General features: G+C 34.3%; 1 protein-coding gene across 1 annotated transcript; it reads left to right on the top strand.

Annotated features, from left to right (window-relative positions):
• Positions 1-16576: 16576 nt before the first annotated feature.
• Positions 16577-71671, top strand: LOC138703051 (prion-like-(Q/N-rich) domain-bearing protein 25). The gene is made up of 7 exons (XM_069830588.1): positions 16577-16948; positions 41159-41284; positions 44819-44950; positions 53863-53991; positions 56168-56308; positions 65908-66039; positions 71457-71671. The coding sequence occupies exons 1-7, from the start codon at positions 16882-16884 to the stop codon at positions 71522-71524; spliced, it is 795 nt and encodes a 264-aa protein (XP_069686689.1). The 5' UTR covers positions 16577-16881; the 3' UTR covers positions 71525-71671.
• Positions 71672-72089: the final 418 nt, after the last annotated feature.

The raw sequence follows: 72089 nt of genomic DNA, 5'->3' as shown, positions 1-72089 counted from the left end.
TTTTGGGGGCCTTTCAAACTACTATTCAAAGAGTTCCAGTTCTCGAATAATATCAGCAAAGTGGGCTACTGGAAATGATCAAGTAATATTTCACGTCATTGTTGTACTATATTTTTCTGGCCTTGTAAACTACTATTCAAAGTGTTCCAGTGCTCGAATAATATCAGCAAAGTGGGCTACTAGAAATGATCAAGTAATATTTCACGTCATTGTTGCAATATATTTTTCTGGCCTTGCAAACTACTATTCAAAGTGTTCCAGTTCTCGAATAATATCAGCAAAGTGGCCTACTAGAAATGATCAAGTAATATTTCACGTCATTGTTGCACTATATTTTTCTGGCCTTGAAAACTACTATTCAAAGTGTTCCAGTTCTCGAATAATATCAGCAAAGTGGGCTACTAGAAATGATCAAGTAATATTTCACGTCATTGTTGCACTATATTTTTCTGGCCTTGAAAACTACTATTCAAAGTGTTCCAGTTCTCGAATAATATCAGCAAAGTGGGCTACTAGAAATAATCAAGTAATATTTCACGTCATTGTTGCACTATATTTTTCTGGCCTTGCAAACTACTACTCAAAGTGTTCCAGTTCTCGAATAATATCAGCAAAGTGGGCTACTAGAAATAATCAAGTAATATTTCACGTCATTGTTGCACTATATTTTTCTGGCCTTGCAAACTACTATTCAAAGTGTTCCAGTTCTCAAATAATATCAGCAAAGTGGGCTACTAGAAATAATCAAGTAATATTTCACGTCATTGTTGCAATATATTTTTCTGGCCTTGAAAACTACTATTCAAAGTGTTCCAGTTCTCAAATAATATCAGCAAAGTGGGCTACTATAAATGATCAAATAATATTTCACGTCATTGTTGCACTACATTTTTCTGGCCTTGCAAACTACTATTCATAGTGTTCCAGTTCTCGAATATCAGCAAAGTGGACTACTATAAATGATCAAGTAATATTTCACGTCATTGTTGCACTACATTTTTCTGGCCTTGAAAACTACTATTCAAATTGTTCCAGTGCTCGAATAATATCAGCAAAGTGGGCTACTAGAAATGATTAAGTAATATTTCACGTCATTGTTGTACTATATTTTTTGGGGGCCTTTCAAACTACTATTCAAAGAGTTCCAGTTCTCGAATAATATCAGCAAAGTGGGCTACTGGAAATGATCAAGTAATATTTCACGTCATTGTTGTACTATATTTTTCTGGCCTTGTAAACTACTATTCAAAGTGTTCCAGTGCTCGAATAATATCAGCAAAGTGGGCTACTAGAAATGATCAAGTAATATTTCATGTCATTGTTGCATTGTATCTTTCTATTTTTATAGTTCGTTTGTTGGTTTGTACTAATTTTGAGTAACATTATCGTTTCCGATTTTACAAGAATTTTAAACTCATTTTTGGAATGAGTTTAAGCACCCTACCAGTTAGATAGAGAGGGGTCGCATACAGAAGTTTCGCCCAAAAGTAGGCCGCGCCTTCGAAAGGTTTGGGGAACCACTGCTCTATATGTATAAACATTACGAAAAAAAATCTTGTAAATAGGCCTATGTTATTGTTCATCTGTATGTGAGTAATGGTAAGTTTGCTACTTTTTGTAGTTACGCATGTATTGTGCACGCGTCTATTTCGCGTCTATGTCTACGCATAACTGAATAAAGTTTATTTTTAAATACATCCCAAACCCTCCCTCCATGGATTATAATAAATTCCTCCAAACCGAATAATATACATACAAGCGGACTACTCTTGTATAGAAGTTAACTCCTTCACATTATTGGATGTGATAAGCATTTCCATGGCAACATCAGTGTAAATTGCGTTCCACAAAATAGGCCTAGTTTTAATTCTCTATATTAATGTAATAAAGACATGCCAAAATAACAGCACGAGTATCTTAGAATTGAAGGGTTCAGAGCCATACTGGGCCAAGCGCCATTTATTAAAAACGGTGAAAGCAAGGTTTAAAGTTAACTGAATACCATAGTTTAATGAAGATTGATATGTCATATAGTTTTAATATGCATGCTTTATATTACTTGCTATATGTTTCATTAAATTACAATAATCACTTAATTTTAACCCTTGTTTTCTTCGCTTTTTATTTATGGCGCTTGGCCCACTATGACTCTGAACCCTTCAAATAATATTTCACGCTTTGCATGCTATGAGGTTTGTAGTGGTTGTGCAGAAGTTTCCGCGACATTAGCTCTTCGCCAATTTGAAATTTGACTCCGTTCAGCCAAGAAAGGACGCAGAACTATCTTCTATTATACTGTATGTACTGACCGGTGGAGCGGTGTATTGCTCCTCGGCGGCTGGGCATCTGGCAGCCGGCAGAACTCGTAACGTTAACCCCGCTATTTAAAACATGTATACAATTGTACCTTATAGAAGATGCTGGAAATGTCGTCCTCCCTCGGCTAAACAAGCGTTGTATCGGGAAAACACATTGTGATTGACACGATTAAGTAATGTTTCTGATTTCATTTGTTCTACCGTATATACGATATTTAACCTCATAATATGGCGTGAGGAGTACAAATTAGGAATTCAAATTTCAAGTTCCATAAGACTAAACACAGTTATTTTCCCGGACAACCAAGTATTAGTTGCAAACTCCGAAGACAATTTACAGACGGGTATATTTAAACTAAATAAAATCATAGAAGAAGATGGCATGAAGATTTCACCAGAAAAAAAAAAACAAAAACAAAAACAAAAAGAACAAAACAAAAAAAAAAACAAAAAAACAAAAAAAAAACCAAATTATGGCATTTGAAGGTACAAACCCAATCCGAAGCAAAATTGTTGTTGAAAATGTAATTTTAGAACAGACAAATTCCTTTTCATACTTGCGATGTAATATATCATACGAAGGAGAGAATGATGTAAGCAGAAAAATTAAAAAAAAATTTACAAATATTAGGACTGCTAAACCATACCCTAAAACCAAGTTTAGTAGAGAAACATTCCAGAATAAAACTATATAAAACCCTTGCACTACCAACTCTCCTCTATGGAAGCGAAATTTGGGTTCTGAAACAAAGAGATATCAGCAGATTAAGAGCAGCTGAAATGAAATATCTGCGACGAACTGCAGGATACACACTTCTGGACCACAAGAAGAACGAGGATATACTGCAGGAACTCAACATGAAACCATTAGAAGAAAAAATTACAGAATACAGAAATAGATGGCTTGAACACATTTAATTTTCTCGTATGGAAGCTGGCCGGACACCCCAAGAAATGCTAAAATACCACCCTCAAGGACGACGACGACCTGGACGTCCACAGAAACGTCTATTGGATCCTCTATAGCTGGAACCGAAACAGGCCAACAATGGCCTAATTTCGTGCCTGGAATATGATTATGAACCTCATAATAATTAAAATGCTCAATTTAAGAAGAATGAAGAGGAGACAAAGTGTGTGGTTTTTCTCAACAGTGACTGAAGGTTTAATGAACCCACAGCTCGTGTTCTTTTCAGACGAGGCGTGGTTCCACCTGACAGGTCATCAAAACACTCGCTATTGGCGTTCTGAAAATCCACATACTGCAAAAGAAATCCCTCTTCATCACAGGAAAGTTGGAGTTTGGTGTGCTGTTAGCTCAAGACGAATAATCGGTCCGAATAGAACATACGTTATGAATAATGGTTTGGGAAAACCGGATTCGGGAAAATGGTGGGAACGGTTGACTTTCGTGTTTTGTATTTTATCTTTTAGGTTAAATATGTTTAATTCACTCTTTTTATCCTGATTATTATTGTTTTATAGTAAAGTGTAACCAGCCGCCGAATGCAGGAATTTCACATAGGCTATTTGTTAATCCATTCAACTTTTATGTCGATATCACAGATATGACTCAAACCTCCGGAAGTACTTCCGCAAGAGCTTCTCAACTGTATATTAATCACTTAGTCGTTTATTTTCATCGTGACATTTCACATTTCAAATATTTACGCGTATGTGTCTTGCGTGTTTAAACATCACACAGCTCTCTAGCCTTTGAGATAAGATCGTTGTTATGGTACGCATGGAAAATAGTAAAACATTGCCTAACATCAGATTGCCATAGATCTGGTCCAAATGATGGTAGTATTTTTTGCGCTGAATAAGGAACGTTTGGCTATTGAATTAAACTCGAATGGTTGTAAACTGCAATTTAATTTTTAAACTTTAAAGATATTTTTAGATTCATTTCATTGCTACACTATTCTTACAAATTATATTACTTAACTTAGTGTTATGAAATGTTCAGGGCGTATTAATACATACATATAATTATTTTAACATTAGTTAAAGATGTCTGAGCTGTGTTATATGGTTTTATTTTAGTGTCCTCTCACAATAATTAAGTAGTTGAAATTGCATTACCATCCGAACTGCAGAAAATGAAGTTCACAAGTGTACAGTGATGTAATAATAATCTAAAAAATACCTTTAAAATAAAAAAATAAAATGAAATAAATTATGCTTACAATTATTCAGTACACAACAACTATTGTTGGTTAATTCAACAGCCAAGCGCTCAAATGTTTCAACACAAAACACATGAAAAAGCTACGATCATTACAACCAGTTCTGTAGCAATCTGGTTTCAGGAAATTTTGCTAATTTTTATACACCATAACAATTATCTTCCTTGAATGCAGCTTTTAATAAGCATAGACCGTACGGTATCGCTACTGAAAATACCTAGTGATAAGATCTATTCTTTATCTTTCTCTTTCTTCATTTTCTTCTCTTCTTCGCACACCTTTTCCTCCAATTTCTTTTCCTGTTCATCCTTCTCTTCCTAATTTCATTCTAATCTCCACCCTTACCTTTCTCCATTTTCTTCTACTCTTCATCTTCCCTTCCTCCATTTTCTTCTCTTCCTCCATTTTCTTCCCTTCTTCATCCAATCTTCTTATATTTTCTTCCTTTCTTCATCCAATCTTCTTACATTTTCTTCCCTTCTTCATCCAATCTCCTTACATTTTCTTTTCTTCTTCATCCAATCTTCTTACATTTTCTTCTCTTCTTCATCCAATCTTCTTACATTTTCTTTTCTTCTTCATCCAATCTTCTTACATTTTCTTCCCTTCTTTATCCAATCTTCTTACATTTTCTTCCTTTGTTCACCCAATCTTCTTTCATTTTCTTCCCTTCTTCATCTCTTTCTTTCCATTTCCTTCTCTTTTTAATCCTTCTCTTCATCCATTTTCTTCTCTTCATCCTACTCTCCTTTCATTTTCTCCTGTTTTTCCATTTTTCTCTTTTTTTCTTTCTCCATTTCTTTTCTCCTTTATACTTCTTTTTCCACTCTTTTCTTTTCTTTATCTTTCTCTTCCTTCATTTCCTTCTATTCCTCCATTTTCTCTTCTTGAACCTTTTCATCCTCCATTTTTTCTCTTCTTCGTTCTTATCTTCCTCCATTTTCTTCTCTTCTTCGTTCTATTCTTCCTAATTTTATTTCCTTCATCCCATACTCCTCATCTCTCTATATCCCTTCCATTCTTCTTTTGCTTTACTCTTCACAATTCTCCCTTTGTTTATCTTCTTTTTCTATTTCAGCTAATTTCTCTCTTTTTCCCTTTTTTTCTTCTCCCTCTCATCTTATTCTTCTCTACCTTTACATTGATATTTTCTACTCCATCCTATCTAAGAGACTTCTTATCATTCTCTTATTTGCAACATCCCCCCTCCCGTCCTTCTCCTCCCCACCATAAACACTATTCAGTCACGTATTTGTTTCTCTTTCAGTTATTGAGGCCAATGCACTTTAAGCAAAGACTAAATACACATCCAAATTTAGCAGGTTTCTTTGGCCTTATGATTAGAGTGGCGTAAACACGCACGAAGTTTCACATCTATTATGAAATGAAATTTTTATTAGGAAAGACAATCTCCATTAAATAAACAAACATTCTTCCTGCACTGTTAGTCATAATGACGTCAAAGCGCAAAATCTCTGGTATTGCTTACAAGAACGAATGTACTCGTAATTTTAATGTATACATTCGCGCCTCTCCGTCACTTACGTAGCTGCGCTTCCTCTTAGATTCCACTACTATGTAAATATTTATCATTGCTTAACCTCAGACGTCATAAATTTAGTCCGCTGAAAAATGGTGAGACATTTCAAGGTTTGATATGGTTACGCTGAAGAAATTCCTACTTCTCAACAAGGCGAACAACTGCGACGCCCGTCTGCAACTGCAGCACTTTCAGTAAACTATGAATTGTTAGTGAGATCATGTCGAAACCTCCCTTCAAACTACCCACATAGATTTCTATAACAGACAGACAAATATAAACATTTTGAATCTTGCGTACACTACTTTTAACACTTGAATATAGTAACTGATTAACTAGTGGACTTACTCATGTTAATTATGTAAGTCTGTGCGGCTCACAGCTGTTTCGGTGCTTCATCGCACCATCCTCAGAGCCTACTAGTTCTCGGCGTCATCTCGTACTTCTCTGCCTGTTGTGTGGGTGCGTTTGATTGTTGAAAAGTGTTGAAAAGTGGAGTCAAATAATGTGTGTGTACTGAAATTGATCTGTGTGTTGAGAATTTGACCGGGGTGTGTTTTAGTGTGTTTGTATATTTCGTATTGTTCTAGTGTGTTGAGTTTTTGGTTCTTGGGTTGTATGTGTAAGATTTCCATGTCCGCATTTATGTTATTGTAATGTATGGTTAGCACTGGTTATGTGATCGGCGTATGTAGATGTATTGTGTCCTCTAGTTATTGCTTTAATGTGTTATTTGTAGCGTGTTTGGAATGATCTGCCTGTCTGTCCAATGTAGAACTTGTACACTTCAGTACACACACTATTTGACTCCACTTATCAAAACTTTTCAACAATCAAACGCACCCACACAACAGGCAGAGAAGTACGAGATGACGCCGAGATCTAGTAGGCTCTGAGGATGGTGTGATGAAGCACCGAAACAGCTGTAAGCCGCACAGACTTACATAATTAACACGAGTAAGTCCGCTAGTTAATCAATTAAATATAAACAATTTAGAAGCAAATTTAAGAAAATCTCAGTGATTGCGTGAAACGCCTAAACTAAAATTAAAACAATAAAATACAATAATATGTACTGTATATATTGTCATGCCCTATCTATTTTGCTGAAGCAAATATGTATCGTCGTAAAATTTCACAAATGGGCCTATCTGGGCATTACTTAATGAGTATTTGGTATTTCTCCCGAGTAACTGAACCAAAGGAGGCATACCTTTATTTCCTTTAATCATAGGCGGAGATAGAACGATTTCCTTGTCCGGGGGATAATATACGATGATATTATTCTTATTCACAAATCCATATTCATATTACTATTTCACAAATTTTGGCCGAAAATTGTGGAAGTTTTAAAAATCATACGTATCCCCTTAAATGATTGAACCCAAAAATTACGATGGCTCTTCAATAGCATAATTTAATCAGTTTGTTTTTTCGTGTTACGTGCGTCTCACAAATCACTCTAAGAAAACTCATTACATAATCAGGACTGGAGAGTAAGGACAACATTTTCACAATCACACAATCAATATAGGCTACTCTATTTCAATCAATGTTGTCATTATTTTTTATAATAAATGCTCAAAAGTACTTAGAGATCACACACGTCCAGCAAGTAGACCCTATTAGTTTCTCCTAACCAATGAAGTCAAGTATATACATAATAAATAATTGCTTTTAACAAGAAAATGGTTTACAAACAATTAACTTTTCCTATTTCTCTTTTTGTTCTTAAAACCCCTTTCCTTTGCGATTTATTTATATATGTACACGTATATTAAATAATTAGCCCTATTACATAGCCAGAAAATTAGTAACGCAAGTTATTGTAATAATATTGCTGCCTTTATTCGATGTATATGCATGTCTACGTTACGACGCTATGTAGTGAATGCGCTATGCGATCGTGATCAAGGTCGAGCTCTTCTACCGTGATTGGGAGCTAATATCGTCTCATCCCTGGTATACGGCCATCATTGTAGTCCAGGTTGAAATGGGATTCGTCCGAAAACACCACGTCTTGGCAATCTGCACACCACTCTGAGTGCAGTCTGAGATGTCGATGATCTAGGGTTAGGGGAATCCGCCGCAAAGGAGTGCGTGCAACCAGCCCTCTGCGAAGCAGACGTCGTCGAACAGTGGAAGCAGACAATGCTACACCTGTTACAGTGCTCCACCGTTGTGCTAACACTTGTGATGAAGCTGAACGATCCGTCACCACCATGCGGACGAGATGTCTGTAATCCCGTGGTGTCGTCACAGATCGTGATCCATTGCCGAATTTTCGATGTGTCCGAATCTTTTCGGTCCACTGCTTCCACACTCGCATCACTGTAGTGCAGCGGTGGCGAAAATGTAATCGTGCGCCGAGCCACTGTGTAACCTGCAACGTGCATAGCACCTATGGAGGGAGGCGGACACCCGAAGGGGAAGTGAAGCATCTGTCTGACTTATTAACGGATTTTCATTTTCCTTACGTCAAGCACTTAAAAATAATTTTATACAGTACAAGGCTACAAACTAATGTAACGAAGAAAGAAATGAACAATAAATGAACAATATCACGACCTAAAATTAACTGTCTTCAGAATGTCTCTGCGACAAAGTTTCAAAATCAGGAATTATGTCACTTACTGCCAGTCGTAGTTGATCACGAAGGTATTTGTCTGTCAATCGTGATCTAAATTTGGTTTTTACTATTGTAATTGCTGAAAATAATTTTTCACAAACGTAAGTTGTAGCGAACATGGCTGCAACAAAGCAAGCGAAAGAACGAAGCTTCGGATATTTATTTTTTGGCAAAGATTTGAAAGTTCAACATTTGTCAAGTCCTTACATCTAGCATTCATTTGACATCACATAGTAAATCAGTGAGTTCAAATTGAAGAGTTAACCGCATTATTCGTACATCTGCTGCAAAAAGGGTCGACGTATAGAGATGATGATGATGATGATGATGATGATGATGATGATGATGATAACAGTAATAACACTTAACCTTTTAATGTTTCATGAGTGGCATGTAGTATAATGCCGTTTTATGTTATACAACCGTTTTCCTCGTAATACTTGTGAACAAATCATACATTTAATATTCTCATCATATTTACAGCAAAAAAATGCGTCCTCCCATCCTACTTGGAACTTTCGTACATGGTTTCGAGAGAGACATATGCCACTCGCAGGTCAGAGACAAATACAAATGGAACGGAGTTTGACTCCAGTGAGTGAGAGGGTGGGGGTTGGCGGAGGTTAGAAGCAAGCGAAATGCACTGCAATCACTGCGAGCCACAATGTCTTGCGAGTCACGTTCTCGCCACGGGCTGTAGTGGCATGATGTTCCACATGAGTAGCAATATCGCGATTCGAAAATCCACCTTCACAAAGGCCAATCATTCGTTCTGTTGTTTGTTTACACTGCACTCTTTTAGCATGACGAGGCATAGAGGAAGGTTTACTGCCTGTTAACTGTAATACACTGCTCGTGTGGCTCCACAACAGCCCTCTATTATGAGTCTACCACGAGGGTTCAGGAATGCAAAATTATTTTGAAATTCTAGTCACATTCTTGTCATATCCTGCGTTATATTTAGTATAATTTTCACATGGCTATCTACGTTCCTTCATGGTGTTACACTTTTTACAGACAGTAGTGTATATAAGTACAACAAAATGTCACTAAGATATACACGATTTTCCTATATTTACAGTACAATACAGAGAGCAGACATTTTTCACAACGGCAGATTTAAAACACAGTACAGTATTAGTCTAGGTCCAAGATTATATAAATCCGTAATTAAAATGTACCCTGAATTTTCAACACTTTCTGTTTTTAATTTCAATAAACTAAAATTGAACGTACACATATCAATGATACTTAGATTGATATTATGTATAAAGTTTTTTTTTTCATGTTCTTATTTTTTTGTGGGCTTACGTTTAAATTTTTCGGGTTTTAAAGTGCACTGTATTTGAGGACTTATTTTAATAATAGTCTAATGAGAATATATAATCGTCAGAATTGGTGTAGGGTATGTTTTCTAATTGAACATTAATTTAATTAACCAAATTTAATGATTGATTTATAATTTTAGCTAATAAGTAAAAATAACTCAAATACTGTTTTGCAAAAATTGTGATCATATAGTAACTTTGTAATGTATTGTATTTATTTACATTCCACGGTATTCGTACATCGCTTCATATCTAGAATATGGAACATGTCAAAAAATCTTAACAGTACTATAAAGTCTTAATTCTTATTTTTTTGTGGGCTTACGTTTAAATTTTTCGGGTTTTAAGGTGCACTGTATTTGAGGGCTTATTTTAATAATAGTCTAATGAGGATATATAATCGTCAGAATTGGTGTAAGGCATGTTTTCTAATTGAAAATTAATTCAATTAACCAAATTTAATGATTGATTTATAATTTTAGCTAATAATTAAAAACAACTTAAATTCTGTTTTGCAAAAATTGTGATAATATTGTACCTTTGCATTGTATTGTATTTATTTACATTCCATGGTATTCGTACATCGCTTCATACCTAGAATATGGAACATGTCAAAAAATCTTTATTATTTTTTCTCGTTGCCAAACTTTCAGAACGGCCCCGAGGTTTACTCAACCTCCTATAAAATTGAGTACCGGGTCTTTCCCGGGGGTAAAAGGCGGTCAGAGCGTGGTGACGACCACACCACCTCATTCTAGTGCCGAGATCATGGAAAGCATGGGGGTCTTAATTATAGTCACAGTCTAGTTAAAATATATACAGAAGGGTTTTACAATATACTAATGTCTAGTTAAAATATATACAGAATGGTTTTACAATATACTAATACAACACAAGAAGTTAGTATCGATAGGCCTACTTAATGCAAGACAGAAATATTCATGCAGCATTGTTGAATGTCATAAATTCACCTACAGAATAGAAAGCGTGAGAAATTAGGTACTTCTTTAATTTGGCCCAAAATAATCTTATGTTTTGAGTTTGATTTTTTACATCCATAGAAAAGGTGTTAAAATTTTTACTGCCATATAACGCACTACTTTTTAATAGCATGATAGACTTGCCGATGGAGTATGAAAGTCATTTTTTTGACGTGTATTTATGCTATGAACTGTTGCATTAATTGCAAAGTTTTCACGATTACATACGAGGAAGTTTATTAATGAAAAAATATACTGACGGGCCATGGGCATTGTTTGCAGTTTTTTGAAAATAGTCCTACACGATTCCCTAGATTTGGCACCTAGGCCTACTATTATTCTAATTACTCTTTTTGTAGTAAGAATATACTGTTATTATCTGTAGCTTACTCCAAAACTCATTACCGAGTGGAAGTATGCAAAGTATATTGTTTTTAAGGTATTGATATTCACTATCTCTTGCACAAATCTAAAAGCAAAACATGCTGAATTTAGTTTGGAGGTAATTTCTTTAATATGATTTTTCCAATTTAACACATTATCGACTTGTAAGCCAAGAAATTTGGTTGTTGTTTCTATTAGGGACCTATTGTTAATTATTGCGCATGAAATTTGCGAGGTTGAATTTGAGCAGGATTTAAATTGTACTATGTTAGTTCTGTTACAATTTAATACTAATTTGATGGCTGAGAAGCAATCACATATTTTGAGGAAAATTGCCTCTATTGAAGATTGGAATGTATTGGAGTTATTGGCTGTAATACTTGTGTCATCTGTAAATAATATGGAATGGCGTATATTTTTTATCAGGGGGGGCAAGATCATTTATGAATACTAGAAAAAGTAGGGAACCTTTGTCAAGTAAAGAAGTAAACAGTCCTATCTTTGTTGAGGAGCTAGAATATTTCTCGGAAGAGAGAACATTTTTCAAGAGTATGATATAAGAAGATATCATTTCAAGGAAATTCAGATAAGTAAAATCGTCATAAAAATGTTTCAACCACAAAATTGACATAACGGTAATTACTTCAAACCTGTTTTTCTCCTTGATCTACGATGTTTTCATCTAAAACAAAGTCCTTTCAATGGGAACGTTTGAGCCAGGCAAACTCAAGCCGAAGGATAAGCTTAACAACATTTGAATGTCATTATTATGAGTCACGGTTTTCTTATCTAAGTGAACACATTTTCATGCTATGTTACTATAACTCTTTTATATGCACTGTCCCAAGTTCTGATTTTTTTTCAGTTACAAACATTTTCAAAAGGGTGAACTCATCAAAAGATTATCTTCGTTGATGAGAGACTTGGCTGCAGGAGCATTTAAGAGAGCTTTAGTTCATTTTTTTTTAACCAGTCCATTGGTACAGTCCACTCTGATATACAAGGTGGAGTAGTTGATATAGCGTCGTTAAATAACAAATTTAAAAAACATATAAATACAGAGTGGAAGTGAAACAGCCTTGCAGATTTTCAGAGCGAATGGCTCATACTGTATGTAACAAAAAACTATAGTATCATATTGGTGAAAAGTTCATAGTTTTTTTTCAGAAAAAAATGTCCCCCCCCCCCAGATATTTAACACCTCTTATTCGGTAACTATTGCGAGTAAGATCGTGATTTTTGTCCACATCGATACGAAATCTAATAAAAAATCATTTATCCCTCTGGCGTATTTCAATAGCGTGGACGGTTGTTGTGTAAATTTAATTTTAAAACTCTCTAATTTCAAGCCACTACACGTTGCGAAAAGGTGGCAACGTCGAGGCAGAAAGCAGTTCACCTACGGAGACACCGAGTTCGTTGACCTCTTACATCTGTCTCACGAGAAGAGAATCTTAGCGGCAATGTTGCCGTCTGCTGAAATTTCAAACTTAATTTTATAATTAACCGTACATTTAATCACAAAACATAATATAGGTTTTCTGTCCATTTAAGTGTACCCTATCGTCTCTTTCAATCTGCAGGTTATTCCACTTCCATCCTGTATAGTAGGGGGTTTTAGAAGTTCTTGACATTCTTCCCGAGTTTTCAGCCCCTTTATCTTCTAAGCTCCTCACCGTCTTAAAAAGATGAATGTTATGAAACGTACACTATTTCTCTTGATTTAAATTTCAACAGGGGGCTTTCTACTGCCGTCATCACCCAAGATCCAGTTGCTTATTCTGTTTCAATGTTACTAGTGGCTTGTGCAGCAAATGCTGCAAACTAAGTCCATTAGACGTTCAAATAAACATTTTTCAGATTTATTTTCAATGAAGAATACCAGACATTCGGAAAGTTATTTGCTTCCATAACAATGAAAGATACTCTCTCTCGAGCCAATACTATCTACACCACACCGCCATTAAATATATGAAAAAGACCCAACCCCATTTGATTAATAATTATAAAAATATTTGATTTTTAATAATATTATTATCTTACGTAAATTTTATAGCTTTCAGTAACATATACTATATATACTATATAGCCGCCACTCAGTAAAATATAGAAATCAAAATCCAATTTAAGTTATTTTCTACATCTACTTATAGGCCTATAACCCCAAAACGTTTCACTTTCATATCATCTATATAGCATTAATATGTAAATTAATGAAAAATAGTCACATCATGGCATTAACTACAATAATATTTCATTTATAATGGTAATAATGTCATCAAACCACCTCAAGTTTTGTAGTTCTTAATATCCAATACACAGCTGTACCCAGAAAATTATACACCACAGAATCGAACATGTAAATTATTTTTAGTAAGTTAAGTTCTTAATAACTAATTTAATTTGAGCTCTAAATATGTCAGCATTCTTGCAGATCATGGCCTCCGTGTAATATTGTTTACTGCAGTATGTGTTTTGTTTTATTCTGAAATGCAACACGGTCAACATTATGCTCGCTTCGCTTCTCCTTTACAAAAAAGCGAAGGTAATATCAAGTCGGCCGTGAATGCTATTAGCTAGTTCTCAAAACTGACGACAGATGGATTTTGGAAAATAGGAAAATTATGTTTAAAAATTGACATTTCACTGAAAACTACTATTTTTCCGAAAAACTTTGAGTTCCAAGCTTCAAAATGAGGGGTCATTTATTAAAATCCGTCCAGCCGTTTTCCCGTAATTTCCATTACCAGTTCAAATTATATATATATATATATATATATATATATATATATATATATAGATAGATAGATAGATGGATGGATGGATGGATGGATGGATGGATGGATGGATGGATGGATGGATGGATGGATGGATGGATGGATGGATGGATGGATGGATGGATGGATGGATGGATGGATGGATGGATGGATGGATAGATAGATAGATAGATAGATAGATAGATAGATAGATAGATAGATAGATAGATAGATAGATAGATAGATAGATAGATAGATAGATAGATAGATAGATAGATAGATAGATAGATAGATAGATAGATAGATAGATAGATAGATAGATAGATAGATAGATGTTAGGCCTATGTTTTATTTAACGACGCTCACAACTGCAGAGGTTATATCAGCGTCGCCGAATGTGCCAGAATTTTGTCCCGCAGGAGTTCTTTTACATGCCAGTAAATCTACTGACATGAGCCTGTCGTATTTAAGCACACTTAAATGCCATCGACCTGGCCCGGGATCGAACCCGCAACGTTGGGCATAGAAGGCCAACGCTATACCAACTCCCCAACCAGGTCGACTGTTTCAATGTTTACTGTAGCTTCTGAAAATATTGTAAGTTGGCTCTGTAATAAAATAACACAGGCAAAATTCTCTCTCTAGACTTCTCTAAAAATTCTTTGATGATAGACGCAATTTTTTTTGGCGAGGTCTAGAGAATGGTGGATATTTAAAATTACGTATTTAGCTCTTTTCGTAAGAAATGGGACTTTTGCATCTCGGTTGGTCTTTGTTCTGACATCAGGACAAAGTTTCTGAAAACGGAACTGCTTCGGAAAAAATTGAATGTCTGGGATCCCTAGTAAAGGACGAAATACTTAACACACAACATTTCTCAAACTTGGTGATAACAGGCTCCTATTCCTAACAGAGGCTATTTTCCCTAAAATAGGCATTTATAGGCACTATAAAACTTGGACAGGCGCTTTTAAATGTGTTAACGTACACAGGAATAAAATAGACAAAAGGGCAATAAACGAGTTCTAGTAATGACATTGCAAAATTTCAAACAACTCACTGGTGACACATTGATGTGTGAATCGTTTCGACTATAAATTACATTGTTATCTCGAGACTAGGTCTCATAGAATGAGGAAACAATTATGAAGTAATTAACGAGATGGCTCCGCCTTGTTAAATTTAAATGCAAAGAGTTCAATCTTGAATCCTCTTTGGCCAAGACTGTTTCTTTGATAGCTCTAAAATATTCAATCTATCTTCTGAGAAATCACATACAGTATATAAAGAAAAATTAATGACACACCTTGCAAAGAGTACAAACTGATTAGATAAGACTATCCTGCTATATTCCTGGGGTAGTCTTAGTCCTCAGTTGTTTAAAATTAGGTTGTTTAGATATATTTTAAATGCAAAGAATTAGTTTTTTAGGTATCTTTTTATTTATTATTATTATTATTATTATTATTATTATTATTATTATTATTATTATTATTATTATTTTACACAGTCATTACTTCATTTTTCCATTAACACTAATATCTAGGTAATTGTCATTGTCTCAATGTAACACGTGCTGTGCTGATCATACTATTCCTTTAGTTGTGAGATATATTCATATGTATTAATTCTTTTTTTTTTTAGTTAATACTGTATACTAGAATGTATTTTCCTGTTTGTGATTATGTATTCAGTCTCTTTTTTATTATATATTTTTTATTATTGTTATTTTAAAGTTAATACTGATTGTGTATATGTATTCAATCTCTCTTTTTTACTTAATTATGTTTATTATTATTTTTAAGTTAATATTTTTATACCGGTATGTATTTTTTTTGTATGTGATTTGGTCCTGGTTGAGTGGAAGAGAAGGCCTGATGGCTTTAACTCTGCTAGGGAAAATAAAACTATTATTATTATTATTATTATTATTATTATTATTATTATTATTATTATTATATTTCTCACGAAAACATTTTATAAAATTGTACGTATTTACTATTACTTGTATATTTGGTATACTTTGTCCTTTAGGGCAACCCCTATTTTAGGGGAAGTTTGAAAATTAATTAATTAATTGAAAGAAAGGAAAATAAATATCTAACTTTTAATTCAAATCCCTGATACCCTTACAACCCCAACCATGCTCACAATAACAATCACGAACAGCATTAACGTTTCACGCAGTTATAAGAATTCGATGAGTCCCTTGTCAGTTTGTTTAATGCTGATAACTACGTGATTTATCTACATTCAGCAATATCCCCTTTCGGAACAGTTCCTGTGACACTAAACTGAGCCACTCCTGTGAAAGCTATGACGATTATCATATCCAAACAAAAATCTCGTCAGAGCATCCTTTTTTTTTTCTTCCCTATACTCCTATATGTGAGTCACATGCTGTTCTCTCTAGTTAACAGGATATACGTAGTTGCGTACACGCGCAGCTTGAGAAAACGGAAGCAAAATTTCCACGATTTAAAACCGTACTTTGTTCTCTATCTGCAACCGTTGCCGCGCCCTATAAGAATACATAGCTGTACCTAACCGAAGGAGTATAGCAGGATAGTCTTATCTAATCAGTTTGTACTCTTTGCAAGGTGAAATAAATTACTGGCAATGGGGCAGGCCTGATTGCACAGTATTCCGTGGAAAAACTTGAATCACTTCAGCTGCGTCTTCTTTGCCCTATATAATATATTGAGATTCCCAGTTGTCTTCTTAGTTTACTTTGGAGCCCCGTTGATTTCTGTGAACATGTTGGTGAAGAGTGTTTTCACGTTGTTGGCAGTCCTGGCCTGCTACAGTGGTGCTTCAGCGCAAGGTAAGAAAAGTGCAGACAACAAGTTATAGCCTACATCGACTCTTCAAATAAAAACACAAATTTTTTCCTTAATGTATTTTAAACTTTGGTGATATAATTCTTGGGAGTAAACTAAGCAATCTAAGTTATACACTCAAACTTGAAAATCAAAATTGGGGGCCCCCCAAAAAAATATATATAAAAAAAATAATAAAACTTTGGACTGACCTAACTTCATTATAAATTGATCTAGGATAAAAATGTTTTCGCCAAAATGATCCCCTACGTATGGAGAATGTAAAAAACTAAAATTATTTATTTATCTTGAACCATTCGAAAGATATGTCGTAAAGCGGGGTGACTTTGAACGCTGAGGTGACTTTGAACAGTAATTTAGCGCCTTTCTAAATTAAATGCTGTACCCAATTGCGAAGAAACTGTTTAAGTTGTCGATAAACTAGTTCAGTTTTTTCGCAATAGGGTACAGCATTTAATTTAGAAAGGCGCTAAATTACTGTTCAAAGTCACCTCGGCGTTCAAAGTCACCCCACTTTACGGTGCCACTTTATATAAGCACTTTAGAAAAATATATATATATTTGTACATTTTTTGGAAAAAATAATTATAAGCGATTGAAAATAATAATTTTAATACCATTTTGAATTTTGCGTACACTACTTTTAACATTTGAATATAAGTAATTGATTAACTAGCGGACTTACTCGTGTTAATTAAGTAAGTCTGTGAGGCTTACAGCCGTTTCGGTGCTTCATCACACCATCCTCAGAGCCTACTAGATCTCGGCATAATCTCGTACTTCTCTGCCTGTTATGTGGGTGCGTTTGATTGTTGAAAATAACATACAATAACATATATGCGGACATGGAAATCCTACACATACAACCCAGGAACCAAAAACTCAATACACTAGAACAATACGAAATATACAAACACACTAAAACACACCACGATCAAATTCTCAACACACAGATCAATTTCAGTACACACACACTATTTGACTCCACTTTTCAACAATCAAACGCACCCACACAACAGGCAGAGAAGTTCGAGATGACGCCGAGATCTAGTAGGCTCTGAGGATGGTGTGATGAAGCACCGAAACAGCTGTAAGCCGCACAGACTTACATAATTAACACGAGTAAGTCCGCTAGTTAATCAATTACTAATAATTTTAGTTTACAACATAGCCACATGTTTAAGCCTTTAATTAGGTACCTCATTGAAGTCTTTTGTCCAATTGGAAGTCTACGTTTTGAGCCACCGGCGTAGCTCTGTCGGCTAAGGCGCTTGCCTACCGATCCGGAGTTGCGTTCGGGCGCGGGTTCGATTCCCGCTTGGGCTGATTACCTGATTGGGTTTTTTCCGAGGTTTTCCCCAACTGTAAGGCAAATGTCAGGTAATCTATGGCGAATCCTCGGACTCATCTTGCTAAATACCATCTCGCGATCACCAATCCCATCGACGCTAAATAACCTCGTAGTTGATACAGCGTCGTTAAAATAACCAAGTAAAAAAAAAAGTCTACGTTTTGTCCGTCGGAAGGATAACAGATATCGGAAAATGTAAAATATGAGAAAACTTATTGTAAATGTACAAATAATTATAAAATTATTGAGATAATGGCCACAAGTTATATATTTTTGAAAACTAGAAGAAATGAAATTTGCAATTCATTTTGAGTGTTCAGATAAATCTCTCTAAGTAATATTCAGCCAGATTTCCATAATATATTCGTTACTGGAGGTACGTAACAGGAAGCCACAATTTAAGTCACACAGAATTTGTGTGCACTCAAAGTTGGGTTCTGGCGTCTTGTCAGCCCATTTGAGTTGTGTGGATATAAAGGAAAAATTGTGACGGTACCGTGTATAGTTCCTGTGGTAGCTCAGTCGGGAGAGCATTCGTGCGCTAAGCGAAGGGTCCCGGGATCGATACCCGGCCCTGAAACAATTTTTCCTTGAAATTATTCAATGCAAACATTAGTTGCTGATTACAGATGCGGCATGTAATATAGTTCATATGACATGCAAATCGTCCTACATGATACAAATAACAAATTGTAAACGAGTTTTCACTCACATACAACTGGTATATAAAATTAATGATTTATACAACAATATTGCACGATTTTAATTATGAACATACAACACAAAAATGTTTGTTTTATTAGTAAGTGAAGGCTGGTAGTGTAAGACAGATGTTTTAAATTAAATTTTACAAACATAATTCCTCTAATGGATTCCAGAAATAGACGGTTTCTCTCTTTGGCCCACTAAGAATTGACGAGAAAGAAAACCAGGACAATTTCTGACTGTCTAACGTAAAGCCTCGTCTCCACTATTAAACATTTAACAACAACATGTTAAATGTTAAACTGTTTACTGTTAACATCCCAAGATGTTGATTGAACATGTTAATGCTAATTTCATTGAATACTTTGTCCACACTGTCAAACACGTTAAACTTGACTTTCTTTGCGTAGTCCACCATAAACAGTCTATGAGATTTTAATGTAGGTAGTGTCTTGTTTTCAAACCTTGGACAATGGACTCAGATGAAGATGATTTGGCTTTTGTAATTGCCTCTATTGCCTTGAAAAGGAAGAAATGAGAATGCGGATGCGGCAATATCTTAGTAAAAGACACAATGCAGAAGACATTCTAAACGAGCTTAAAGTTGAAGAACGATTTGGATTCAAAAACTTTCTGAGAATGTCAGAACACGAGTTTAATAATGTAGTCCTGCAAAAAATACTTCCTGTCGTATCAAAGGAAGACACGCAATTAAGAGTAGCCATTTCACCTCAATTAAAAAAATTACAGCGCGATTGAATGACTGTCATAGGAGCTACGACATGATAAATGTTAAAGGAGCGGCTAATATCGTGTGATTCTTTCCGAAGTTTTACGAATGTTAACATGCGTCACCAAACACAACCATTAGTGACGTCAACATAGCATTAACGTTTAGCGTACGAGTATGCAAAAACTCTCTATTGTATTCTCGAGAATAGTTACATAATAATTTCAGTTCTCTAAAACAGTCGGCCTTCTTTGGTTTGCCTCTGTAATATTTTGCAGCCATATCCCACAAACAAGGCTTTTCCATCAGTGCATTAATCAATTTTATTTTAACGGTATTTTCTTTCGTTCACTCCACTGCTTCGAACAACTTACAGCCAACACCAAGGATCATAATTATCAAGACGTACTCCTAGTCACGCGCCACAAAATCGAAAGTTAGTTGCTATGGAAACTGCACGAACTTTGCCGAATTGTACCGACATTGCAATAGCAAGTGAATTGACTTGACATGTTTTCCATTGCCGCTGGAAAACACGTCAACATGTTAAATTCAACATACTCATTTAACATGTTAAGTCAATTGAGACTTGAAATATTCATATACATGCTAAATTCAACATGTTAAATTTAGCATGATGTTGTTAAATGTTTAATAGTGAAGACGAGGCTTAAGACACTCACGTCACGTCCAGTGAAATATGGACATCTGGTAACCCTTAGCAGTGGGGTAGGTTTTCTTCCAACAATTCCATAATAGTCATGATGACGTTCAAGTCATTCTGAATTTACATACTTGTGCAGAGAGCTAAATTGTTTCAAGATTTGTAAGAGACTATATTTTTAATTCCTTCTCAGCACAGGCATGTAATATTTAAACAGAAAAGCGAAGCGAATATATCTCGTCATCATACGAACCAAAGCCTTGGCACGGAGCATGCGCAGTGTGCTATTCTTCGACTTAATGTACTCCATTTTACCTTGAAGCAAGGAATATCTCGTGTTCCATGAATTAATCTATTACCACGAAGGCTATTATTCTTCTTATTTTAGAATCGCGTAATTTGCATTATCAGTACCATAGCGATATCTAAAAGACCATGTCTCTGAGAACCAGGATCGACAACGCATCAAAGTTCGGAAACCATGGCGACGCTCATCTTATCTTGTCCAGCGCAACAACCCACGGCAACATTATGTAACGAATTTGTTTAGTGATTCATCCACCTTATACAGGGACATCATTTTACTTTTACTAATATTTTTAATATTAACCTGGCTATACCTTTGGATTAACGGTTGAAAACAGAAAACACCGTGTGCTACCCTTTCCACGAACGGAGTTCGATTATACTGAAGTAAAATACAGGGACATCATTTCATTTTTACTTCAATTTTTATTGTACCTGAGTTTTTGAATGTACTTCACTCCCACCCCTTCTACTAATGAAGTTCACCCGTCCTCCACACAGATCCAAGACCGCATATACAGACATAGTAGCCTTACGGTCATAGTAAACAATACGTTCCAAAAATATGTTCGCGTTTTCCAGTGACGAAAGAGCTTTCAATATTGAATCATTTTCGCACAGGTACTGTCGTCCATTTGCCTACGTCGTATCCCGGTTTCCCCCACCAGCTTTTATTCGCCAGCTAGTGGCTGGGTTGTCTTAGCTCTTTTCTGAGAACATTAATTTCTGTTAGGAATTGGACGTGTACGTAATATTATACAACTGTTTAAAATAACTTAAATAAAAGGGCCTCGTTAAGTAATTAACTGTCATGTGATTTCCTCCCTTTCTACGATCCTACGACATAACCACTTGCACGGACAATAGATAGTATGTCTGAGTAATTTTATCTTTTCGGATCGGGCAGAAGTGAAGATTGAATTTACATTACGTAAGGTAATCTTTCATATAGTAGGTACAAATTATTTCACGTGAGTTACTAGTACGAAGGACAAAACTGATAATTGGGATTAGGTACAATAGCCTACAGTGCGATAATATGCACATTAGAACTGAAACCTGTATCGAAATGAATGGCCACCATTTTCAAAAATGTGTTTAAATATCCATGTTATGATTATTTTTCAATTTAACTTCATTCTCTATATCGTACGCTAATGTGCTGTAGATGGTATAATATAGGCCTACACTACATAATGAATACGTCCGAATGAATAGCTCAGTTCGTGAGTAAAAACACTCATTGTTAATACTGTACTGTATTTTGATTAAACAAAAACCTAATGAAAATGATCAAACTCAAAATCGCGATATTTCCTAGTTTACGTAAATAGATGAACTACTTTTCTTCCCTCCTATACCTAGTAAAGTGATTTGTTTGTATATTACGCCAGTATCATCGAACTCCAGTCGTAGAACGGTGTTGATCCAAAGGTAGAGCCAGGTTAATATTAAAAATGTTAGTAAAAATAAAATGATGTCCCTGTGCAAACAAATCACTTTACTAGGTATAGGAGGCGAGAAAAATTGTTCGTCCATTTACGTAAACTAGGAAATGTCGCAAGTTTGAGTTTGATAATTTTCATTAGGTTTTAGTTTAATCAAAATACAGTACAGTATTAACCATGTGTTTTTACTCACGAACTGAGTTATCCATGCAAACGTATTCATTATGCAGTGTATATTATACTGTCTACAGTACATTAACGTACAATGTAGAGAATGAAGTTAAATTGAAAAATAATCATAATATGGAGATTTAAACACATTTTTGAAAATGGTGGCCGTTCATTTCGATACAGGCTTCAGTTTTTTTTTTTTTGTGCATATTATCACACTATAGACTATTGTACGTAATTCCAATTACCAGTTTCGTCCTTCGTACTAGTAACTTATGCTGAACTAATTCTGTACCTAGTCTATAAAAGAGTACCTTACGTACTGTAAATTTAATCTTCACTTCTACCCGATCCGAAAAGATAAAATTACTCAGACATGCTATCTACTGTCCGTTCAAGTAGTTATGTCGCAGGATCGTAGAAAGAGGGGAAATCACGTGACAGTTAATTACTTAACGAGGTCCTTTGATTTAAGTTATTTTAAACAGTTGTATAATATTACAACAGAAATTAATGTTTTCGGAAAAGAGCCAAGACAGCATAGCCACTAGCTTTACAGAGGGGCGAGTAAAAGTAGGTGGGGGAATTCGGGATGCGACATAGGCAAAAGGACGACAATACCTGTGCGAAAATATGATTCAATATTGAAAGCTCTTTCGTCACTGGAAAATGCGAACATTTTTCTGAAACGTACTATACTCACTAAGTCAGTACTATATGCGACCTTGGTTGTGTGTGGAGGACAGTTGGAACTTCATTAGTAGAAGGGGTGGGAGTGAAGTACATACAAAAACTCAGGTACAATAAAAATTGAAGTAAAATAAAATGATGTCCCTGTATTTTGCACTGTCCCAAATGTTAAAATAAATTATGTCGTAGAATGACACTTTTTATCATAATCATTATGCAGTAATTAAAATAATTTGATTTATATAAAGAAATAAATTATCCGTAATCACATTCCTCTAACACATTTCTTAAGGGAGTGACAGTTGAAATTTTGGTCATTTTCAGTTAAAAATCGCATTTTCGTTTTCTTGTAAAAAATGAATCAGAAATCTCTTATTTATATGTTAAGCAAGTTTCAATGCTCTGCAGGTTCGAAATGTAAAGACTCTTACAATTGAAGGGTTCAGAACCATAGTGGGCCAAGCGCCATTTACTAGAACCGCAGATAACAAGGATTAAATGAAGTTATCACCATAATTCAATGGAAACATATAGTAAGTAATATAAAATATACACATTCAAACTAAATGATTCTTCAAACTTCATTAAACTTAACTTTAACCCTTACTTTCTCCTTTTTTTAATAAATGGCGCTTGGCCCACTATGGCTCTGAACCCTTTAATTTTGATGCTAGGAACATGAAATTTTTATTGCATGTTCTATATACTATGGTTAACAAAATAGCGCATGGGTTTTATGATTAAATGAATACTTTTTGAAATAAAAAATGAATTATTTATAGGGGTAATGGAAAATTTATATTTTTAGGTATGTAGTGATTATAAAATTTTTTCTCCCTTTTGTAGTAATGATAAAGGAAAACTGATACGTGATGTTTTTCTAAATATGCCACTGATCTTGCAAAAAAAATTCAAACATTTTACTAAAAATTTAAGCGACACATTTTATTTTGAAATATGCAAATTTTTCATAACATTTTTGTTAATAACTCAGAAAATGAGTGACTCAAAGAAATGAAACTTCACACCATTATCTATCATACCGTGATTATGTGTACAAATAATCAATGATGTAGCTTGAAAAATATAGGAAATATAAATTTCGTCCATCTTAAGAAATGTGGCAACATTGCTACTGCGGCAATTACACCTGATTTATTTTATTACATGACACTTCAATCTTCTACCGTAATCATATTACATTATCCACAATTTTCCTGATATGGTAGCTTTAGGACTCCAAAATCTTTGTCTTCTGAACGTATATTATTGTAAGTATTATCTAAATTAGAGTTTATTATTTATTTATTTATTTATTTATGTATTTATTTATTTGGTTATCTATTTTTATTTTATGTGTTGAGCAATAATATCCCAAAACTTATATAGGCCTACTTCATTCGTGTGATTTTCGCACGATTCTTGCTGTTACCACTAACGTCTCGCATTTCAACATTAATCCTAAGAATACAATCATTATTTATATAAAAACATTTTTTTACACTGGCCCTTACTTGTTATTTGCTCCGACTTTATGAGCGTGCTCATAAATGTTGATAGTACCAAGAGACAAGGATAAGAGTAAATTGCATGCACAGAGATATGAAGCAGAGACCACTTAGTTCGTCAGAGACTACCCAGAGTGCACCACACACTGTGGGTCAACATTGCACTCGTAATTGATGATGATGATGATGACGATGATGATGATGGAGAAATATCATCTCTTCTGCCTGCAATTATTCTGATCCTTTTCTCCCATTATCCATTATTCGCTTCCATAGCAATACTGAAAAAGCTATTACATTATAAAATTTAATTTTTGTTTCATTTCTTGTTTTGTTTTAAGATATTCTATTTATTGTTACACACATTAATTGTAACTTACGTATTTTATTTTCCATTTCTTTGTCTCCATATTCTATTACAATCTAAGTAGTCAACGTGACATATCTGTTCTACAGGTTATTTTTGGACGGTGTAACAATCAAACAGTCGAGAGGTAATTAAACGCAGAATGAATATGGGAAATGCCTGCTATTATTCGGTTGAGAAGCCTTTATCACCCAATTTGATCTCAAAAATCTGAAAGTTATAATTTATAAAAGTTATATTACCGGTTGTTCTGTATGGTTGTAGAACTTGGACTCTCACTTTGAGAGAGGAACAGAGGTTAAGGGTGTTCGAGAATAAGGTTTTTACGAAAATATTTGGACTAAAAGGGATAAAGTTACAGGAGAATGGAGAAAGTTACACAACGCAGAAATGCACGCATTGTACTCTTCACTTAACATAATGAGGAACATTAAATCCAGACGTTTGAGATGGGCAGGGCATGTAGCACGTATGGGTGAAGAAAAAATGCATATAGAGTGTTCGTTGGAAGACCTGAGGGGAAAATACCTTTGGAGAGGCCAAGACGTAGATGGGAGGATAATATTAAAATAGATTTGAGGGAGGTGGGATATGATGATAGGGACTGAATTAATCTTGCTTAGGATAGGGACCGATGACGGGCTTATGTGAAGGCGGCAATGAATCTCCGGGTTCTTTGAAACTCATTTGTAAGTAAGTAATAGTCATAATTTTCATAATATCTTCTCTTTGTATTTATATCACGAGAAAAAAGCGGCTGAAGTTGTGAAAAGCAATTTCGTTATGTCTCAATGCTTTAGGGTGTGATATATTGGAAATGACGAGTCATTCGAAACTAAATTAGATACAGGTGTAGTATAACCAATAAGAACGTAATGCGTTATCATATTTGTAGTGACTTATCGGTTTCAGAGTCAACATTTGTACACCTTTTGAGTACATTCATCTTTATCAGGATCGATTAGGTAACCTAAAATTCCAATTCCAGCTCAATGCCAGATAATAGTATCCAAACCTCGCCCACAAGCGTGGATTTGCAAAGCCACAACTTTCTACGTGGGTACATGTATAAGTTCTGTTCAGTACTAGAGCGCCATCCCCGAAACTCGACCGTTCAGGCCAGTTTTGTCGCGCCTGTAATTTCTAATCTACACGACATATTCCAATGAAATAAACGACGATCGACAGGCGAAGGATCAAAGTATCCAACGTGACCTTGAAATGGGGTGAATTTGAGGCACGAATTGGCTTGTCACGAGACAGTCGAGGTAGTGTCGAGAGAATGCGAAGCGATAGAATGTTTGCAGAGGTGTCAAACAATTCCTAACGAACCATACTACAATCTCAATCAGCAGTAGACGAGTTAAACTGGAAAATTTTGTGAGTGAAGAAAGAAAAATCACAATGTCGAGGCATATGCAGCGCAAATGAGAACGGACTTATAAGTAACGGATACCTTACATTGAACATACCATCCCGTGAGACGTATTCACACATAAAACTAGCGATACAGCCTACTCTGATTTATTTTACATATCGTCGTTGTTCCTGTAATAACTACTATGTGCAAAATATAAAATCTTTCAGGAGGAAGGAAAAACACATTTATTCATCCTATGGCAGCCGTACATAGGAGACTGTGAATTCTTACATTTTCGAAACAAAGATATTTAATTACATACAGGAGATTTTATTATTTGCTGTATCACTATTTAAGTTATTTAATAGAGCAAAAATCTGAAAATCGATAAATATGTCACATAGGAGTTATTGCAGGAACGACGATATTATGTAGGCCTATCTAAGACAGTTGTTTGGACCGAAAGCTGAAATGGTCTTAGAATAATTAGCATTATTAACGCTTTCCTCTAACAATGACTTGCATGCTATTTTGATCAGTGACTGGATTGGCTTTCAAAGTTCCGATCCTGACGGATGAATGCACTTAGTACTCACACAGTCTAGTATATATAGTCGCGAAGCTCAATACGTAGTAAATATGCAAACATTAGATAGTTGCTCACCACTAGGATCGCTAATATCGTCTCATTACAGGCAATGCAAAATAGAACCGTCACAGTCTATTGTTTCTAGCATCCTCAAAACTCAAGCTTCGTGACTGTATATAGTAGACTGTGGTACTCATATATCCATTGTGCGCCCTATGTAAGATGGCCCTCATAAAGAGTTGTGAAAACTCCAACTGCAACCTTGTCCGCCTGAAAACCAGGGCCACTTGCGTAACAGTCTGGTGCTCTAGACCACTCAGTCACCGAATACAATTTTAATACTCTTTGTGAACCAGAGGAAGAAATTTAAAAGAAAAGTAACGTACATAATAATTAGATTATCAGTAGGGGAGAGTCGGGTAGTATCGGACATCGGGTAATATCTGACAGTGCGTTTCTTTCATCTACCACCATATGGTAGTACCTGAATGACATGGTTACGATTCTCTATGCGACATGACAGAAACGTAACCATGTCAATCAGGTACTATAATTGTGTGGTAGATGAAAGAAACTCACTGTCCGATATTACCCGATGTCTGATACTACCCGACTCTCCCCTACGTTAAGGGGGCTCATACAGGAGCAGTGCTGCAGATTGTAAACCTTTCACAAAATTTTAATATCTCAGAGGTAATTAAGTGGATCTTTCTCATTTTTTGTACACAAATAAGTGGTATTTTGGTCTCTGATTTCGTATCAACAAATTTATAATTATCGTAATAGTTCATTACTTTTATTTACAAAATTTAAACGAAATAATTTGCTGTTATTTTTCAAACTAAAAACATATCTCTTGAACTAATTGTCCAAATTGTTTAAATTTTTGGGATATCTTTAGCCATTCAAGCTGTAGAGGATGAACCACTTTCTTAGAGATATAATCACAATTTCACAAATTTTAAGTAGGCCTAAATAAAATAAAATAAAAATGACTTTTTTGTTTATGACAAAAAAAATGTAGTTCAAAAACTTTATAACGTAGAAAGTTCACTGCGGTCCATCCTCTAACACTGCATTCTGAAGTCAAAAATAAAAAAGAAACTTTGAATCTGACAAGTGGTTGGGAAGATACTATGTTTACCCTCTTATGTAGTAGTTTAAATTGTGTAAATAAAAAAAATAATTTGATAATTATAAATTTGTTTATGCCAAATGAGAGGCCCAAATACTATTTACTTGTGTACAAATAAATGAGAAAGATCCACTGAATTATCTCTGAGATATTAAACATTTTGTGAAAGGTTTACAAACTGAAGCACCGCTACTGTATGAGCACCCTTAAATTAACCATTTCTGTCTTTACATTCCCCGTACTTATTTTTTTATTTAGTTATTTTACGACGCTATATCAACATCTCAGGTTATTTAGCGTCTGAATGAAATGAAGGTGATAATGCCGGTGAAATGAGTCCGGGGTCCAGCACCGAAAGTTACCCAGCATTTGCTCATATTGGGTTGAGGGAAAACCCCGGAAAAAACCTCAACCAGGTAACTTGCCCCGACCGGGATTCGAACCCGGGCCACCCGGTTTCGCGGCCGCCAGACGCGCTGACCATCACTCCACAGGTGTGGGCTCGTACTTATTAATCACTCCATTTGTGTACGAATAATAGCCTACACTTCTATTAAGTTAAAATTAAGTTTAATACTTCGTTAAGCTTTTACGTGTTAAAAATGTTACACGAGAATTTTTTCGAAATCCATCTGATACGGAAACCACAGATCCACAACTGTTTTTAACACGGTCCCGTTCGTATAAAGATATAAAGCAATGCAATAAAGAAGCATCAAAATACATCATTCATTTATTAACTAATACGTCATCGTTATTGATGGAATTGCTTATACCGAAATTCTGAATAGCAGGGCGTTTTTTTTTTCAGGAAATACTCCGATGTACATAACCTCTTAAAATATAAAAACAAATCCTGGATCCGACAATAGTAGGCATAGGTTGCACATTTAATTTGATCAATACTGTAGCAGAAATCTTAACCTGGGCATTAATCAACAATGAAACTTCTTAACTAATATTGCGGGTGGCATCAACGCTTAAGGGGCAATGAGAATATTTGTTACAGTTTTTCTCTTATAGTAAGCAGAAAAAACGTTCCATGTTAAAAATCATTCCTTTGCTTTTTCTTCTTTTGAAACTTTCACATCTTCTGGCTTCTTTTTCTTCTCTTTATCTCTTCTTTTACTTTATGCTATCTTCATTTCCTTTTCTCTCTATTCTTTAAAGGGACCGAGTAGAAATTAGGGGTCAAAAATCCGATTTTTTATTTTGTTTTTAAGGAAAAAGTACAAAATTTGCTCTTTAAAGCATTATATATTATGGGAGTATCTCTGCAGATAAGCCCTTTAAACGCCCTCTTTAAATCTGCAGTTTTCCGTAACTTGATATTTTTCAAACTCAAGTGCATTTTTCTCTGAAACTACTGAATCAATTTACATGAAATTTTTTAAATTTTTTCTGTATCCTGTGTTCTACAAAGCAGACTTAGGCCCGATTGTATAAACCATTTAATCTTAGATCAGAGGTTAAATTGATCCTTGTTTCAGCTGAACTTGGAATTTTGTGTTGTATAAAGTCTAATCTGAGATTAATTTGTCTCAAACTAAAGTCAACTTTGACTGAAGAAATTTCTCCGATTAAGTTAGATGATCCAAGTTCAGTTATTTCTTTTCTGTTTGAAATATGCGAGTGACAGATTGTGCAAATAAAATATCCATTATTATTAATATTAATAGATATGATAGGTATATTTATATATATATTTCTTTCAATTTCTTGCCTTAATACACAAACTTATATTTTATAAGGCTCTATTGTGTTCAGCAGTATCAAATAACATAACCTATAATTATATTATGTTTGTAACAACCATTAATTATTAATGGATATGATAGGTACATTCATAAATTTTCAATTAACTGTATTACTAAACGAAAATTGTCGTTTTATAAAGCTTTATTATGTTTAGCAGTATCAAACACCATAACATGAAAACAACTCAGAGAACAGTCAACCTTCTTCTTATTGTCCGCCATTATTTACATTGCACAAAAACCAGTGTCTCCAACAGAGTGTACGGAAAGTCTCCAAAAAGTAGCTGTAAAGTCGCTAGATTTCTCATTATCAACAAAGAAAGATTAAATTTTGTCACTATGGGGTGCTAAAAAGGTCACTAAATCCCTATTTAAGCAATATAAAAGTTAAAAGAAATTGTTGTTGAAAAAGAGTTAAAGTCGCTAGATTGGCAACACTGAACAAACCTGTCCGCGCATCACGTATTTCACCTGTTTATGACATGTTGCCAAATCCTTTCACGTGAACTTAGATTGCATTTGAACCAAGGTAATTTGATTGCAGAAAAGTTTTATACAATAGAAGAAGTGTCTGAACTCGGTTCACTTTTCGATCTTCGATCAAAGTTGATCTTTAGTCAGGGAGTTTTATACAATTGGGCCTTAGAGGTTTCAGAATATCACACACACAGCACGAGGAAAATAATATATATGCACTGAAAAAATGTAAAAAATTAGTAAACAGAGTTCAATATTTTTTCTGTTTCACTAAGGGTGAAATATTTAACTAAATTTTGCTTTAGAATTTACAATATACATTACTTGATAACTTAAAAAAATACAAGGCATATGAGTGAAGATTGTAGCAAGTAATATGCACCTGAAGAATGAAGTATATTTAGCAAAGTGGGAAAACAGATTATCAGTTAGGGCCTTTCTTTTGCACTTGTGTACGAAACTAATTAGTTGTCTTTTATACCACTGAATTCAGAATGATTGATTGTATAACCATGGAAATGTTTGTTCCACTGTGAACACTAAAAGACTATAAATATTGAACTAAACTTTTGTACTGAAATTCTTCATTTGCACAGGCATCACTACTGTTCTCCAACCAGGAGATCAACCGTGAAAGGAATGTGCTTACTATTGCGTCATCTATTGGAGCGAAGTAGTGAAATAATATTACTGTTATAACGTCAGTTTAAAAAAAAACATGCGCTCTTCTGCATATGTTATTTTCTGTATGGAGGGATTAAAAGACCAGGAAATTAACCGTGATCTAATTTTGTAACTAGGGTAGTATAAATATGTGTGTATCAATTTTATCGTTTGTGATTTGAGAGTTAGCCAATGGAGATAGTCTACCCACGTGTGTGACCTTATGACATCAACATTCATTCACAGCATCACCCCGCTCCGTCTCATTCCCCTGAGACTTTCTCGTGGTTGGAGAACAGTACCCATTCCCCTTAAGGGGAGACAGAAGTGATATTTTTAGCATTTTGGTAAAAAATTATGATTTTGTGATTTTTACAAAAAAAACCTTTACACTTTGAAGAATATCTCTAATAATTGTTTTCGTCGTCATTTTTAAAAACCTGCATCACGTAAACATGACAGTCCAACTGCGCCCAGGTATTTAAATCTATCATAAACTTCTGAAACATGACTATCACCTCTGTTTGGAATACACAACGTTGGTGTTACCGTAGTCAACTTGTAATAGTTCGTCATATTTTCCATATAAAATTCACTTATTTTCAATAGTCGGTTGTTGATTGTGTTTAGAAATTTATTTTCCTCAGAGGTGCTTCCAGAATTTTTATATAAACACATTGCGTATCACTTTGTTACTAAAGGCATTCATCACACGTGAGAACCCATGTGGTGTGGTGTTTTTTACAAATTGAATTTGCTTTGTGCTGTGTTTATAATCGTTTTTGTTGAGTGTTTTATTTATACCGAAATATTTACGTAGGCCTAAATGTAATGAAATAAGTGTAATTGTGGTATTTATGTGACAAAGATAAAGGCAAAAAATGCTGCCAGAAAGAGGGATAGACTATACTGTATATAAAGCTAGGCACTTCTAAGAGTACAGGTTCAGTGAATATGTAGTTATTCTTATAGATAAACCACGTAAAATTTTAAACATGTGTTTTTCTCGGTTATAATATTTTGATAATTTTTTCATATCCAAAGTGTATCTTCTCCCACAATGTGAGAACTAGAACTCTGAAATTTTTTACCCATTATTCTATAAAATGAGTTTCTTAAAATGACTGATGGAATTTTTTGTCAGTGCAGAACTTCATTAAAAAAAAGGAAATAAAAAGTAAAATGTTGACAAGTTTTTTTTTTTATTTTTCCACTTTGTTGTTTTTTTTTTGTTTTTTTTTTTTTCTCGAGTACTGAAAAAGATATTCAAAATTTCATAGGACATTTTATTCATGACATGCTGAAGAATGGAAAATAAAATTAGAGCATAATATTAATATTTTTGTGAGATGATACATTTTATTTTTGTCACTTTTTTTTTAGAAAAATTTAAGGGTAAAAAATTATATCTCAAAATATTTGAGATATTCAGTTTAAACTTGTCACAGTTACTTTTAGTGTCAGATAGACTGTCTGTGCAAAAAACTAGTTTTCTAGCATGTATAGTTTGAAAAATTGAAATTTTCACCTCAGTCCCCCCTTTACTTTCTTCCTCTTTTATTTGATTTTTGATCTTATTTTTTTAATACTTTTCCTCTGAGCCGTTCCCTTTTCCTTTAGTTTTCTTTAATTTTCATTCAGTTTCTCTCTTTATTCTTTAGTTGCTCCAATTTACATCCCTTTTCTCTAGAGGTACTAGCCATCACTTCTGATCTCTGCCCATTCTCTAACCTAGCATCTATCCTAACAACGCTGCTGTCTACTGCTGTTACAAGCCATGACAAGCCCTCGATACTGCCAGATAAAGCCTTCAAGCCTTATCGTGAAGCCTCACTTGATACACAAGCGTTGTGCAATACCGAGTGACGACATATCGAGTCAGCATGTTAACCCACTTCAAAGCTCAAATCCTCTTTTATTCTTCAGCTCGATCACCAGTGTTACCAGGTGTAAGATAAAATCCCTATTGTAGGGATATTTTAATCCTAGTAGGGTTTAAGGAATTTTTGTGTAAAATTGGCCAAATTGTAGGGTTTCTCTCATTCTTCTGTTAATATTCATAACACTTACTTTCTTTGAACGTTTCTAAAACAAAATTAATACCATTTTCATTAACATCACATGGCCTTGAGCAACTAAAAATAAATAATAATAGAAGTATAACAATACATGATTGTAACCTGCCTACTTGCTCATGTAACGCTTTGAGTATATCTTCACAAGTAAATATTTAGGCATTATTATTGACCAACATTTAAAATGGGACAAGCATATCTCCTTTCTGTGTAACAGACTGCGTAAAACAATCTACAAGTTTTCCATTCTACGCTCTAATTTACCTGTTTATGTTTTGCGTACTGTGTAGTTAGTTCTGTTTCAATCAATAATTCAGTATGGTATTTTAGATCGGGGAGGAATGGCAAAATCGACTCTCCATCCTTTAAATTTTCTCCAAAAAAGAATTATCAAAATTTGTCTATATAAACCTTTTGATTACCCAACAAAATTAATTTTTCAGAAATTTGGTGTATCAAATCTAGAATAAATTTATAAACAAACATTGCTGATTTACTTCCATAAAAACACAATAAATTTAAATTTGATCCTCATGAATATCATACGAAACAAAACTACAGTTTCTTTCTAAATACTCCCAAATGCCACACAACTGCTGGATTAAAACACAGCAGAAATTTTGGACCCAAAATATATAATGCATTAATTAGAGCTTACCCTGACCTAAGTACACTTAACACACATAGATTTAAGAAACAAATCAGATTAATTATTTAAATGTTTAAGCTAATTGAGTTAAAAATTGATACTCTAATATGTACGTATGTACTTTTGTATTTTCTATTTGTATGTTATTACATGCTGTATGTATTTTACCATTTATTAATGTTATTTTGCTCAATGAACTCTCGTAATTTTGTGATACATTTTGTATAACTGATCTGAACTGCGCCCGAGCACGAGCTTCTGCTCTTTCGGGCTGCAGTGCCTAATGTAGCTCAAGTGTAAATTATTAAATAAATAAATAAATAAATAAATAAATAAATAAATAAATAAATAAATAAATAAATAAATAAATAAATAAAATAAATTAAAAAAATTGCCATGCATATTATTTTCTATTTTATAGTTCTAATCTGAAATTCACGTCGATCTATACTTAGGCCTACACAACGCATTTATGATTGCATCAGCAATAATCACATACCAACACTTGCTCTCTTATATCAGAAAGAAACATCCCCGTTGTTTCCTATTAAGGATTACGTAATTCCTGATTATATTTTTTTCACTTAAGTGTCTGTCGTTGCATCATTGCAGTAGATGTATCGTCGGTTCATTTGTGTGAGTTCAACTTTTCTTGTGAAGTGCACAGGATTAAAGTAGTTCTTCTATAATCGTGGTAACTTTACTGATTTGTAACATGAACTTCTCTGGAGATTAATCACTAATCAGGTCCAACTACTCCCTAGAAAAGGGAATTGCACGGTGAATTAGTTAAAAATGAAAAATCGTGTCTTGAGATTCCTAGTTAACCCTTCGGCGGGCGCGTCTTTTCTGGTAACACGACCAGGCGCACGGAGCACACTGTGCGCCACACAATTTTTCATTAACCTCGGCATTTCCTTGGACGAAAATTTAAATTGGGAATGCCAAATAAAGGAAATATCCAAGAGAGTGTGCTACACCATGCATTCTCTTAACCCTTTCAGAAACTTCCTCCCGCCAGAATTAAAACAGACTTTAGTGCAAACCCTCGTACTACCACTGTTTGACTATTGCGACGTAATACTTACAGACTTGACAAATTACCTTTCGAACAAGCTGCAGCGTGTGCACAATATGTGTGTCAGATTCATCAGTAATGCTCACAAATTTGACCACATTATACCCTCGTTCAAATCTTTATCCTGGCTGCAACTTAGTAACCGTAGAACACTTCATTCGCTCTCTCTTCTGTTTCGAGTTCTCCACACCTCTATTCCAAATTATCTTCGTTCCCGGTTTAACTACTTATCCTCCAATCACAATCTAAACACCAGGTCACAGGAGAGCCAAATCCTAGCAATTCCTGCCTATAGAACATCCCACTATTGATCCTCTTTTACTGTCTCAGTCCCCCGTGAATGGAATTCTCTACCTCAGAAGATTAGGGGCTGCCAGACAATAACCACTTTCAAGAAAAGGCTAAACGATTTCTTACGGGCGCAGTCAAATTGAAGTTATAATTGTGATCGAGTTTAATAATTTAATTTAATTTAGGTATGACTATCATTATTATTATTATTATTATTATTATTATTATTATTATTATTATTATTATTATTATTATTATTACATAATTATTTTATTGGTGTTGTGAAGATGAAAAGAATTGTCATTGTATTATATTAATTATGTATTATATTGTCTTGTATTGTAGTATTGTATTGCTTTGAATTGTATTATATTGTATTAATTATGTAATTTTCATAGCATTGTAGTAATTTTCTATCATACTGGTTGAGTGGAAGAGAAAGCCGAATGACCTTAATTCTGCCAGTTAAAATAAACTATTATTATTATTATTATTATTATTATTATTATTATTATTTTTTTTAAGAGCGTTCTTATACACTTTTATTATACTTTAAGGGAAGAATCCACTGAAAATCATGAACATTTTTCCAAATTTTTTTTAGCTATTTCACTTATACAGAATTTATATTTTCATACCCCAAATGGATTCAGCTCAATTCTGATTACAAATACTCGTATGTTTACACTTTTTAAATTAATTCTGGTAGGGGGTGTAGAATTTAAAGAGCTGTCAAAATTGTTTTTCATAGAAGAATTCTTTTTTAAAATTTCTGATTACAAATCTAGTAACTTTTTGTTGGCTCCCTGAAGTTACTAAAGGAATGTAGCGGAGGAGAAAATTAATTTACATAAATATTCATTTTATTTTCAAATCTATTTTTCTGTGTTCAATTTTATTGATTCAACACCAACTTTCTTATGCCAAATATTAATCAATCTGGATGGAATTTTTTCTGCAAGTATTTATGAGGTAGCTGCATGTTTCTATGCGTTTATTTTGTGAGAAATGCTGGTAGTTTATTTTATTAATATTTTTCTTAATGCTGCTAGTTTATTTTATTAATAAATGCATAGAAACATGCAGCTACCTCATAAATACTTGCAGTAAAAATTTCATCCAGATTGATTAATATTTGGCATAAGAAAGTTGGTGTTGAATCAACAAAAATGAACACAAAAAAATAGATTTGAAAATAAAATGAATATTTATGTAAATTAATATTCTCCTCCGCTACATTCATCTAGTAACTTTAGGGAGCCACCAAAACGTTACTAAATTTGTAATCAGAAATTTTAAAAAAGAATTCTTCGATGAAAAACAATTTTGACAGCTCTTTAAATTCCACGTCCCCTTCCAGCCTTAATTTAAAAAGTGTAAACATACGAGTATTTGTAATCAGAATTGAGCTGAATCCATTTGGGGTATGAAAATATAAATTCTGAATAAGTGAAATAGCTAAAAAAATTTGGAAAAATTTTCATGATTTTCAGTGGAGTCTTGCCTTAATACAAAGCGAACACTCGAATGGAGGAATAGGCGCGGGCAGAAGAAATAGGAACTTATCCCCTCCACGCACAACCGGAAAATCACGGCATGGTGCACACTATGCGCCGCCGCGCCAGCCGGAGGGTTAACGGAACCAGATTTTAAAAGTTGGTTATGCAAGACTAAAAACGTTTGTAAGGCTAAGGCTCAACTCACACGGGCCAAAACTTTGCGATTATTTTGCAAGTCTGTGTCATTGTGTTGTGGGCGGTCAGGAATTAGTATTGAATTATATGGAAACAGATGATAGCAACTCACATGGACCACAAACTGAAGTCATTGTCGACGCCGACACCGTATCCTTGGAAACGTGGTTGTCTGTGGTCGATATGGGCTTCAAGCGACCACAAAAAAGAAGTCCACGTGAGGTTGGTTCTGCCAACAGCACAACCACACACAAACTGCAAAATAATCGCAAAGTTATTGTAAGTGTAAGTTGAGCCTAAATGTAAAGCATATGAAATGAATTTGTGGTCGAAAGAATTTGACTCTTAAGGCACGGTTTATCAGACGTTCACAAAAAGAGTATAGTCCGGATCAGCTTACTTAATACCCTAAGGGTGAAACCTAACTATTTTTCCACTATTACTAAATATGTAAGTGGATTATAGTGATTTTCTAGCTCTCAAGTTGAAATTTCTTTTACCAACTTCGTTTCGGGTACTGACAAATACTACAACTGGCATTTATTTTCTAAGCGTTATGTTGGCAGCAATGATTTCGGTTTACAGTAAAGCAAACTGATGAAAATACAAGTAAGTAAATGCATTTTTAGGTTAGATCTCATGAATCGTAAACTCTTTAGTGAAAGCAATAAATTTCATGTTGCCTGACAAAATAAATTGTATTATTAGATCATACTAATCCTAATTACCAACATAATATGCGAGAAGTCCAAGAGGAAAATATAATATTTCATAAATAAATTATTGAACCATTTAGGAAACACCTTGCAACATAAAGATGAGATGTGGTAAATAAGCAAGACATTGTTATTCTTAACACTATATTATTATTATTATTATTATTATTATTATTATTATTATTATTATTATTATTTCAGTACGTAGCATTGTGATTTTACCCTCTTTGTGATATCTGGTATTAGTTGGCAACACTGAAGAGACGGCCAAAATAGCCTTTTAGGAACTCCTCTTACGTCACAGCACACATTAAGAACGTCTGAAGCATAATTAGTACCGGTACACTATTTTCAAATGTACTTGAGCGTGATAAAAAGGTTAAAAGTAAGAACTTCAATATGTTTTTGATGTGGTTGAACATAATCGTAGTTTTAATTTAATGGACCACTTTGTACAAATCAATAAGATCGCTCTTCCACATAGCAAAATTGTGAAAGATCTAACACGTAAAAGATTTGTATTGTCTTGATTATACATCTTGATTACACAACTTTTAACACTGTATTACTTTGAAATATGTATGATAAGAACTTTCTTGTGTTAAATTTTAACGTACCTTGTTAACATGTTTCGACCTATTTTAGGTCATCTTCAGAACTGGTCGTTGTTGGTCTTGGCGCCTCTTGTTTCCTCTACACTACGAACGCACCCTCACAGGAAACAAGAGGCGCAGAGACCAACAACGACCAGTTCTGAAGATGAACCAAAATAGGTCGAAACATGTTAACAAGGTACGTTAAAATTTAACACAAGAAAGTTCTTGTCATACTTATTCCAAACTTAAAAGATCTTATTGAAGAGATCTAGTTGGACTTAAATGGGATCTTTAATGCACAAAGTGAAACATATTCTATTACTATTAGTTGAAACACAGTGCATAATATTGCTTATGTTACATAAAATAATTTTTGTAGGGATTTCTTGCGTGAGGTAGGGATTTTATGTAACAGCAACCTGGCAACACTATCGATCATAGTCCGATTCGATTCTGTGCACGTCCAGGACGATTTGTGGCAGACAAGGTTTCTCTCAGGTATAGCAGGCGCACTCATAATCTTTCCAGGCTGCTCTCTTATCACGTTTTTGAGATAAAGAGGATGAAGGCTATTTGTGGGTTAGGAGTGTAGGCTCGAAGTACAGGACGGCATCGCTTGTAAGCAAGTGAAAAAATTATGAGAGGATACCATACTGCAGTAATACCGCCATTTTCTTTCCTTAATTTGTTCATTATTGCAATGCATATCTTTAAGATTCCCGACTCAGAGTGTAGGCACTTAAAAGGGTCGCTAAATTGAAAAATTTCCTCGCCCTGCCTTTCTTAAATTCTTCCTTCATCCATTTCATCTACACATATAGGGCCTACCTAAACTCTCACACACATTTCTTTCTCTCATCCTTTTCTTTTTTTCTCTTTTCCTTTCTTTTTTCTTTCTCTCTTCTTTTCTTGCTTTCTTTCTTTCTTTTTTTTCTTCCCTTCTTTCTTTTCTTACTTTCTTTTTTCTCTCTCTTCCTTTCTCCCTATTTTTTCTTTCTTTCTTCCTTTGTCCTTTCTTCGTTTTTTCCTTTCTTCTTTTCTCTATTTCTTTCATTTTTACTTTGTTTCTTTTTTCTTTACTTATAAATTTCTTATTTCTGCATCTTCTTTCTTCCCTACATTTTCTTTATTCGTCTGAATTTTCTCCTTCCTTTCCACTCCTTTCCTTCTCTTTTCCTCAATTTTTTTTTGCTTCTATCCTTTCCCTTTTTATTTTTCGTTCTCTTTTCTTCTTTTCCTGTTTCACAATTCTATTTTCATCTCTCAGTTTATCTTTTATATTATCAAATTTCCCCTTTTCCTCCTTTGTGGTATTCTTTCTTTGTTTTCACTCTTTTTACTTATCGTTACCTTTAATTTTCTTCTATGTCATTCTTTCCTTTTGTTTGTCGTTCTCTAAATTCCATTTTTTCCTTTTCTTTTCTCGTGTTCATTTTCCATTACCTCTGAAAATGATAACTTAAGAACAAAGAGAGCAAGGAGAACAACAAGGAAATGGAACAAGAAGAATACAAGAAGAAGGGGAATTAACCACCACACAAAATGTACCTCCTCTCCCTGATTCTCCTTGTATTCCCCCTTTCTATTGTTACCTTTATCATCCTTAATTTCACTTTGTGTTAGTGGCCTTCCTTTGATCTCTTTGTATTTCCATGGCTCGTATGACATTGAACTTACATTTTTTTTTCCTTGTACGCTCCTTCTATCTCCTTATATCCCCCTTGTCTTCTTTGTATTCTCCATGTTCACCTTCTCTTCCCTTGTTCTCTTTGTATTTCACTTTTCTTTCTTCTCCTTGTTCTTGTGTTTCCTTATTTCTCTTTAGATTTCCCTTGTTCTCCTTGTATTCCCCTTTGTTTTCTTCGCCTTTTCTTTGGTTCCAATTTCTTTACCTTGTTCCCTTTGTGTTTCCCTTGTTCTCCTTGTATTCCCCTTGTTTTTTCGTCTTTACTTTGGTTCCAATTTCTTTATCTTGTTCCCTTTGTGTTTCCCTTGTTCTCCTTGTATTCCCCTTGTTTTTTCGTCTTTCCTTTGGTTCCAATTTCTTTATCTTGTTCCCTTTGTGTTTCCCTTGTTCTCCTTGTATTCCCCTTGTTTTTTCGGCTTTCCTTTGGTTCCAATTTCTTTATCTTGTTCCCTTTGTGTTTCCCTTGTTCTCCTTGTATTCCCCTTGTTTTTTCGTCTTTCCTTTGGTTCCAATTTCTTTATCTTGTTCCCTTTGTGTTTCCCTTGTTCTCCTTGTATTCCCCTTGTTTTTTCGTCTTTCCTTTGGTTCCAATTTCTTTATCTTGTTCCCTTTGTGTTTCCCTTGTTCTCCTTGTATTCCCCTTGTTTTTTCGTCTTTCCTTTGGTTCCAATTTCTTTATCTTGTTCCCTTTGTGTTTCCCTTGTTCTCCTTGTATTCCCCTTGTTTTTTCGTCTTTCCTTTGGTTCCAATTTCTTTATCTTGTTCCCTTTGTGTTTCCCTTGTTCTCCTTGTATTCCCCTTGTTTTTTCGTCTTTCCTTTGGTTCCATTTTCTTTATCTTGTTCCCTTTGTGTTTCCCTTGTTCTCCTTGTATTCCCCTTGTTTTTTCGTCTTTCCTTTGGTTCCAATTTCTTTACCTTGTTCCCTTTGTGTTTCCCTTGTTCTCCTTGTATTCCCCTTGTTTTTTCGTCTTTCCTTTGGTTCCAATTTCTTTATCTTGTTCCCTTTGTGTTTCCCTTGTTCTCCTTGTATTCCCCTTGTGTTTTCGTCTTTCCTTTGGTTCCAATTTCTTTATCTTGTTCCCTTTGTGTTTCCCTTGTTCTCCTTACATTCCCCTTCTTCTCCTTGTATTTCCCTTGTTCTTCTTGTCTTCTTCTTGTATTACCCTTTTTCTCCTTATCCTTCCTCATGTTTTCTTGCATTTCCTTTGATCTCCCATTCTCCTTGTTCTCAAGTTTTACCTTTGTTCTTCTTGTATTCCCCTTGTTCATGTTTTCGTCTTGTTCTCCTTACCTTAGGCTTGTTCTAGTTGTCTTTCCCATTTTCTCCTTGTCTTCCTCTTCTTTTCCTTTTGTTGTCATTGTTCTCCATGTATTCCCCTTTTCATTATATTCCCCGTGTTCCCCTTGTAGTCCTACGTAAAGATATGAAGCACAGTAAAGCTACGCACCTGTCGATTATTTTACCTTACTTTTTTGTTCTTTCCAGGTTTGGGAAGTACTTGCACAACTGACAGAGACTGTACAGCAATCAATCTAGCAGCGTGTGTAAATAACATCTGTGCTTGCTCCGGAAATTTTGTGGCAGGTCCCTACAATGATAAATGTCTTCAAAGTAAGTATACAGTATTTAATAACAATCTAAAGTAATGCACCAAGGCGTCATAATAACCAGTGATGCAGCATGACCAATTTCCCAATCCTGATTATGGCCATATTTCTTTGAATCGTTCTTAAGAAGAAGGATCTTTATTTATTTTTTTTTTCGGAGATCTTGTTGTTCAGTTATTTCTATGTAGGCTGTAAACAGATAAGTAACCAAACGTTTCTTGTCTTCTAAATCAAATTTACAATTTTTTATGAAGAGACAGGTACAGCAAACGTTTTCTCTGCTTGGAAATTCCTCTGATAAATTCATCCGTGTATACATTAAGAAATTCTAATCAATATCTCATTCAGCAGTTACATATAAGTATGGAATTGTTAAATCACTTGAGCTTGTAAAGTATCTTAAAATATTTTATGCTCGACCATGCCGAAATGTAGTAATTATACACCTGGTAGCAGCCCTTTAATGGACCTCATTAAAATACACCTATTCATTAAAGTTCAGGTTTTCCACCAATCAGAAAGCAATATGAAAGTGCAATTATCGATTATTCTCCGATATGCAATCGAAAGACAACTAGAGAAACGTCAGGGAGGCTGGAAATCCAATACTGTCGCAGAAGGTTACGTTCTGTTACTATAATAATTAGCGTTAATTGTAAATAATATTCGAATAAATTCAATTTGTCATCTCGTTTTTCAATGTCTAAATCAATTTCAAGGTTATATCAAGATTAATGTTCATTTTACTCTCTAGATTATATCAAGGTCAATGATATTTGTTCCTCGGAAAAAATCAACACTTTCGTGTCTGCGCACATCTCACAATTTACGAGATTGCACAAGGTCACTTCCGCTCCCCAGTCAGATAAGAATAATATGAATACTTATGAATAATTTCAAGTTAGAAATACGGTCGAGCATAAAAAGTCGTATGAAACTTGCCTATAATGGTAATTAAGACGCTCGTATGAAAATTATGAAACTCGCTTGCGCTCGTTTCATAAACATGCTCGCGTCTTAATTACTACCATTATAGGCTCGTTGCATAATGTACTATTTAGACATCTAACGCTAAAAGTAGGCCCTTTAACAGTATTCGAATATGTTCAAATGTACTGTTATTGGGAAATCTGTTAAAAATAGGTGTAACTACATTTTTAATAGTAGGCCACGAATCTTTAGGCAACTAAAAGTTCTGTGATAGTAATACAAAATAAGAAAATGGCATAGGTTACCCTATCCAGCGAAAAAATAAAGTGATGTAAGCCATAGAACACTAATAGATCTGCTCATAAGGCAACAAGCAAGACAGTCACTGTTAATTCAGACATACAAAGATCACGTGCATGTCTACGTCACTTTATTATTTCGCTGGACACAATAATTATTTAAATAATCAATAATGCAATGGCTATCTAAAAATGGTATATGATATATAGAAAAATAAAAGAAACGAAATTCAGAGAATATCAACTGCAACCTACTATCGAAGTCGTCTTTCATTAAAAACTGCAAGGGTTGAGTTTATAAGGGTGATATTTAGTATTGTGCAATATTCTTCACGAAGTTTCTTTCGAGATATCTGACGTAGCTTTAATTTTACGGAGAAATAAAACGTCAAGTTTCATTTCATCAGTGGACAGTCAACCAGATCTTTTTATGAATCTGAATTGTCCATGGTCTCTGAATTTCGCTTCTGTTCTACTCACAGTTGGCTGAGAAATAGGTGACCGATTTGAATAAGTTTCGTTAAAGAATGTGCATAGCACCAATTGTATAGGGCTTACGTCTTCCGTCACCAAATCTCATATTGTTTTAGATTAATTTCACCAATGAAACTTCTTTCATAACCACTGCCTGCTGGACCATATCCTATGGCTGCTGAAACTGCCTGTCCAATCAACGGTTATGCGAGAGCAGCCGCTAGGTGGCAGGTAGTGACTTTGCATATACTGATAATGTTAATAGCTGTGGTCACTACCTGCTACCTAGCGGAAAAATAACTCTGATTGATCAGGCAGTTTATGCAGCTATAGGATGCGATCCAGCAGGCAGTGTTCATAACGCAAGGACTAACAAATTGTATCAAGATTAAAATTGTTACCATGATAATAATAACCATAGTGTTTCTATGATATACAGTATAATAGTACATTATGCAACGAGCCTATAATGGCAGTAATTAAGACGCGAGTATGTTTGTTTATGAAACGAGCGCAAGCGAGTTTCATTATTTTCATACGAGCGTCTTAATTACCATTATAGGCAAGTTTCATACGACTTTTTATGCTCGACCATATTTCTAACTTGAAATTATTCATAAGTTTTTATGTTATGGTTATGTAGTGACGAACGGAACTGACCTGAATTGTGAGAAGTGCGCAGACGCGAAAGTATTGATTTTTTCCGAGGCACGAATACCATTGACCTTGATATAACCTAGAGAACATTAGTCTTGATGTAACCTGGAAATTGATTTAGAATTGAAAAACGAGATGACAAATTGAATTTATTTGAATATTATTTACAATTAACGCTAATTATTATAGTACCAGAACATAACCTTCTACGACAGTATTGGATTTCCAGCCTCCGGTGACTTTTCGCTAATTGTCTTTCGATTGCATATCCGAGAATAATCGATACTGGCGGGTTTATAACGGTACAAAGGTGATTTGTCATTGGCTGAACAACCGAATTATAATGAATAGGTGTACTTTAATGAGGTGCATTAAAGGGCTACTACCAGGTGTATAATTACTACATTTCGGCATGGTCGAGCATAAAAAATGAAACGTTACATAAGAATATGCTCTTTGACATATTAAAAAATTAAACATGCAATTTAAAACTTTTCTGAATGACGTCATATCTCGCAGAAGAATAGTCGCAAAATATTTTATTTCAAAAAAAAAATCCTTTCTACATGCAAGATTTTATATCCCAACTTTCTGTACAGTGCTCGAGCTTATAATAATCCCATTATTGCTCACGTGGTCTACTATTGTAGCCCATTACAATTTTGGCCTTTATTTTAATCTGTTACAAATTGTAATTGATTTTTTTAAATATTCATTTCCTTACTTTAATTTTTGTTATATTTCTAATTGTATAATATATATATATATATATATATATATATATATATATATATATATATATATATTATTATATACATTTATGAGAAGTTGCTTGGAAAATAAAGTTACGGGTTTACTCGCGTGGGCTACAACTGCAGCCCAAGGAAAAGCAATCACTCTCACTCTGAACATCTGGTCAAGTCAGAAACTATAACACTATTGATGCATCGTTACAAGTGTACGGGAAAGGTATACGAAAGGGAAATGTCGCCGCTTGATTTGTTAAGACACAGCACTTAAAAAAAAAGAGTGCGGTACAATAGTAGCCCGCGCGAGTGTTGAAATGTTAATTGCAATTTATTCGTTACTTTTGAAGAACCCCGTATGGAAAATTATATGTGGCTGAAATGTTAATTTTTATAAGGCAATGTAACAGCTTGACATCTTTATTTCCACAGAGGTCGAGCATGCTGGAGTCTGCGAAGAATCTATTCAGTGTTACTACTCTGAAGGAACCCAGTGTTTGAACCAAAGATGCGTATGTAAGACGGGTTACAACTACAATGGACAGAAATGTATTGGGACATTAGGTATGTAATTGTAGACAGGAATTAATACACCCTAGGTCAGCGATTGCCAATAGGCAAAGCTTTTGCTCTGGCCCATAGAGAAAACATCAGTGAGCAGAAAAAGTAGCCCAATCAGATGATGTAGTTGTACGAAATAAAATGGTTTCTAAAAATATGACGGAGGTATAAATCTTCAGATTTGTTTTCCAAATACATTTTATCGGCACAATTGACTTGGCAAACATTCTAATACCCTCGCATTTAAGTAATACTTCTGAAGAAGTAAATGCAATATTACTGAGATAACCAATGCAGAGTTTATACAGGGACATTTTTTTATTTTTACTTCAATCTTTATTGTACCTGAGTTTTTGAATGTACTTCACTCCCAACTCCTCTACTAGTAAACTTCCAACCGTTCTCCACACAGAACCAAGGCCGCGTACATGCAGTCAAGCAGTACTGAGTTAGTGAGTATAGTACGTTCCAGAAATATGTTCGCGTTTTCTAGTGACGAAAGAGCTTTCAATATTGGATCATATTTTCGCACAGGTACTGTAGTCCGTTTGCCTACGTCGTAGCTCGGTTTCCCCCACCCGCTTCTGCTCGCCTCTCTGTAAAGGCTAGTAGCTGGGCTGTCTTAGCTCTTTTCTGAAAACATTAATTTCTGTTAAGAATTGGACGTCTAGGTAATATTATACAACTGTTTAAAATAACTTAAATAAAAGAGCATAGTTAAGGAATTAACTGTCACGTGATTTCTCCCCTTTCTATGACCCTGCGACAAAACCACTTGGACGGACAGTAGATAGCATGTCTGAGTAATTTTATCTTTTCGGATCGGGCAGAAGTGAAGAATGAATTTACAGTACGTAAGGTACTCTTTTATAGAGTAGGTACAGAATTATTTCAACATGAGTTACTAGTACGAAGAATGAAACTGGTAACTGGAATGTACAATAGTCTATAGTGCGATAATATGCACAAATGAACTGAAGACTGTATCGAAATGAACGGCCACCATTTTCAAAAATGTGTTTAAATATTCATATTATGATCATTTTTCAGTTTAACTTCATTCTCTACATTGTACGCTGATGTGCTGTAAACAGTATAATATACACTGCATAATGAATACGTCCAAATGGATAGCTCAATTCGTGAGTAAAAACACTTATTGTTAATACTGTACTGTATTTTGATTAAACAAAAACGTAATGAAAATGATCAAACTCAAAATCGCGATATTTCCTAGTTTACGTAAATGGATGAACTACTTTTCTTCCCTCCTATACCTAGTAAAGTGATTTGTTTGTATTTTACGCCAGTATCATCCAAATCCAGTCGTGGAAGGGGATAGCAAACGGTTCTCAACCGTTAATACAAAGGTATAGCCAGGTTAATATTAGAAATGTTAGTAAAAATAAAATGATGTCTCTGTGTAATTTGAAATTATGACATTCGTAGCTCAAAATAACTCTAAGATAGTTTAATTATATTAGTGTTTTTGGATAAAATATGTGGGTAATTTTCAGATTACAAGAAATTTACATTTTAAGTTTTGTCAATACCTTAGTTAACCTACATGTGAGAATCAAGCTTCTTTGACGTTACGTAGTATAGAAAACTGTTACATAGTATTTAGTATTTATTGTTAATAGTTCACAAAAGTACATAAACTTAATAATTTAAAATTGAGCCGTATACAAATAGTAATTAAACACAATATATATACAATTTAATAACTAATTTTTGTAGCATATCTATGTAATTTGTGTTGGTTCGAACTTACACTTACGTCTGGTTTTAGTGCATGTTTAAACCAATCGTGTTTACTATAAAACCTTAGAACTTAGAGGAGAGTTGGGTAGTATCGGACATCGGGTAATATCAGACAATGAGTTTCTTTCATCTATCACCAGATGATAGTACCTGAATGACATGGTTACGTTTCTGTGATGTCGCTTACAGAAAAAAACGCACTGTCCGATATTACCCGGTGTCCGATACTACCCAACTGTCCCCTATATATCTGCTAGTTTTGAAAATAAACAGTTGTAAATCAATTTTCCTTATTACTTTAATCATCTAATTCTATTCTATGGCTTTCATATATATGTTTAATTTTAGGTTAACTTATACATAACTAATATTATTCTATATCATCATACCGCATTCAGGTTAGCAGATGTTGACATAGAGCCAACAGACTGCAATAGCTGAATCGGTATTTTTCAATATGTAGGTCAGTCTCAACTCTTTCCACTTGCTAGTCAGCAAAATTGTTTGCGTATTATCTACACATCTTTCAACATACATGTAAACATACTTGACACGCTAATCACCTAATCAATATCAACTGCAGTTTTATCATTCTATCACATGCGCTCATTTTCGTTCAGTTCTATTATATTGTCTATTAAATTTATTCCATGTGTAATCGTGTTTAATTATAGTACTGTATTTACAAATTAATCAGTTGTTTTCTTTTACACCTTTACTAACAAAAACATCTTTCTTATTCAGTTAATTTTTAGATTTTCTGATTAGAGGAAAGTTTATTAATTGTTGTTACCTACCTCTTAGTAAATAGTTTTGTTAAGTATGTTACATAAGTAGATTGTCAAACAGTCTCTTTCTAGATGCCTCAAGATTATTCACCATCTCTCATATTCAACTTAGATAAAATCACCTGTGAACATCGTGTTAATTTCTCTAATTAAGATGGTCTTTAGTCAATGAAATATAAAATAGTTGTAAAAATATTACTAATAAATTTATTACAAAATAAAAAGTTACTGTTAATACATAGTCGTATTAGCCGTTGCAAATTTTAACACTTTAATTGAAAGTTGATTCAATAATTTATTGAAATATCATGTAATTAATACCGAACTCAATCGGAAAGGGCAACAGTCATTTCTTACGACACGGAACGGAAAGCTTCCTGAAATCCTCGAACCGGAACGCCGTTACGGTCTGCTGCAATCCACTTCGAGGCCTGACCGAAGGGTGTATTGGCATTTGTGATAACATTAATATATGAGAGTTGAAATTACAATAAAGGAAACAATGATTCTGAAATAACAAAGAGAATAATTGAGGAGTTGGCGTTCAAAAAGCAATATGTCCTTGTTAACGGAGTTTTAAGGAAGAGATAAATCTGATAAAGCTTATATACAACAATTTGTAACCTGTTTTATGTGCTCTTCATATTCTAAAGGTGTATAAAAGGTTATTGTATACAAGGAACATAAAATATTCAGTATACTTACGGGTACTGTTTGCATTTATAGTTCGGATATGTTGCATTATGAATTAATGTGTTGCTCATGGTACAATAAAATTGAACAACAGTAAGAAATCTTGAACGCAACAGTACATAACACGGAAAATGTATTTCAGGATGAATTTCCAATGTAGTACGGCAGCGTTTCTCAAACTTTTTTGAAGTGGAGACCACTTTTTTAAGTCAAAATAGGTCCACGGACCACCTTACTCTTGTTTCCTTTGAAAGCAAATTTATCATTTTTGTAGCATATTTTAATACCAGTATATTTATATTTTTGAACAGAATGAATTAATTAAAATTAGGCTAATTTAATTCATTTAATTTTATATTAGTATTAACTAATTAAGTTAATGTTTACTTACAAATGGCTTTTAAGGAACCCGAAGGTTCATTGCTGCCCTCACATAAGCCCGCCATCGGTTCCTATCCTGTGCAAGATTAATCCAGCCTCTATCATCACACCCCACCTCCCTCAAATCCATTTTAATATTATCCTCCCATCTATGTCTCGGCCTCCCTAAAGGTCTTTTTCCCTCCGGTCTCCCAGCTAACACTCTATGTGCATTTCTAGATTCGCCCATACGTGCTACATGCCCTGCCCATCTCAAACGTCTGGATTTTAAGTTCCTAATTATGTTAGGTGAAGAATATAATGCGTGCAGTTCTGTGTTGTGTAACTTTCTCCATTCTCCTGTAACTTCATCCCGCTTAGCCCCAAATATTTTCCTAAGCACCTTATTCTCAAACACCCTTAACCTATGTTTCTCTCTCAGAGTGAGAGTCCAAGTTTCACAACCATACAGAAGAACCGGTAATATAACTGTTTTATAAATTCTATTCTAACTTTCAGATTTTTTGACAGCAGACTGGATGATAAGAGCTTCTCAACCGAATAATAACACGCATTTCCCATATTTATTCTGTGTTTAATTTCCTCCCGAGTGTCATTTATATTTGTTACTGTTGCTCCAAGATATTTGAATTTTTCCACCTCTTCGAAGGATAAATCTCCAATTTTTATGTGTCCATTTCGTACAATATTCTGGTCACGAGACATAATCATATACTTCGTCTTTTTCGGGATTTACTTCCAAACTGATCGCTTTACTTGCTTCAAGTAAAATTTCCGTGTTTTCCCTAATCGTTTGTGTATTCACGTCATCTGCATAGACAAGAAGCTGATGTAACCCGTTCAATTCCAAACCCTCTGTGTTATCTTGAACTTTCCTAATGGCATATACTAGAGCGAAGTTAAAAAGTAAAGGTGATAGTGCATCTCCCTGCTTTAGCCCGCAGTGAATTGAAAAGCATCAGATAGAAACTGACCTATACGGACTCTGCTGTATGTTTCACTGAGACACATTTTAATTAATCGAACTAGTTTCTTGGGAATACCAAATTCAATAAGAATATCATATAATACTTCCCTCTTAACCGAGTCATATGCCTTTTTGAAATCTATGAATAACTGATGTACTGTACCCTTATACTCCCATTTTTTCTCCATTATCTGTCGAATACAAAAAAACTGATCAATAGTCGATCTATTACGCCGAAAATCGCACTGATGATCCCCAATAATTTCATCTAATGTTAATAGAAAAAATTCATTTTCGTTTTTTAATAAATCAAGGCTATTAGAGTTTGGATAATGTTTAACTTATTAACTAAACAAAATAAATAAATGTTGGTACTCAAATTAATAAGATGGATAAGCCTGTCGATTCTCGCACAGTTGTTCTATATTTGGATGAATGCTGGTAAGCTTCAGTCGGAGATCGCCACATACATCTAGTCGATTTCGGGACTTTGCTTTTATTAGAGTTAGTGATGAAAACCCTTTTTCACACAGATACGTAAATGCAAACTGAATTATAATCTGTAAAGCACCATTGTACAGTTCACTATATTCTCTTTTCACTTGTGATGAGGTCCAGAAATTAACCATTCTTTCCGCTTGGAATTTCACTTTAAGTCCGGTGTCATTCGAGAGTTCAATTAACTGTTCTCTTTCACTCAATGAAAGTTTGTTATTTTCAATATCGCAATGAAAGGGATCACGAACCCATGAAAATTTATCATATTTACTTGGAAAATAAGTTTCAAATTGTGACCTCAGAGTTTCGAAATGCGAACATATGTCATTGCATAATTCTTTTCGAATAACGAAATCATTTTCAACCAAAAAAGACTCTAGGATTGGAAATAGTAAAAAAACCCACAAACCAAGTTTCCTCTCGAACACTTTTTTCTCATGCGCATTGAGAACAGTCAAAGAATTAGCTTGTAGAGAGAGATTTAGTTCGTTTAGTTACTGTCGGTGACTCAGGAGAAGACGAGAGCGGACTGAGGAGGAAGGGGTGTGAACAGATAACGTACGACAACACGTGCAATATTTGTACTGCAGTAAGTGGAAACATTAGGTCTCCTTCTGTTCTACTTAGCTTTAATTTCCATACGCATTGTTACTCATGTTTCCTGCACGAGTAATAACCTGGCTACTGGGATGCTTATCTGAGCGATGTTTACAATAATCAACAGCGATAGTCAAGAAGGTCACATTGTTTCCGTTCATCTTCTCCTGAGTAACGGACAGTAGATATGCCAATGTACTTAACCACATGTCATCAACTGATGTGCAGGGAAAAGATGGCGAGAAACACCACGTTCATAGTGCTTTAAATCCCTCTTTTGTTGCTAAGAGTAGAGTGGTAAGTCGGTACACAGGTAGGGTAATAAATTTCATAAAATGTCAGTACTGGGAGAAAAAGTGAAAGGCAATTGCCATGTGTCATTTCCAAACTCTGAGATTTTCAGCTATAGTGTGATACGCATTTCGTTTGAATTATATTTTTTCTCCTGTCCTTTTTGAAGGACCACAAGGGCAGACCTCGGGGACCACAGGTGGTCCGCGGACCGTAGTTTGAGAACCGCTGTAGTAGGGTTCTAATCTATCATTAGAAACTAACTAATTGATACATATTATTTATCTCATTGATGTCAGACAAAATCCATGAAAACGTTTTTGCAAAAGAACTACTTATTTTTCACCATAATACAAGGAAATGAAAACAAGAGCGCTGAAATACAGAGTGATTTATATAGAACTGACACATTTCTTTCATTAATTGTTTCAAAACGAATTGTGCTAGCGACAACTTATTATACCTAAAATGCAGAGGAATTTTGGGAGATTATTTACCTCTATAGCAAATGTTGAAAATGTCCTCCATCCTGCATAAGGCACAACTCAACACGTCGTTCCATGTTACTGGCCACTCGTTGGAGGACTCTGTTGTCAATAGCTTGAATCTCCTGTGTGATGTTGTGCTTCAGATCGTCCAATGTCTGGGGACGTGTGGCGTAAACCCTGTCTTTTAAGTAACCCCATATAAAGAAGTCCGGCGTTGTCAAATCCGGAGATCTCGGTGGCCACAGGTTCCTGGAAATTATTCGGTCGTCAAAGAAACATGCAATTAGTTCCATGGATTCATTTGATGTATGGCATGTAGCGCCATCTTGCTGAAAATATCCTTGACTCAGCTCTACATCGTCCAGTTGCTCAACAAACTCCATGAAAATCAGTCGGTACTCTGCAGTGTTCACAGTCAGGTTAAAAAAATTGGCCCCACTATTCTCTGTGAGGATATTGCGCACCAAACTCCGATTTTAACCGGGTGCATAGGTGCTTCATGGATGACATGTGGATTTTTGATGGCCCAATGGCGTGAATTCTGTGAGTTTACATAAAGAGTCGTTGATTTAATGTGTACTGCATTTTCACGTTGACACAAAATGTCGAAAACAGCTGCCAACAATAGGAATAAAACATAAACATCTGCGCATCTAGTGCTGCCAACAATAGGAATAAAACATAAACATCTGCGCATCTAGTGACAAGGAATCGAAACTCCAGAACATTCTGCTTAATTTGGTGCTAAAATTGGGTCATTGAATGAATTTCCAACGGAATAATTAAAGAAAGAAATGTGTCAGTTCTATGTAAATCACTCTGTATAAGATAAGACTAATGTGTATTTGGTAATAGAAACACCTCTGAAATAGTCGCATCTTTGTTGTTTGACTCCATCCTTACCGCCAGCATGATGAGATGCTCTGTTATGATTACTATTGGCTGCTGCAGACGTGTGAATAAACACAACTGTCAAACATGTGTTTTGAATGAACACACGTTTTTCTTTCGCTGTTTACTATTAAATATGTTATATTTGGAACAGATATAATGTCAGGAATAGACCGAGAATTAAATGAAGCATCCGCGCCATCTATTATCTCCGTTTTGAGATTTTACGGACATGTCGCTTTCTGTACGCCAGCTCCTCAATTACGGATCGATCTGCATTAGCAATTCTGAACGAATTTTATGGGATAAAGAAAAGTTTAAATAAATTAAAATATATATATCTGTAAATCAACAGTGAGAAGTGTAGTACAGAAATATGGAATATACAAAACAAACATAAAAATTACAGTCAACAGAAATTGATTTTTTTAAAGGTCAACACGATGCTCTAACCTGGATAGAATTCGAAATGATACAATAAGAAAAAATGAACTATACAAATTCTATTATACAGCTTGTGGGAGTTTAAAAAAATGCAACGGTTTAGATATGTGAACACGATGGATGCAAATATGTTAACTACAGGCCCATTCACAATGAAAATTAAACATAACCGTAACATACACACAGAAGTTTGCGCCCAGGCTACGAAATGGGATCATTCACAATTATTCACATAAGCATTGACATAAACATTACCGTAAGACGTTAACATGAAAGTTTGCAAACTCCAAACTTTCATGCTTATGCTTACGTGATTTGCAAACAGAACACAATCGTGGAGCGCTGAAGTATACGACAGAATATGAGGAAATGGCGTCGTTGTTATGTTTCCATGGTTACCAAGTATGTTTGCTGTTATGTTTATGATCCCATCGTGATTGATGGTATGACTTCTTGATTTTACCGTAACGTTTATATTCTTAAGTTAACGCTTACATTATGTTTAATTTTCATTGTGAATGAGCCTTAAGAGTTTTGAATGGGTCTCAATTCGGAAGAAATGAAGTGAAAGACCTAAGAAAACATGGCTGGAGAGTGTTATTGGCATGATGGAAGAGAGAGGATTACGATGGTGACTAGAAAGATAGAAATTAATTGAAGAAAAAAATTCCAATTGTAAAAAGAATAGGTACAGGAAGATGTACTCGTATTTACATTTCAAATCTGTATATGTTATATTATGATGTTATTATTACTGTATTATTATTATTATTATTATTATTATTATTATTATTATTATTATTATTATTATTGTTATGATTGGTACTGAGACTTTAACATATGAGGGGTACATGGGAAAAACAATGAATGTCAAAATTCCATAAAGATGCCATTACCTAATTCGAAATTTAGTGTTTTTCTCATTAAACTGGTGAAAAGGAGAATTATCACCATGGATACAGCCATCCTTTCTTTGATTTTCAATAGAAATAGCAATAAATTGTGCAGTAATATGATGAATTAGATCATTATCTCACCCTTACGGAAATGTGACATTAATTGTTTCCCCTGTATCCTTCATATGTTACATAAATCATTTGAACTTGCTTATAGGTCTAGGAGATCCCTGCACGGCCGATCCGGACTGTAGGGTGTCTGGTGATCCAAATCAAGACAGGGTGTGGTGCTATAACAAACAATGCGCTTGCAAGAGAGGATATCAGAGATCCGGAGATCGTTGTAGTAAGATGAAGCACATAATAATATACCTATCTATAAGAATTTACAATTATTAAATAAAATAGGGAGGAAGAGTATTAGCAAATTTCAAAACGCGGAACCATGCTCTTAGGGCGACGCGTTACTCTTTTAATAATTCCTACAATTTTCATTGCATCTTAAAAATTTTACATCACTTAGATATTGCTAAATCATGTGCACAATTTTTCTCAAAATCTTAAGTTTTGCCCAAAAAATGTTTATACTTATATATTTTTTATTTCAAAATAATTTCTATCTTTAGTTAACTTTTACTTGGGTTTGACTCAGGTTTAACCTAGAAAAAAAATAATTCTCGCAAGAATGCAGAGTCCGAAGTTGCGTTCGGGCGCGGGTTCGATCCCCGCTTGGGCTGATTACGTAGTTGGGTTCTTTCCGAGGTTTTTCCCAAACGTAACGTGAATGCAAGGTAATCTATGGCGAATCATCGGCCTCATTTCGCTATCACCAATCTCATCGACGCTAAATAACCTAGTAGTTGATACAGCGTCGTTAAATAATAAACTAAAATAAAAAAAATAAAAAGAATGCAGAAACGAAAAATTGTATTTGTGCAAATTGCGAAAAGCTTATGCAATATTATTAGCAATAATACAGTATGCAGAAACAAAAGTTATGTACTTTGTTTCTTGGAGTTGTATTACTTTCAAACAATCTTACCACGCTCTAGATATGCTTATGTAAGTAAAACATTTGACGTAGGTATGTTTAGAATCAATTACTACTGAATTGATATAACATTAAGTAAAATACATAATTTTATGGGGACTCTAAACATTAAAATTCTTTTAGAGTACGCCCTTCAAGATTTCATAGCAGAGTGCTAAATCTTTTTACTGAAAGACAGTTTCTAATTTCAGTTTTTACAAGATTCATGCAACTAAATCCTCACAATTCACAGTATGCGACGGAATTATATAACTCAATTAGAAGAAATTGTTCACTTAACTTACATGAATATACCATATGATATGTATCATTTATTATAATTATATTATATTTATTTATATTATTGTAGTGTTGTTTTTCTCTTTTATTAAATACTGAAAATGTATCCAGTACAGTAGGTTATTGAAGCAGCGTTCGTTATAACAATGGATTTAAGTACCAGCTGCATATTGTAGCAACACCTGGAGTTAGTACAGTATCATAAGAGCATTTAAATTAAATAACTTCAGATGAACTAAACGAAATAAAGTGGGAAGTAGCGCACAACCTATTTGGGGTCTTTTGTGACTCCAAGTTCAAATATGTGAGATTCAAATTACAAATAAATAGATAAAAATAAATACGTATATAAATTAATTTAGAAACTTTAATAGAAGCATATCTAGAATACTGAATGAATAGAACCACATTCTGCCAACTTACAAGAGTATGTAAAAAGTATAGGGTCAGAAAAGATTTCTGATAGGTTGCGATGGTTAAATTGCATATTTTTAACTTCCTGCGACATATGTTCAATAATAGTGCAAGTTCTAATGATTTTCGTAATTCAGGCATAAAACATCGTAAGATCATAAGGAGAAACACTTTAGAAACAGCCCGATACCTGACGTGGATGCTTCATGATACTCTTGTAAAGCTCCCGCATGTATTCGATGGTTTATATTAGATAGTTAGCTTAAAATAATTCTCTGTTATGTCACGTCATCAGCTGTTATTGCTCCACACGTGTCGATGGACGACCCATTTTCCGCCGCGAACATACGATCAATCAGCGGTTGGGGCGCGGAAGGATTTTGCGGTATGTTTGTTGATAAGCGGAGTCTTCATGTATGGAGTGAGGTATACATCTTCTTTCCACTAAGTTTCAGAATTTTTTAAATTGATTTCAAGCGATCAGCTCCAATTTTCCTTGTAAGGACACTTGTTCGCGTATACTGTAATTGCTTCTTCTCTCACTTCCCATTTATTTCAGTCATTCGTCTCCCTAACTAATAAAATTATTCGACATGGTGTATTTGGACTACTACAGTTGAAAATCTGATTCTTAACATCAGAAACATTAATTGGGATTTTTTTTACATAAATACGTCTGTGTATGTAAAAAGTAATTTTAATACAAAACGTAATTGCGTATAATTCTACGCAAACAAGAATCAACTATTAATTTTTGTTTTCTTTTTTAATGTTTCAGTTATTGGAGGAGATTGTACAACTGATACAGATTGCGCCGATGTTGAAAATGCATTTTGTGACAACCGGTCGAGAGCTCGGTTCAGCTGTAAATGCAAAGAAGGATACGTCGGTGTTGCCAACTCCACAAAATGTTTTAAAGGTAAGTTGTCGCTAGATATGGAAGGCTGTGGGTTAGATGAGAGGATAAAAAAGGGACAAGAGATCGAGGATTGTGACAAGGGTAGAATGGGTTAGATGAGAGGATAAAAAAGTGACAAGAGATCGAGGATTGTGACAAGGGTAGAATGGGTTAGATGAGAGGATAAAAAAAGTGACAAGAGATCGAGGATTGTGACAAGGGTAGAATGGGTTAGATGAGAGGATAAAAAAAGTGACAAGAGATCGAGGATTGTGACAAGGGTAGAAGTGACAAGAGATCGAGGATTGTGACAAGGGTAGAATGGGTTAGATGAGAGGATAAAAAGGTGACAAGAGATCGAGGATTGTGACAAGGGTAGAATGGGAAAGATGAAAGGATAAAAAAAGTGACAAGATCGAGGATTGTGACAAGGGTAGAATGGGTTAGATGAGAGGATAAAAAGGTGACAAGAGATCGAGGATTGTGACAAGGGTAGAATGGGAAAGATGAAAGGATAAAAAAGTGACAAGATCGAGGATTGTGACAAGGGTAGAATGGGTTAGATGAGAGGATAAAAAGGTGACAAGAGATCGAGGATTGTGACAAGGGTAGAATGGATTAGATGAAAAGATAAAAAAGTGACAAGAGATCGAGAATTGTGACAAGGGTAGAATGGATTAGATGAGAGGATAAAAAAGTGACAAGAGATCGAGGATTGTGACAAGGGTAGAATGGGTTAGATGAGAGGATAAAAAAGTGACAAGAGATCGAGGATTGTGACAAGGGTAGAATGGGAAAGATGAGAGGATAAAAAGTGACAAGAGATCGAGGATTGTGACAAGGGTAGAATGGGAAATATGAGAGGATAAAAAAGTGACAAGAGATCGAGGATTGTGACAAGGGTAGAATGGGTTAGATGAGAGGATAAAAAAGGGACAAGAGATCGAGGATTGTGACAAGGGTAGAATGGGTTAGATGAGGGGATAAAAAAGGGACAAGAGATCGAGGATTGTGACAAGGGTAGAATGGGTTAGATGAGAGGATAAAAAAGTGACAAGAGATCGAGGATTATGACAAGGGTAGAATGGATTAGATGAGAGGATAAAAAAAAGTGACAAGAGATCGAGGATTGTGACAAGGGTAGAATAGATTAGATGAGAGGATAAAAAAATGACAAGAGATCGAGGATTGTGACAAGGGTAGAATGGGAAAGATGAAAGGATAAAAAAGTGACAAGAGATCGAGAATTGTGACAAGGGTAGAATGGATTAGATGAGAGGATAAAAAAGTGACAAGAGATCGAGGATTGTGACAAGGGTAGAATGGGAAAGATGAGAGGATAAAAAAGGGACAAGAGATCGAGGATTGTGACAAGGGTAGAATGGGTTAGATGAGAGGATAAAAAGGTGACAAGAAATCGAGGATTGTGACAAGGGTAGAATGGGTTAGTTGAGACGATAAAAAAAGTGACGAGAGATCGAGGATTGTGACAAGGGTAGAATGGGTTAGATGAGAGGATAAAAAAAGTGACAAGAGATCGAAGATTCTGACAAGGATAGAATGGGTTAGATGAGAGGATAAAAAAAAGTGACAAGAGATCGAGGACTGTGACAAGGGTAGAATGGATTAGATGAGAGGATAAAAAAAGTGACAAGAGATCGAAGATTCTGACAAGGATAGAATGGGTTAGATGAGAGGATAAAAAAAAGTGACAAGAGATCGAGGATTGTGACAAGGGTAGAATGGATTAGATGAGAGGATAAAAAAAGTGACAAGAGATCGAAGATTCTGACAAGGATAGAATGGGTTAGATGAGAGGATAAAAAAAGTGACAAGAGATCGAGGACTGTGACAAGGGTAGAATAGATTAGATGAGAGGATAAAAAAAAGTGACAAGAGATCGAGGACTGTGACAAGGGTAGAATGGTAATTTACAATTCATGATGAGGAATAGACAGCTAAGACCCTTGTTAATAACATATATCAATATAATTAATTATTTATTCCGTCTTATGGCTTGAGGATTGATTATATATAAAACAAAACACTTATGTTTTACATCTTATTTAGTCTTAATACTAACGTTTTCACCCTTATAGGACATCTCCAGGTACGAGATATAACAGATATCCATCTAAAATTAATTACAAAACTTTGCCTTACATTTGGAAATGACATAAATAGAATGAAATATAACATAGTGACAATACTAATCATTCAAAACAACATTAAAAATGATCATGTCAAATATTAAAAACAAATTAAGCAACGTAAGCTTGCATACAAGCATATTCTGAATTTATTAACATGTTATATTTACTCTGCAATTTGCCAATAATAGCTACATTTAACATTTTTGTCTATGATGTCTATACTTAACTCTTTTTAATTTTTTTTTATTTGGTATTTTTCATTTATATCTATATCTGTGTCTTTTATTTGGGTAGTATCTATTTGTTTTTATTTTTCATTTTTAATTTTGAATTTGTAATTACACTTGTATCTTGCAGGTGTATCTGTTTTATCTCTTTTTTTCATGTTATATGCAAATCTGTGTTTTTTTTTAACAAATCTGTACTGTCTATTGTAATTGGGGCTTTGCCCTGTTATAGACATAAATAAATAAATAAATAAATAAATAAATAAATAAATAAATAAGTAAATAAATAAGTATGAAGTAATACTGAATACACAGTGTTGGCACACAAAGCAGATCTCAATACGTTGGTATCCTAAATATATTGTACTGTTGCCAATAACTTGTTGAAAGTGAATAGAGAAGCATACAGAGAGTTGTAATCAATGTGCTGATCATAGTAAAATCAATAAATTACTAGAAATATATAAACCTGATATTACTAAATGTAGAGTCGTAAAGCAAACATGAACTGGCTAATTTCGATGGAGCGAGTAAAATTCTTGTTAAGTGTTCTGTGCTCTCCTATAAAATCGTGCGAAAATTCTAAATCATTACCGTACACAGGTTTACTTTTCTGAAATGTTGAAATGAAGGGATGTATTTGTTGTCCATGTAATCGGTTTAATTGAATAAACTGCATCCCGGCGACCAAATATTGTCGAATATTCATTCTGATGTACTGAGCGATGAAACTGTATGTAGTTGTAGGCTTGCGTGTTTACTTTCGACTAGCCTTGACGTTCCTTCGGCCTATGTTGTCTGTGCATACGAGCAACACAAAACCTTCTCACACTTGATCCAGGCGAAATGTACAGCTTTTCCTCAGCAGCTGCGTCCCATCTTGTAACAGTAAAGAGGCCAACAGCGTTTACCTGTACGCAGGGACGTCGCTAGGGGGATGCGAAAGGGTGCGCAAGCACCCCATAAAAAATCGGAGCACCCCTTTCCGCACCCCAAAGGGCATTTAAAGCCCTGATTTGGGCAATTTATTTAAAAAATACTAGGCATAAGTTATTTTGAAGAACGAAAACAAATATATTCCTGTAAGAGTGTAAAACAAATTTCATTAAACGCCAGAAATAAAAAAAGCCATTATTCAAACTGCAAGCCTACATAACATTTGACATTCTACACGATTCACAGTTAAACGCAAATCAACGTTAATCTTGTATGACTTGAGGCTTTCCCGGCGTTTGATGTAGAATAACTCTTCTCGGGTTCTCAGCCAGGTGAGTTGGAGATTAGCTTCCAAGCTTTCGACGGCTAGCTCTGCTAGCTGAAGAAGATGGCAGAGCTAACCGTCGAAAGCTTGGAAGCTAATCTCCAACTCACCTGGCTGAGAACCCGAGAAGAGTTATTCAACGTTAATCTTGTTTTTATTCCATCACTAGCCGTACCCGTGCGCTCCGCTGCACCCGTTAGAAATAAATATAAAGTAATTACATAATTAAAATAGATCATTTGATCCAGGGAACATTCGTGTTTGATAGAAGGATAAATCGTTTAATATGTTACTTAATTTAAATTGCATCCAAATAATTAAAATGCGATCATTTTGGTCCAGAGACACTCATTTGGTGCAATGACAATTCCTTTAACATGTTTCTTAATTTTTATTACATGCAACCATAGTTTAATGAAGATTGACATCATTTAGATTTAATGTGTATATTTTATTTTACTTGTTATAGGTTTCCATTGAATTATGGTAATAACTTAATTTTAACCCTTGTTTTCTACGTCTTCAGTAAATGGCGCTTGGCCCACTATGGTACTGAACCCTTCAAATAACTTAAATTATATTATATTATATTATATTATATTATATTATATTATATCAGAAGTTACTGTAATAACATTATAGCATTATGTCGTTCTAGAGAAACTACATTTTCCAGTGGTGAAATAATAATTAATTATACAAATCGGTTAATTTAGCTTCCGATATTACTTCATACAAACACAGAAACATTCTCTGTAGGCTATCTTTCATAGCTTTCGATTGTTGCTGTCCAAGGCCCCTTATAGACGAAGTCATTTGTTTTTTAATTCATTACACGGCCTTAGATGGCAGTTATTTTAATTTTAAAACTCATTTATTTCATTAAATATCAGTCCTATCAAAATTGTTCAAGGAATAAAACTTATCGCACATTATTTTTAAAGAAACGTTTGTTATGTAACATTTCTCACAAAAATCAATAATAAGCGAGATATTTCGATTTATTTAATTCAGGCTCCCTTATAACCCCCCTTTTAAATAATGTATTTTGAATGCCATATAGCCTAAAATCTAAGTTACAACGAACTTAATTGATATCTCAATTTTCATCGAAATCCGTTCAGCCATTATCGCGTGAAAAGGTAACAAACATACAGACAGACAGACAGACATACAAACAAAAATTTCAAAAAAGCTATTTTCGGTTTCAGGGTGGTTAATTATATATGTTAGGACCAATTATTTTTGAAAAATCGAAAATTACCAGAAAAATTTCAGCTACAGATTTATTATTAGTATAGATTAAATAGCGTTGCATCTGCTTGAACGTCATTAGCATTAATAATTATGTAGGCCTGTCGGTGCAATGCAGTCGACTCGACAATGAACATTCCCGGATGTCAGACTCATTATTGGTAAGCCTAGATATATTAATTATTATTTTTCAACATATTTAATACTTTTATTAAGTGAAATTAACTTGCCTATAATCTACGTAGAACAACAAGACTAGTGAAGTTTCAGGAAGATTGAATGAATTTGAATTTTCATTAGACGTCATATTAGCTGTGTTACGAACTGAGCGTGTATTAAGACAATAATGTACCTATAAGAAATCTTTCATCAGTGCGACACTGCATTATACAGTTGACTTCTAACATAGTGAGTGTGTTCTTAAGAGTTACTAGTTTAGATAATAGTCTATTTTGTTCATAATTATAAGATAATAAGGATTTGGTTGTAAAAAGGAAAATTCTACAGTCTTTTATAATATCTACCGGACAAAAACGTAATATTTCGGACTTTTTTTTTTAAATTACGCAGAAACAAAGAAAAGTAAGTGAAGATGAGGATGTTACGATAGAATTTGAAAGTGAAGTGAAAGCGATAGAGTATGATGTACTCGCGATTAATGAGAGTGAAAAGGGCTTCCCTCTTGATATAGCTGAATAAGTTTCCGACGGTCCTCAACAGTTCGTGTTAAATGAATATCCGAAAAGAACATTTGGGAAGGAGGAGAAAAGAAGTTTCCAATCTGAATGGTTTAAAACTTTCCCCTGACTGGAGAATAGTGTTTCCCAAGATGCCGCATTTTGTTTCGCGTGCCGTTTTTTTCGACTGAGAGTGGTCGTTGTTCATCTCTAACAACGAAGGGCGGAAAAAAAACGGGAAAAAAGCACTGTCTACCGACGCAGAGATAAAAAAAAGTTGAAAATGTTGAATCACATAAGAAATGTTGTATTGCATGAGAAGAATACCGACGCATGAAAATAAGAGATACATATAGTAATATTAATAAACATATGTACACTACACACGCAACTGCATGACAGAACATTTTAGATTTTTTATATACCACATTTTTACAGTCCGCACCCCATTTTTACAGCTCGCACCCTATCCGCACCCCCCCCCCCTTCTCTGATCCTGGCGACGTCACTGCCTGTACGAAATCTGTTTCCTGACAAATGCTTTATAGAAAATGAAGATGCTAAATTTATTTGCTTCTTATTTTAGTTTAGGACAATTTGGTTAAGTACAAAATATCATGGCTCCATAAAAAAAAATAATTCTAAATTACATTTATCAACAGTAATCTCACTAGACGTTTTGATTTATCTAGAGAAAATCAAAACTCGAGTGGGATTTAATTGACTATTACACGATTAGAAGAAAGTATATAGGGGAAGGTGTTGTACCTTGGGTCATTCATCATTTTTCTGCCGTCTGTGTTTTGAAAAATGAAGTATTACAATCAAGTTGCATATTTGTACACAAGAGTCCTCTCAGAAAGCTTGGTGATCTTCAGATACAGTGGTTTGCTTTCTTTGTGAAGAAATTTGTTTTTGATCTCAGAAAGTATTTTGTTTGTAGTGTGTTCTTTATTTTTTTTTACGGGGCTGTGTTATAATTCAAGACATTTCCAATAGTAAGGTAAAATCTTTGTTTCTTTCTTGTTCGAATGGTATATTAGGTTATTGTTAGAATATAACCTAACTTTTGAAGTATGATGTTGAGTTCACAATGAGCAGTAGTTGTACCTCGGTCCACTTGAAGCGTTGTACCTTGGGTACAGCATTGAACTAATGATGAGCAGAAGTGTACAAATCATTATAAATTATTAGTTCATTTAATATAGTTTATTGCTCAATATGTTGGAAATATTATATCGTCATACTTTTATTTTTATAGAATCATGCCAAGAAGCAAGAATGGAAAAAAAGCGGGAAAAAGTAGATGTAGAAGCACTTCGCATGACTATAATGGATGTGTTAACAAATGGAACTAAAGTGCGACTGCTGCCAAAAATTTTGATATTTCGAAAACTACGTTGTCTAGGCACTTAAAAAATATGCAGGATTCTAATGAAAATGAGTTTGTATACAGAGCTAACAATGATGTGAAGAAAGCGTTTACTTTGCCACAAGAGATTGAATTAGTAGAGTATTTGAAACAGGCAGCAAGGCTACATTACGGTCTAAATAGAAATGAAGTTCTGAAACTTGCATATCAGTATGGATATGAAAAGAATTTGGCTATTCCAGAGAATTGGAAAATCGAGAAAAAAAACTGGCGACATGTGGCTTAGTCATGAGGCTACCACCTCCCTACCAACAAGGTTAATCTAAGAGACAAACTTCCCAACTACAATTCGCAGTTGATTTCAGTACTTATGATGTTAAGTAGATCGATTTTGTGTTTGTTATCTGCTTCAAATGCATTATTGCATGAACATGTTGCAAAGAAATTGTATCTTTAATTTGTTTCCTATTATATTCCAGAAGTTTCGTGATTTTTAGATAATATGTACACTTTGCATTCATATTTATGTTTATCCACAATTTGTATTCTTGTTTCTTTTCTTGTAGGCTAAATTTATAATGTGACCCAAGGTACAACATCGGTGACCCAAGGTACAACCTCATGTTGTACCTTGGTCCATTATACTTGTATACATTTAATTGAATATAAAAATTATCAGAGTAATTAAATCCGTAAATAAAGATTACCAATGATATCTCAAAGAGTAGCTTCATCTTATTTTATAATTTGGACAACCTAATAATCATAATATGGTAAAAATAGAAATTAAATGTAAAAATGACCCAAGGTACAACACCTTCCCCTAAAGATTAGAAGTAACGAAGTACTCCAATACAATAAAATATTAATTGACTTACGAAAATACAACTGTCTTCAAATGTATTATTGTACCATCTCAACATTACAAATATTACGCTAGATGCATGCTAGATGGCAGTAGTGTCTTTATACAGACACTGTAATGATTACTATTCAATAAATCTTAATATTAAACAATCTCTGATACGTGACTATCCATAATATCATATACACAAGTGTTAGAAAAGTTTTAATTAACGACGATGACATAAAAAATAAGCATGAATAATTTTAAAGGGAATAATTATTGAATGTACAATTTTCAAATTTGAATATGGTTGGTGGTTCAATTGATGTTATATTGGACGTGTGCATAATAGAAGTGGAACTCGTTGATTTAGGCCTACATGGTGTATTCAACTATTTAGGATTTCCGAATGGTGCTCTTCATTTATTTGTAAATCGGATTTCAGAAGATGCATAGGTATGATCAGTGATTTTTATTAATTCTTGTTCTTGAATGCCAATGCGAGTTATATTTGAAACTGCTGTGCATCGACTAGAGTGGTTTGTAATTTTATATATATTTTTGACGTCCGGACCAGCGCAGTTTCAAATGTTGGCAAACAAAGAAACAAATGCTAGGGACGCGATAAAATTAAACAATGCTAGGGACGCGATAAAATTGTGCGATAAGCAGCCATGATTGGTTGAAATACGTCCTTTCGTACCGTTTTATTGGTCAAAAGTAGTATGACGTCGTAAGAGTGTAGGCCTAATAGTCTAGAGAAAATCAAAACTCGAGTGGGATTTAATTGACTATTACACGATTAGAAGAAAGTATATAAAGATTAGAAGTAACGAAGTACTCCAATACAAAAAAATATTAATTGACTTACGAAAATACAACTGTCTTCAAATGTATTATTGTACCATCTCAACATTACAAGTATTACGCTAGATGCATGCTAGATGGCAGTAGTGTCTTTATACAGACATTGTAATGATTACTATTCAATAAATCTTAATATTAAACAATCTCTGATACGTGACTATCCATAATATCATATAGAGAAGTTCTTTTTAGCTTCTCAAAGCAGAAGCTATAACATAACCTAATATACACAAGTGTTAGAAAAGTTTTAATTAACGACGATGACATAAAAAATAAACATGAATAATTTTAAAAAGGAATAATTATTGAATGTACAATTTTCAAATTTGAATGTGGTTGGTGGTTCAATTGATGTTATATTGGACGTGTGCATAATAGAAGTGGAACTCGTTGATTTAGGCCTACATGGTGTATTCAACTATTTAGGATTTCCGAATGGTGCTCTTCATTTATTTGTAAATCGGGTTTCAGAAGATGCATAGGTATGATCAGTGATTTTTATTAATTCTTGTTTTTGAATGCCAATGCGAGTCATATTTGAAACTGCTGTGCATCGACTGAAGTGGTTTGTAATTTTATATATATTTTTGACGTCCGGACCAGCGCAGTTTCAAATGTTGGCAAACAAAGAAACAAATGCTAGGGACGCGATAAAATTAACCAAATGCTAGGGACGCGATAAAATTGTGCGATAAGCAGCCATGATTGGTTGAAATACGTCCTTTCGTACCGTTTTATTGGTCAAAAGTAGTATGTCGTAGTAAGAGTGTAATAGTCATCATAATCATCAAATTAAAATTGGACCACCCTGTAGAATAATACTTTCATACAAACGTATGCCATGAATAATATATGATTTTGAAGCATTTCTATTAAAATTTCATATATTTTTCCTAAATGTTTTATAGCCTTCTGGAGGTCTCAGTGTTTAACTGAATTGTACGCCATTCTGTGTGTTACAGCTGCCGATACTCTAAGTGCTGGCTGTGAATACAACGAACAATGTACACAGAAACTGGGAAAGGCTGAGTGCAAGAATTTCCAATGCCAGTGCACTGCTGGAGCAAAAGCGAAGGATGATAAAACTGGCTGCTGTAAGTATAAACTACAAGATAAAGCTGCCTTGCCATGGGTTGATTTACGCTGTGCAGTTAAATCGACTGGTTTGCTGGTTTAATTATAAATAAATAATAATTGAAAGTTAATTTACAAATACAAATAGAAACGCAAATATATTAGGCCTATTATACAAAAAGTCATTGTTATAAAAAAAACAGGAACACAATAAAATTTATACAAGAACTTAAACTCAAACACAGACAAAAAACTTAAGTGACACTAGTGTATTTTATATTACTGACTCCATTTAAGAACTATTTGAAAAGTTTGAGGCAGACATTATTACTCTTGAAAACTGGTTAAACGCAAATAGGCTTTCTTTGAATTTGAATAAAACTGTGTATACGATTTTTACTAAACCTTCATTTCATTATATTATTCCGAAAGAATTAAAGTTTAATGATTCTGTAATACAAAACGTTGCATTAGTTAAATTTTTAGGTTTGATTGTTGATGAACATTTAACATGGGATAAGCATATTTTGGCTGTCTCTGAAAAAAATTGCTTCAATGTCTGGTATTTTGAAAAGGCTTAAAAGATCTTTGCCTATATCTTGTCTCTTTAATGTATATTATGCTTTTATCCATTCTCATTTAATGTATATGTCATTTATTTGGAGACATAATAACAAAACTGCTTTGAGACCTTTACAAGATCCCGGTCGGGGCAAGTTACCTGGCTGAGATTTTTTCCGGGGTTTTCCCTCAACCCAATACGAGCAAATGCTGGGTAACTTTCGGTGCTGGACCGGACTCATTTCACCGGCATTATCACCTTCATATCATTCAGACGCTAAATAACCTAGATGTTGATACAGAGTCGTAAAATAACCCAATAAAATAAAAAATAAATAAATAAAACCTTTGCAAGTTATTCAAAATAGAGCTTTAAGAAATTTATTGGGTTTTCATTATTTGACTCCAGTTAAATATCTATATCAATTTTCTTTCGTTCTACCAGTTGAATCAATTTATCAAATTAGGTGCTGCTATTTTCATGTACAAAGTTATTAACAATTTAATACATAGTAATATTACATTTCAATTTAATAAAGATATACATACTTATTTAACAAGACAAAAAAACAATATATATTTTTCTCAGCATAGCTCCGTAACTTATGGAAAGAAAGGACTTAAACATTTTTTAACAACAACTTTTAACCAACTTCCTTCAGAACAGAGACTTTTATCAAATTTCCGGTGTTTTAAGAATTGTTTAAAAATACGTTTTTGGGAAGATTATTTATTTTAATTCTCAGTTGATTTGGTTATTTCATGGTTTCAAACTTTTTCTTCTTTCTGCCCAAAACTTTATGTTATCTTACTATTTGTTCTTATTTTGCTTTCTTTCTTTAATAAATTCTTGTGATATTGTTTGTTTTCACAGGCGTTTGACAGACGTTTTCAATTACATTGTATAACATATGTATGTGTCCTTGTATAGCCCCTACATATGAGTTATACTCATTGGGGCATACTCAATAAAATTAAAAAAATATATATAACCTGTAACTAATGTAACTCAACAATAAAAACAGAAAAGACAAAGTAATAGGGCTTTCCGAATGACCATAGCTTGTACTCGAAGATACAGTAGGAAGAATAAAATCTTTGAAAAGACGTGTAGTGTCAAAACATCGGTGTTCCTTACTATTTATTTAAGACTTAAAAAGGCGTTAGAAGCAAATTTCTGTTGGATTTATCCGAAAGATGAATTTTATTTTTCTCTTAAAATAATTAATGTTAACATTACCAAGGCGAGAGAATTTTCTTGTCATTTTGTTATAATGTCTTGAGCCTATGTTTTATTCTTCTAGCAATTTTACACCAATAGCAAGCACGATTCACTAGATTCATTCTCCAGTTTATGTGACCCAGCTGCTAGATTTCAGAATGCTGTGAACAAGGCCACAAAACGGTTGTAACTGACATCATATTCACTCAAGTATACTCGGTGTCATTTTTAATTTTACTAGGTACATAAAAATCCGCTTCCTTAAATTTCTTGTAGTTGTTTACCAGTTTCGATTTCCAAGTATTTACTTAGTTACGCATAACTTTTTATTCACTTTGAAGTATTTCTCGTTAACTTATATTTCAGGAATATTTGAACGCGTGACTTTATCACTAATTTATTGGAAGCATGATTTCTTGATAGAATATTTTTCACTATACAGTTATCGGACCTGGAAGATAATGTAAAAGGACTTTGTACCCTCTTCAACTGACTGATTGGAACATCCGTTTTAATTGAAGAGTCCACTGCAAGAATGATGGATGTCACTTTCTTGTCGAAAATGAACCAAGACTGTCAATGCATAGCTTAAGACATATAGAATGTACATACAGAGTTATATGGCATTAACACTGATAGTCATTGTCTAGTAATGATCGGAAAATCACAGTTAAGCTTTGAGCGCTAAGCATTTCAAACTTTCAATTGCTTCTTCTGCAAAATGTATTCCAAATGACATCCATCATTCTTGCAGTGGACTCTTCAATTCATAAAACATCATTGCAAATCTGCTAATATAATAGTCGGAGTAGGATGGCAGAGCCATTGATTTATTCCTTATTCATCCATTAATGGCGTAGCTTATACATTGAGCCTGAAGTTAATCCATCAAAATACAGATGCCCCCAAATTCCCTTCCTAAAATGCGCGAAGTAAAAGTGGCAGAAGATGAAGGGTAACAACATATCGATCGTGAAAATCAATGTACACGTTATCAAGAATGTTAGTAAGAAGAGCATTTCTCAAATTTTACTCAAACAAATCACACACACGAGTGAAGATTAAAAAAAGAAAATAAGTGGCTAGTGTAAATCCTTAATATTACAATTAACAATTTCAAAATAATGTTTGTTATGAGTAGACTTCGTTGAATTGCCACACGCAGCATGCAATCAGGTTGCCGATGTACGGTAGTATAGAAGAAGTGAGCGATCTCCCGGTCTCGTTTTATAAGCAGTTCATGTTAAGTGATGTGACCGGTCCAAATAGATAGAGCAGCTACAGCTAATGTATACCTATGTAAGCACTTGTATATACATTACTGTGGTTGGAATAGTCAAAGCTTAACATTTGTTCAGTGCAGACAAGAATTCAATCAAACATACTGCAATGAGAGTGTTGCTGTTCCAAACAATTGCCCCTGGAATACCCTTACCCCCGCAACCAATCTTGACCCGTTGGAAAACGTGGTTGGATGCTATTAATTATTATGCAGAACATTACGGCAAAATAATGGAGGTAATTGATGCATTAGATAGCACAGACAGTTCCGCTGTTGCAGCTGTAAAATCATTGCCTTCTGAACAGCTATTGGAAGATATTCTGTTCATTGATTCTAATTTTAAAACTGACCTCATGGGGAATAGAGAATACGAACAAAAGACTGGATTGTTCCTCTTCAAGGCGAGACGGCTTAGAACATCAGCTGTTGAAGTTTATGATGCGAACTGACGAAGGGATAATGCTAACAATTGAATTATACACTTTTACACCTGTTTGTATGTTAGGTTAGGATATATGATATAATATGCTGTGTTTGTACCATTTTCATATTAATCTGTATGTTTTATGAAGAGTGGTTGGATTTAATCATAGGTGAGGGAGCAAAACGCACAAAGTAAGACTTTTTTTGCAAAGTACGTACGGTCGAAAGACCCGTGCACTGGATTTGGGTAAATTCTGAAAGTGTAGTGCATCTGTATGTAGGATAATATTGCTGAATAAATCCATCTATCTACTTTGAAACTTTTCCAAGTAGCTTATGTATGGTATATGCGGACTCCTTTTATACAGAGTGGAAGGTAAGGTAGTACATTAAGGCCCAATTGTATAAATCTCCCTGACTAAAGATCAACTTTGATCGAAGATCGAAAAGTGAACCGAGTTCAGACACTTCTTCTATTGTATAAAACTTTCCTGCGATCAAATTACCTTGGTTCAAATGCAATCTAAGTTCACGTGAAAAGGATTTGGCAACATCGCATAAACAGGTGAAAAACGTGATGCGCGGACAGGTTTGTTCAGTGTTGCCAATCTAGCGACTTTAACTCTTTTTCAACGACAATTTCTTTTAACTTTTATATTGCTTAAATAGGAATTTTAGCACCCCATAGTGACAAAATTTAATCTTTCTTTGTCGATAATGAGAAATCTAGCGACTTTACAACTACCGTACACTCTGTTGGAGACACTGGTTTTTTTTGTGCAATGTAAATAATGGCGGACAATAAGAAGAAGGTTACTGTTCTCCGAGTTATCATGTTATGGTGTTTGATATTGCTAAACATAATAAAGCTTTATAAAACGACAATTTTCGTTTAGTAATACAGTTAATTGAAAATTTATGAATGTACCTATCATATCCGTTAATAATTAATGGTTGTTATAAACATAATATAATTATGGGTTATGTTATTTGATACTGCTGAACACGATAGAGCCTTATAAAATATAAGATTGTTTGTGTATTAAGGCAAGAAATTGAAAGAAATATATATAAATGTACCTATCATATCTATTAATATTAATAATAATAGATATTTTATTTGCACAATCTGTCACTCGTATATTTCAAACAGAAAAGAAATAACTGAACTTGGATCATCTAACTTAATCGGAGAAATTTCTTCAGTCAAAGTTGACTTTAGTTTGAGACAAATTAATCTCAGATTAGACTTTATACAACACAAAATTCCAAGTTCAGCTGAAACAAGGATCAATTTAACCTCTGATCTAAGATTAAATGGTTTATACAATCAGGCCTAATTGTAGCATGTGATTCCTTAAAATATAACGAACAAAAAAGTCTAATATCATTTTGCTCGTTTTAGCGAGGTTTTTGAAGCAATAATACTTTTATGCCGACATTTCGATCGCGAATTTTACGAATACTGTTTAAAATATGCTGTACGTCCAACTGCACTATAATGCAATGTAAACATCGTAACAGTTGATCAGTTGCGAATACTACACAAACAGTCTGCCGTCTCGACAGCGATGCCAGATTTTTAGACCTTCCGTACGTGACTCGACAATCAATGTTTCCAATGTTTCTTCAATCGATTAATTCGAAATCTGTGAATTTTCTAATTAAAATACTGCTGCAACGTGAACATAACAAACGTTCTCTTCGTTGTTATACAAGAAATTAAACCGTATTTTCATAATAGTCAATAGTCGACAATGGATGTTACTGGTACCAATATAAATTCTCCCAGAGCTACTGTGATCATTAAACTCAATTCAAGTTTATATTAGCTTCCAGAGGGAAATTATTACTCGTTAAAATTCCAAAGGTTTCTATAGATGTACTTGTATTACAATGTGTACTCTATGTAGAGTGATTGTATTAATAGTAATGTATCATTGTTTCAGCTTCAGCAGTCCAGAATGTAGTGTCGGTGACCAGCTTAGTGGTGTTGTGTTTGTTCAAGTTCTTCTAGGACGCCAGTGCTTCCATCAAATTTGGATGGCAAGGAAGTAACATTCAAGACTTAGAACTTCCTACTTCCACATGTGAATTTTCTTACACTTTTGTAAAATATTTGTCCTATCAATTTAGAATAAGTAAAACAATGTTATGTATTGTATTGTTTGTATAAAATTAATGCAGTTAGCAACACAAAAACCGATACATCATCATCATCATCATCATCATCGTCGTCGTCGTCGTCGTCGTCGTCATTGTCAGCAAGATAGGGTTGCCAACTCTTAATAATAAAATTATCGGCCGCTACTTCAGTAATTTATCTCGATTCTATTGTCAAAATCCTAACCATACCACAGATTACTAAAATAGATCCTGAAAGGAACTGGTTATCCTACTTCATCTCCTGGTTTAGCTGTCTTATTGGTGTCACTTATGAGGTTCAAACCTGTCCTGGGACAGTTGACTAATCAACAACTAAATATGTGTGTGTGTGAGAGAGAGATAGAGAGAGAGACTGATTTTACGAGGGCTGGATCGGGGATGGATCTTGCACTTAGATCGTTTAGGCCAGGCCTGCA

The sequence above is a fragment of the Periplaneta americana genome, chromosome 7 (assembly GCF_040183065.1).
Source record: "Periplaneta americana isolate PAMFEO1 chromosome 7, P.americana_PAMFEO1_priV1, whole genome shotgun sequence".
Classification (NCBI taxonomy): Eukaryota; Metazoa; Arthropoda; class Insecta; order Blattodea; family Blattidae; genus Periplaneta; species Periplaneta americana.
Note: the sequence above shows the minus strand (reverse complement) of the source record. Positions and strands in the feature narration are given on the sequence as shown.

What these genes read in the sequence shown, in the direction of transcription:
- LOC138703051 (XM_069830588.1), top strand. Translation starts at nt 16,882, where the DNA reads ATGTTGGTGAAGAGTGTTTTCACGTTGTTGGCAGTCCTGGCCTGCTAC. An exon ending in CAATGATAAATGTCTTCAAA is followed by an intron (nt 41,285 to 44,818) that starts GTAAGTATACAG and finishes TTATTTCCACAG; the next exon opens with AGGTCGAGCATGCTGGAGTC. An exon ending in GGATGATAAAACTGGCTGCT is followed by an intron (nt 66,040 to 71,456) that starts GTAAGTATAAAC and finishes TCATTGTTTCAG; the next exon opens with CTTCAGCAGTCCAGAATGTA.